This window comes from Dryas octopetala, chromosome 2 (genome assembly GCF_963921425.1).
Source record: "Dryas octopetala chromosome 2, drDryOcto1.1, whole genome shotgun sequence".
In the NCBI taxonomy this organism is placed as follows: Eukaryota; Viridiplantae; Streptophyta; class Magnoliopsida; order Rosales; family Rosaceae; genus Dryas; species Dryas octopetala.
In genome coordinates this window covers 14,253,510-14,314,552 of record NC_141367.1, presented here as the reverse complement: position 1 = coordinate 14,314,552, position 61,043 = coordinate 14,253,510, and the positions used below count along the sequence as shown (strand labels likewise).

Below are 61,043 nucleotides of genomic sequence, written 5' to 3'. Positions count from 1 at the left end.
CTTTTAAACTAAAATAAGTAGGGGTGGGCGCAGTGCGGTTCGGTTCCGTTCTCCCCCAGAATCGGGCGCCGTGCCGGACATTTATACGCGGTGCAGTTTGGTGTTTAAAACCGTGAAGGGAGTAAAAAAAACCAAACCAAGTCAGACCATTCAAGGTGCGGTGCGGTTCTCCACTACGGTTTTAGTCATTTTATGACATTTACATATGTTTTAAATTGAGGGCTGCTATTTACACACTCTTAAATTTCTTTTTGCACACCCTTTCTGAAAAAAAAAGAAAAATTCAAGAGAAAAGACCATTTGGCCCTTCCCTCACCCACACACCCCCATCCCCATCTCCCCCCCGTACACACCCCCTTGCTCTGTTTTTTTTCCCTCCGCCCGATCACCACCTTCCTCGCACCAGCACCACCAGCACCTTCCTCGCAGCACCACCACCGCGCGCAGCACCACCCAAAACAGCCACCATAACCAGCCCGGCAGCCCCTCCTCGGCTCCTCCCTTTCTCCTCTCTCTCTCTCTCTCTCTCTCTCTCTCTCTCTCTCTCTCTCTCTCTCTCTCTCTCCTTCCCTCTCTCCTCTCACCCAAGCAGACAGCCAAACAAATTAAAAAAAAAAAAAATTGCAGCGGGTTCGGCGGACCAGTGCCGAACCCGGTGGTTTCGTTCGACAGGTACCCGCCGAATAGAATAGGATTGTTCGGTGGGTACCTACCGAACGAAACCATCGGGTTCGGCACTAGTCCACCGAACCCGATCCAATTTTTTTTTTTTTTAAGGTTTCTTCTCCAGCGCGCGACAGTGAGCTTGCTGGAGGAAGGGAGGTGGTCGGGGTAGGGGGAAGAAAAAGAAGAGAGGGTGGGGTGGTGGTAGGCTGCTCGGGGATGGGTGTGTGCCGGAGAGAGGAGAGGTGGGGAGGGGGTGTGTACGGGGGGGGGGGAGATGGGGATGGGGTGTGTGATTTTTGGGTGTGTGTGTGTTTTTTTTTTTTCTGTTTAGGAAGGGTGTGCAAAAAGAAAAATAGATGGGGTATAAGGTCTTTTCCTTTGAGTTTTTTTTTTTTTAAGAAAGGGTGTGTAAAGAGAAGAAAAGGGTGTGCAAATAGCAGCACTCTTTAAATTTTTTAATGTTTTATAATTTATAGGGTTTGGCCATGTTGGGGTTTCGTCTTTTTATTACATTTACATATGTTTTAATGTTTTATAATTTATATAAACATATGTTTTGAGATTTGAGCAATTGGATTTGGTTTAGGGTTTGGGGTTTAGGGTATATATAAAGTTTGGGGTTTGAGCAATTGGATTTGGTTTAGGGTTTGAGGTTTAGGGTCTATATAGGGTTTGGGGTTTGGTTGAGCAAACTAGTTTATGTAACTAGACTATATAGAGTATATAAAATATATAAAATTTTAAACCTTAGGGTTTAGGGTTTAGAGAATGAGAGATGAGTTGCAACCAAACCCTATACCATAAGTTTTAAATCCTTATACCATAAACCTTAATATCCTATATATAGGACCTATATATACCATATCCTAAACCTTGTACCATAAATTTTAAATCCTATATATGGAATATACACACTTATATAGTATATAACTATATATTATACCCTAAAACTATAAACAATTAAAAGATTTGGTATATAGAGAATAAACTATAAATAAAATACTAATTTTTTTTATATAGAATATAAAGAATATACTAATTTTATTTGAGTCCAAAATGTGCGAGTAACCCATGGGTTCGGCTAAGTGCAACAAACATGTGAGAGTAATAGGTGTGTGGGGCTCGCGTGGGAGAAAAGCAACACAAAAAGGGAGTTGCTGACATCACCTAGCTCGTGTGTCAACAAGGAGCAGGACGCTTTATGAGCTAGTGTGAAGCCTACTCATGGTCCAGATCAATGGATCGTTGCTAATCAATGATCCAGATCTGTTGACCGTTATCCTTTTTAATTTTTTATTTATTTAAACAAGCTGTTGTGCGCGCTGGTGAAGCGGCCTCATCTGGGCACTCCAAAAATTGAGCTGTTGCTCATCTAACGGTTCACATTACTTTCCCGTTATTTTCAAATAAAAAATTAAGGAAAATTTTGAAAAAATTTAAAAAATTTGTAAGGGCTAGTTTAATATTTCCTCTATAAATTGGTCATTCTCACCCCATATTTTCACTCACTCATCTATTTTTTGTATACTAAATTGTTGTAGAAAATTGTCTTTTTAATCATGGTCAATCCAAAGGGTTCCAATTGGTCCAATGAGGACTTGAAAGACTGTTGGTGGAGAAAAAATATAGAATTTATAATTTGGGTAATAAAATTATAAATCCAAATATATTCAATATTTACCTTATATTAAAGATATTTTGTTAAAAATAAAACCAATGGTATAATTTTTATATATATTTAAGTTATAAATTATAATTTAACCATCAATTAAGCTTAATTTAATTAGGTACAACTGTATTACTCTCAGCACCACTGCAACTTCAACACATATGACTATCATTCTCAGCACTATTCAGATCACAAAAACACTACTCAGGCCACTGTATTACTCTCACACTCACTACACCACTGTGGATGACCTTATATGTTTTGTTGGTTTGTTATAAACATGTTCTTTTATATAATATTGTAAGGCTTTTTATTACATATGGTTCCTCAACTTTCACCCAAATATCAATTTGGTTCTTAAAGTGCATTTCACTCAATGTGGTCCGTCCTCCATCTTTACTACCGCACATCAATGTTGTCATTTCGTTGTATTCCGTCCAAATTTTCGTCAAAATTTGTCATATGCAGTGCAAGTAACCCTTTTTTTAGGGGCAAAACGGTCTTCACATGTCTCATAACTACCGAAAAAAACCCTACAAATTTTTTAATTTCAAGTTTATCCTTAAAAAAATACTAAAAATTAAAAATAAAATAATTAAAAAACAAAAGAAAAAAATTCATCAGCAACCCGAGACTTAACACACCCTCTCTTATGGTGTGTAAAGACATTTTCTGAAAAAAGGTTTCGTGTAATGTACGTGACCAATTTTTATGGAAATTTAAATAAAATTGAACGGAAGAGCAACATTAATGTGCAGTGGTAATATGGAGGACCAAATTGAGTGAAAATACATTTTAAGGACCAAATTGATATTTTCGTCAAACTGGAGGGACCATTTGTGATATAAAGTATATATTGTAATAATTAACTTGGTAATGTGTCCGGCCAATGTTGTTCATATGCCTTTTATTTCTTGAGTACATGTTAGTGACCTCAGACTTTGAAGTAAACAGACATTACAATGCATACTTGCACTAATTTCAAATTTATAAGAACCCAAGACATGGTACCATATTGCAGCACACACCAACGATTCTTCTCCCAAAAGAAAAAGAGGTAAAAGCGAGACAGAAAACCAAGCTAGCATAAACAATGAATAAGTCATAAGAATTCAAAGAGCAGATCTCCTCGTTACAGGCCCAAATACACTTTGGATTTACAGAAGCATATGCAAGAAGTTCTGGGTCACTTACAAATAAGGCCATGTTTTTTCATCATACCTCCTGCCTCTTTGAAATACTCACATATAGCCTCGAATGCGTTGTCACCTCTCAATCTTTTGGGATGGTTTTCATTGAATTTAATTAGGGCTGCCCATCGCCCCATCGGTCAATTCAGATCGGTATTGGGGCTTACCAAACCAAAACCAAAAAATTCGATATTTTTTTATTTCGGTATTTTTTGGTTTTGGTATTTTTTGATAAATTTCAGTTTTCGGTTCGATTTCTGTAATTTTGGTATTGGATATTTTCGGTTTATTTTCGATTTACTAATTAGTTTCTCATTAGATAATTCAATTTCTATACTTGAAAATAAAATGTTAATTACACTTTATCCCCGCAAACAGTTGGGGGTTTCGCACTTTGCTCACCAAACTAATTTTTTGAAATTTCACCTTCTACACTCTATTCTATCAAACACATAACTCCATTTCATAAAAAACAAAAAGTCAAAACGGGCCATCATTTTTGCATACATGGTCTTCTCTTTGAGCGTCACATGTGTAAAATTGACGAAGAAGACTATTTTTTGATGGGTTGGGGTCTTCTATTTGAAAAAATGTAGTATGAGGATTAACTGTTAAAAAAATTAGTTTGGAGGACAGAGTACGAATCTCCTAATAGTTTGGAGAAATAAATTGTAATTAACGAAAAAAAACTAGGTTGAATAGTTGCCAACCTATTACTAATTAGGATATAAACAAATTGACCTTTTGAGCCTTTTCCAATCATAATGTGTGCTTATGTCACACCCTTGGCCAAAAAAACAAAAATTGGTAGCACATCAGGGGTTTTGACTTTTGATAGCCAACTGGCAAACACACCTAAGCGGTTCACAATATCAAAACACCTTGGAAATAAACTAAACTGTGCAGGGTGTTACGTCAGTGGGTTGTCTCTCACCAAAATGCATGATCACGCATCCCAAACCTTCCATTTCTTCATCCCATCGATTTTGGTCCTCCTACCCCAGTGGGTCTCAATTTTTGGGCCTCATTATGTTTTGTCTACTGGGTTTTTCTGAAATCGTAACCAGGTTCTTTCGATCTTGAGCTCTCTTTTTAGATTTCACAAAATTTTACTTCATATTCAGATTTATTTTGGTCTCATTCATAGGCTCATAGCTATAATAAACTGGCTAAACAGAATCTGATTTGGTTGATTTTTTGCAAAAATGATTTTTGAATGATAGTCTAAAGTATAGATGGTTCTAATTATTGAATTGTAGGCCCAGAGGATGTTCTTATTTTTCTTAAAGCAAGGACATCCTTACTTGCATGTTCTAATCATTAGCATGGTCCACTTTATGAGTTGACTTTTGACACCACCAGCAGGTGTTCACTTGAAAAATTCATTTTACAAGGTTGTTCAATTGATTTGATATTCCTAATTGAAGATAAGCCTTTTTGGCTAACATGTTACATGTTATTAGTGTGGTTGCAGCTTGATGGTTGTCATAAGTACATTTATCGAAGATGCTTTATTATTGCTTATGAAAATTTGAATGCCTTAGAGCATGTGCATTGTTAGCTATAAACAATAGCTAAAGCTAAAATTTAGTTAAAAGCTAGTCACAAAAATCCTCTACATTGATTAGCATTTAACTAAACTAAAATTGCAATAGCTAAATTTTTAGCTAAGTTTAGCTATTGCAAGCTCAAAAGCTAAGAAAAGGCTGGATCCCATGTGCACAAATGCTGTTGGCAGAAGAGAGAAACTGAGGATGTGGTGCACGCTGATTTGTGGATGTCCTGTAGTTGGGTCCAATTTTGAAAACTAAAAGCTAAATGCTAAATAGGTGGATTTTAGTTATAGCATTTACCAATGTACAAGTTTGTGGTTTTAGCTAAAAGTTATAACTAAATATTGCTATAGCTAAAACCAATGCACATGCTCTTATAGCATATTGTTCATTCTTGTGAGTCAATTTATTAGGGCCTTAATTTGTTTTCTTTTATGCATTTTCTATGATTAATTATGCAAAATTTCGTTTATAATCTTGTTCCTTTTGGTCATTTTTTTAGTAGATTTGAACATGTTTGCTGAAGTACTGGAACTACACAGGGATGTGGCTGTCCCTGCTGCAAATCTAGATATATAGAGACAAAATGTTTTATGGAGGTTGATCATAATACAGTTTATGAAGGACCTGTTAATATTAGGATTTGTTATAGTTGTATTAGAGAATTTATTAGTCGAAGATTTAAGTTATTGTTTTTTTATTGAGAATATATCAAATAGATGCAAATGCAGTAAATTGCATATGCAACTGCCGAGCACTCGACACTCGAAAATAATATTTGTCTTAGAAGTTAATAATATATGCAATCGGCTGTCCTGCTAGGTAAGAAAATTTGGTTGTTAGTAGAACTATCAATAAGGATGCATGGGCGGGTACACGTACATTAACATCTTGAAAAAAATCATGTCCCTGAGAACCACCAAAGATTCAGCTACTTTGTCAATGGCGTTTCCAAAGTTAACAGCATATGCCTCAACTTTGTTAATTATTGTCAATGCGTCCTTCTGTACATATGAAATAAAAGAAAATCTTATGTAATATTGGATTGGAAGTGTAATACACACACATGCACATATATATATGTGTTTGTGGGAAAATCCACATCAATCCGAACAGCCAATCACAGCTCGACACGTGGCTGGTCAACATCCACCTTGGAGTTGACTCTCAGTGGTCAAAACTTTGACCTCCACGTCATCACCATTTAGCATCGCCTCTGCCAGCTCGGACCGGATCTCCATGCCCGGTCCTCCAAGTTCGGTCCGAGCCGAACCTATGATCTTCCAAGGGATCGAGTGTCCATCCTCCCACGATCATCCCGGTTCGGCTCGGCTCGGCACAGGAGGTGGTCTCCTTTCGAGTTCTGGCGTCGACCAGTTAGGGCTCGGAAAGACCCCAATCTATGGGACCGGCTCGGCCTGGAATCCCGTGTCCGATCTGACCACACATGGACTTCGTGTCTTCGCATGAGAACATGTGTTCGTATCGGCTCGGCTCGGCTCTCCGCCGCCATTCCCAGGAAGATCACGCTAGGACGAACCGCCACACTTGAATGCACCTGACACAATCTTCTGACAGATAGAATGTCAGGCTTGCATTCATGACTGCTGGGCAGTTTGCCTGGACCTTCCAACCTTGCATTTAATGAAGCATTCAATGCAACATTAAATGCTGAGGAAGCAAGCAGCTGAGCATGCAACTAGGTCTGACCAGGTGCGTGGGTCTCTGGCAACCATTCATTCACATGCAGGTATCTTACTCATTAAGGTTTCCTTTGCTTATATATACCAAGTCATATGCACAAAATGAGGCATCTAACAATCCACCAATATACACGCAAAACACTTGCATTCCCATCCAGAAAAGAGCCTACCCAACTTGCTGAGAATAACCCAGAACATTTGCCTTGTTCTTCCCATTCTCCCAAGTTCTTCCTTTGTTCTTCCTCATCCACCATCAAACATCACCACTGATTTCATCATCGGAGTGTGTTTGGCTGGTACCACACCGGTCCATCTCCTTTGATCTTGTTTTTGTCTGCAGGAAGATCTCAACCAGCATCCATTTCATCATCCAGTGAAGCACCTGATCAGCCAGATCAGCTTATCTAAGTTGTTGCATCTACCTTACGAGAATTTGCATCAACAATATGCTTCCTTAATTGTGAATCATCTATATATAAGCTAGTAACCTATTTCTCTTCGGAAGATTATTGAATATTGTCGCTTAAGGTTGTTCAGGATAATTTTGTGAGAGAACTGGGATAGCTCATATGGCTTATCCCTAATTATAACTAAGAAACTGCGCGTGCAAAGTGAGAAATAGAATCATAGGAGTTGAGTTAGGGAAGAGAGACTCGGGGAGTGAGAGAGATAGTACTGAGAGAGAGTTCTGAAAGAGAAAAGACACGATAAAATCAATCTAATTAGTACATATCAATTTTTTTAAAGGTTCATTGACTTTAGGTACCAAATTATAATGTTTTTTCATTTCAACTACTAAAACATTTATGTCATTTCAGTTTAGGTACTAAATTTCAGTTTAGGTACCAACTTTAAAAAACATAGTTATATCGAACTGTGACTGTCTAACAGTCATAACTTTTTTATTGATTTATTATTTTTTCAATATTTGCAAGGCTTAAATTTTAATATTTAGTCTTTGGGTTATAGGATTGCATCCTCCAAACCTAAATCAAAAGTATGAAACCCTAAAAATTTTGATTTTTTATAAATTTTAAATAGTCACAACTGTGACTGTTCGACAGTCACAACTGTATGACAAACTGATTTGTGACTTAATCCAAAATGTTTTACTCTAGGTTAGTATCTAAACTAAAAAAAATTAGTGTCTTGCTGCTTTATTAAAAAACTATTGATATTTGGTATTTAATCCTAATTTTTTATTTTTTTAATTACTATTTTATAATAAATCTTTTATATAACTAGAAAGTAAAATAATTAAACAGACGTTGGGCTTGTGATATTTATAAATAGAGGCACACTCTTTACGTACTGAAAAAAGTAAGAGAGCCCAAAACATCAGCCACACTTTATAGAAAAATTTATTCACATCATTACCCCTTGTAAGATATACTTTGTCACATGAAACTTAAATACTCTCAGTTTGTCACCTGAACTTCAAACAATTGTTGCAAAGATCATAGACCGTTAACTATGTCAATTTTTCCGTTAAAAAAGCTGATGTGGCACCTATATGGCATGTGTGAGACCATTTTCTAGTTATGTAACATCCATGTAGACACTAAAAATTATAAAAAATTGACATGGATCTTCTTATTTTTTAGTTTAAAAATTATTTTTTATTATTTTTTTTGTTCACATAGATCTTACATAACTAAAAAAGGGTCTCACTCATGCTATATAGGTGTCATGCACGTCAGCTATTTTAACGAAAAAATTGATAAAGTTGACGACATAAGGTCTTTTGCAACAACTGTGTGAAGTTCAAGTGGCAATTTGAGAAAATTTAAGTTTCAGGATTTTCTCTTGTATATTGGGTTGTGTCTTTGCTGTGATTTACACATGTTTGTAGAAAGTATGAAACAAGTTTGCTGAGGCATCACAATCAATGGGCACCAAAAATGAAACCGTAGCTAACTTGTACTCAAATTGCTAAAGCTTACAAAAAATTTATATTTGTAAAAAACTCTCAATGCATGCACAATTTGATCACGGGTTCAATTGGCAGCAAAAAGGCATTGGCTTTCTATTGGCATGCACTATATAGTATATATATATATATATATATACTATGATTAAGTAATCTTTGATTCATGCATGAACTTGCATACAGAGTTTTAATTAACTTATATTAATTATATCCAAGCTGATAAATGACAACAATTAGGCCATGCTATGCTCTTTCAGTTATCTCTGCGATGTGGGTAATATATATAATTAATTATAAGCACTACTCTTTTGGCATTTTGCAAATTAATATTAGTCTTAGTGCAGTTCTCTGAGTTCAGGGCAAGTAGCCAAGCACTGGGTGCAGCCACCATACATCATTCATATGCATAGTTTTACTGTATTATATAAAGAGTTTTAAAGTACTATATCAATTGATTAAAAAATTTGCTGTGGCTCGCATGATCTTGGATAGGTACATATTAAGATTGTTGGATGATGTTTTTTGTGTCATGGATTTCATGGTAATAAATTTTGGTGCACACATGCACATATCTTCTATATATGTGCATCCAATTATATCCAAGTGCCTCCAAACTGCCACAAAGAATAGTCAACAATAGGTTTCATTAGTACCCTCAATTTACTAAAGTTTGTAGTACTAAAAAGGGAGGACTACCTCTATAATCTACCAAATAAAAACATGCATATATGTGATCCTCTTAAATACACGAATTTGTAATATATCAAATGGTATAAGAAAAGAAGAAAACTGAAAACAAATCCAATATGTGCCGATGAATATATGTCCATTCACTTAGAAGTTTACATATTCACATTAATATACTACTACCATGAAAATAAAGCAATAAAAAAGTTTGGATTAATATTGAATTAACCAATTCCAACACAAAACCACAACTAAAAATGAAAAAAAAAAAAAATTCAAATTAGCTTTTCACAGCAGATTGATCTAAGTTTTCAGAGTTACTAATAAATTAAAACTCAAAGTCTTGCTTTTCCTGTATCACAAACCAAAGAGAGGTAGGACCCACTCTCAAGTTCATACATTTCCAATATCATCACCATCACACATAGATGTTTGCGTTTTGGCAGTTTGGAGTCTCTTGGCTATTGAATGCTTTATTTTGAAGGAAGTTAATAAGTTAGGCTTGTTTTTTTTACTATATATCGAACCCACATATTAGTGTTTTTTAAACACCAATTTGAAACTATGGCGCTTATGAAACTATTATGCTTATGCAGCCTTAACATTGGTATTTGAAGTAACTTCTTTATATTATATTCCAGGACCAATATATTTAATGATGTGTTTTAGTTCCAATTGTTTCTTTTAATTTACATATATACTTGATAGCACATACTTTTCATACTAAATGCTATATATAAAAAATTTCTAGTAGCAATCTAAAAAGTCTACAAAAAGAAAATTCTAAAATCAATAACTATTATAGCTATATATAAAAAATTTATAGTACCAAAATATGTAATCAATAACTATTATACATTTGTAAAAATTAACGATAACATTTTAAAATGCTATGAAAGATCATTACATATTGTAGTAGTTTTAAAACGTTATTAAACGCCACAATAATAGGATTTTAAAAAAGCTATTGTATATATTTCTATAGCATTTCTAAAACGCGCACTATTATATAGATCTTTTATAGCGTTTTAAAAACGCTATAGAAATATTTTTTGTTATAACGCTATAAAAAACCTTGGGCCTATTATAACGTCGGCTATCATAGCGTTTTCAATAAAGCTATAAAGGGGTTTTATAGTATTTTTGAGTGCTATAATCGCCCTTTTGTGTTCTAGTGATATATACTTCGTCCTGTACTTGCTTACTGGTCGCGATTGCCACTAGGATTTATTATCACATGTCATGGACATATAAATGCATATAAAATTTCATGCAAATTACATGTGGATGACTCGCACGTAGGTACGAGAATTTCTAACAAATTAAAAGTACCTTGATTTAGGATAAATGTTCACTATTGCGTACTAGGTGTAAATTAAGACCCCCCCCCCCCCCCACCACATACATGCATATCTCATTAATTTTCAGCGGTAATTAACTAAAAAAACAGAGAAGAAAAATAAATTATGATGAATATTGCAATGACCTCCAAGCCAATAGACTTAGGCCCCGTTTGGAATTGCAGTGGAGGACCCAAAATCTACTGTGAGTAATAATTCGATCTCAATCAACTACAACAGTTTTGGTGTTTGGTAAAAAAATTAAAAACTATTTTTCTCCACAATTCTCAACTCCCCACAGCAAAAACAGAAAGCATGTTTGTACATGCTTTTGAAAACTACAGTGAATCACAACAAAATTTTTTAGTAATTATACACAGCCACAATACTTTTACATTAACATTTACCAAACACTTTAATACTGTGTTTTGTACTCACAACACTTTTGAAAATATAGTTTATAAAATACTCAACTGTTTTACTTTACAGCTGACTTTACTTCACAGATATTTTCCCTCACATCAATACCAAATTGGCCCTTAATAAGAGTACTAGTGCACGGTAGTGAGCTGAAACTGGCTTTGGGTTTGAGATCAACTTGAAGTCTTGAATGCCCTAGCTGTTACAAATAGTCATCGGTTGAAATTAATTAATTAATTAATATACTAAAAAAACTCAAACGATAATAATTTAATCAGACATTTTTGGTAGATGCAAATTAACTTTAATTATAATTAATGTATTTTCTTTTCATACGATCCATAAATCCTACCAAGTTTCATGTTTGAAATAGAGAGGGTACGTCTCTCTCTCTCTCTCTCTCTGATGATCATATCCAACAAGATTAATAGCCATTATGTTGGTAAAATTATCATACATCATGCCCAGTGAGGTATATTAATTAGTAGCAATAGGGCCAAATTAATTAAGATGCAACAAACAAGATTCAGCTCAAGGACGAGAAATTTGCCTAACCCAGTAAAAAAAAATTTCAATTTTTTTATGAACAATTTGACATAGCTAGGCTGGAAAACTATATCTATTATGGAGTTTAGTTTAGACTTTTTTTTTTTTCTAGTTGATTTTAGATCATTTGACGACATCTAGTAGCAATGATGTCGGTTGAAGGCCTAATGATCTTTAGGGTGGTCCAGAGAAGAGAATGAACATCAAAGCCATTTGACTGAAAAAAAAAAAAGGAACATCAAAGCCGGCCAGTATCGTCCTCGTGATGAAGAACATCATGGGTTGCCGAAATGAGCTCCAAGATTTCATTTTGTGACCTCGTAAACAGCCTTCGAGGATAATCAGTCGTCATCATCGTAACTACTGACCACTCATTTTTTGGTATGTTTTGCATGATGATCGGTCGCTTAGAAACTCGTGGGGTTTTTTTTTTTTTGGCCATTGTGAAACTTCATTAAAAGAAAGGAAACCCAAGTAGCTAGGGCACAATACAGATGACGCAGCGTAGCATGCAAGTAAAAGAGATTAGGAAAAATCAGCGTTAATCCTAAGAAAGAATTTAGAGTCCACCAAAGAACTGAGAAAAATCTCAAGGTTTTCTGATTAAAATGATAATAATGATCATACAAGCCAAAATATTGTTTAAATATTTTCACAACTCTAGACGTTCGAATTGGTATATCATGGGCCTACTTCTGATACTGGGCCAAGCTAAAGCTAGTTCTTTTTTTTGGCCTTTTGGTGGTCAAGTTGTTGCATGAACATTTCTGCCATTTCTTCTACATCAACAAATCAAGAGAACAACGACAAGAGCAAACTAGAAAATAGACATAACAAAAGATAAAAGTAGATAGTCTCAACCTGACTCAACAAAACAGAAACTTCAACAAGATCAGTCAACTCAATCTAGAGGGAGGCCAATATTACATGTATAGTCAATATTACAGCTTTATTTTAATTATGAAATACAAAATTTAAATTATTTGGATATATATACACATGTTTGAGAAGCACACTTAATTGCATGTCCAGGTTTCCCTGGTCCGTCCCCAACTCCCAACAACTATATATGGTCAAATTAAACTAGAATGTTTTAGCCTGTTCATACGTTTTACGTGTTATTTCATCATCCAATCGATCAGAAATAATTAAATTTAGTGATCTTTCAAAAAGATAATAAAATAAGTTGAATCCAACTAATCATTTCAATTCTCAAGTCACTTAACATAATTTAAAGGTTGGTAGTGAGTTTACATTTCTGAGAATTCTTGCAGCTTCTTTAAATAATACTAGATGGATATACACAATTAATGGCTGTACATACAAGATATATATCCTTATGTCATAGTTGACTAGCTTTGAGGTTTGTGAATGAGAAATGAGAAAATAATTTCATTCTAAAGTTTGGTACGTAAGTGTAAAATTAGAAAAATCATTTATGCTTTATGGGAAATAATGCCTCAAAATGGGGAAAATGAAACCCCCTTTATGGACTTCTTGTTTCATTCTTCTTCTTGACTTCTTGTTGCCTTTTACTTTTTGAATGTATTTATTAATTTTATTTTAATCTTATTTAAACTATTTATGGACTTCTTGTACATGTTTCCCTAACTAGAAAGATCAACCATTGTTTAGTTACAAAAGGGTTGAGGCATTGAAGAATAATTTTAAACACATAAAGAAGTAAATTGCAACCAAATTTAATCTTTATATATAAAATCATGAAGGCTAGCTCCTCATGCAGGGGTGTTAAAGAGCTTGTAATCTGCCTTCCCTGAGCGGCATGCACATAAAGTATAGAGCAAAGCTGCAAAAACAAATGCCTACTAACCAAACTTCAAGCCACCCAACAAGGCAATTAAGTAAAAATTTAGATTAATTTGTGACTAACATGAAACTGACATTTCCAATTTTAATTGGAATTTGTGATTTTGATATATATGCAGATCTCATTATATATATCTTAACTAAATTTATGATGGGTTGCAGCTGGTTTCACTTCCTCAACCAGTCCATATATTACTTGCCAGACACTCCTCATTATATATTGTTCAACAAATTCATAACTCGACTGCTTCCGACTCGCTGTTGTAAGGCCAACCTCCCTCCAATCAAAATATGCATATAATACAATTTAGCCACCTCAAGTCTACTTAATTTGCTATCCGTAGTACATCCAAATCATCTAGCTACTATGTGTTGATATTGCATTTATATATTAGACTATGCCATTCCAAAATTTCTATTCAATTGTTAATTTTTTCCATATATATAAGCTATGAGTACTAAACTTTAAAATGCTCTACTCTAAATCCTAAGATGACATGGGTTTTTTCTTTTTCTGTGGACAATTGGAAACTTCATTAAAGAAACAAAAGCCAAAAGGGAAAAACAAACACGTACCAAACCAAGATACAACTGCAACAGCCTATGTTGAGAAGTCATTGGGATATTCCAATAGTTTAGGGATTGTATAATTGAATTAATTGTATAGGTTGACTTCGTACATTACTTTCCTTCTATTGTACAGCTAGATTATAGGACTGATAGCTTAATTGTAGGATAGCTTAATTGTAGGATCACTTCTGTATGATCACTTCTGTATAAAGATCTAGCTAACGTAATGAGAAAGTAAGCCAATTACAAATATTTGCTTATACTTTTTACATGGTATCAGAGCAGGGATTCTGAACCTCAGCTCTTGTTTTTTCGTTTAGACAATCTTTGTCTTCAGTAAGTTAATCTTCTTTTTCAATCATGGGTGATAATTCAAACAGATCCGATTCTTCCAAGGATGGAAGCACAAACGATGCTTCTAGCCCTTTTTTCATTCATCATTCAGATCATCCAGGGATGGTCCTTGTTTCCAAACGCTTGAATGGTGATAACTATGGGACTTGGTATCGTTCCATGAGAATCTCCTTGAGTGCCAAGAACAAGCTTGGTTTCGTTGATGGTACTATCAAGAAGCCATCAGAGAAGGCTACTGCAGATAAACTTTCTTGTTGGCAGCGTTGCAATGACATGATCCTATCTTGGATCTTGAACTCTCTTGAACAAGACATAGCTGACAGCGTCATTTACTCAGACACTGCCCATGACATCTGGCAAGATCTTAATGAACGCTTCTCTCAGAGCAACGCACCGAGGATTTTTCAGATCCAGCGAGAAATCGCTTCTCTTTCTCAAGATCAGATGACCGTTGCTGCCTATTATACCAAGTTGAAGGGTTTTTGGGATCAACTAGCCTCAGACAATGATGTTGTCTCTTGTACCTGTGGCGCCATGAAAACTCATGCAGAGCAAGAAGAAAGGAACAAAGTCATGAAGTTCCTCATGGGCCTTAACGAGTCCTATGCTGCAGCACGTGGTCAGATCTTGCTGATGCAGCCCTTGCCATCTCTCCGCAAAGTCTATTCTCTAATTTCACAAGAAGAGAAGCAACAGGAATTGGGGTCTTCTCGACCAACTATGGAACCTGCTGCCATGGCCGTTCGACAAAACCAAAGGCCTTATAATCCCAATCGCAAGCCTCTTCATTGCTCGCACTGTGACAGGGACCATCATACCATAGACACATGCTATAAATTGCATGGTTTTCCTCCAGGACACCGTCTTCACAAGTCCAACAAATCCAATGGACGTCGTGACAAGCATGGGGCTGGTCCTTCTTCGGCTAATCATGTGGTTTCCAATCCTACCTTGCAAGAACTACAAGCTGCCATGCCTAATCTTTCAGAGGATCAATACCACCAAATCTTCTCCTTGGTAAATGGGAACGAAAATGAACAGCAAGGTATTCAGGCCAATGCGGCTAAATCATCATCAGGTTTGTCAAAATCCTATTTTCCTTTCCATCGATGGTTAATCGATAGTGGAGCCACCGACCATATTACTTCTTCTCCGCATTCTCTCACTACCAAAGACTTGAACACCTCCCTGTCACCAGTTATTTTACCTAGTGGGGACAAAGCTTCCATCTCCTCTGTTGGCAATTTATCCTTGAATTCCCATATTTCTTTAAAAGATGTTTTGTGTGTGCCTTCTTTTAAGGTCAATGTTATGTCTGTGAGTAAACTTACAAAAGGATTAAACTGTTCCGTAACCTTTTTTCCTTCTTGGTGTCTTTTACAGGACTTGGGTACGAAGAAGACGATTGGCTTGGGTAGACAATGTGGGGGCCTTTACTACCTTGTGGCGTTAGCATCCAACCACTCATCCTCCATCACCAGTCCATCTTGTCATCTTGTCACCACCTCTACTCATTTATGGCATCGGCGTTTGGGTCACTTATCTTCATCCCGACTCCAATTTATGGCTAAAAATTTGTTACATTTCCCTTTTCATTCGAATAATACTTGTGATGTCTGTCCATTGGCTAAACAGACTCGTCTCTCTTTTGGCAAGAGTTCAATTTCAACTTCTAAACCTTTTTCTCTTATTCACTGTGACATTTGGGGGCCACATAAACTGGCTTCTCTTTCCGGGGCACGTTATTTTTTAACCATAGTGGATGATTACACTCGGTTCACTTGGATTTTTCTCATGCACCATAAGAATGAAACACAGTCTCTTCTTAAATCTTTTTTTGCTTTTGTCCAAACACAATTCAATTCCAAGATACAAACAATACGTGTGGATAATGGGGGAGAGTTTTTCTCTATGCGAAAATTTTTTCAAGCAAATGGGATCCTTTATCAACATACTTGCGTCTACACACCACAACAAAATGGTGTTGTGGAACGCAAGCACCGTCACATCCTTGAGACGGCTAGAGCATTGCGTTTCCAAGCCCATCTTCCATTACGTTTTTGGGGAGAATGTGTGCTCACTGCCATTCACTTAATTAATCGAATGCCCACTCCAATTCTCTCCCACAAAACACCCTATGAAATGCTCTATGACAAACTTCCCTCTTACTCCCACATACGGGTTTTTGGGTGTCTTGCTTATGCCACTACGGTGCATCCTTCTCATAAATTCGATCCCCGGGCTCAAAAATGCATCTTCCTTGGTTACCCTCTTGGCCAAAAAGCTTACAAACTTTTTAATCTAGCCACCCGTAAACTCTTTACTAGTAGGGATGTCATTTTTCATGAAAACAATTTCCCTTTCCAACTTCTGCCAGCCGACTCTTCCACCACCACACCACCTCCTGTCCTGCCTTTTTCTCAACATGATACATCTATCATCACACCCGACCCCACTCCTCCATTTCCTGACCCCACTCCTCCATTTCCCGACCCTGATGCCCCTACTCCCTCGCTCATTACTTGTCCTGATCCTCCTCCTTCACCTTTGCCTACTGAACCAAATACTCTTGTCCACCCCAGTCCTCACCCCGAACCTTCTCCTGCACCTCCTCCTCGACAATCCCAACGCCAGAAGACGCCTTCAGTCCTCCTCAAAGATTTCATCTGTTCACAGGTCACGCTGCCCCCACTTGATCCGCCATCGTCTTCATCGTCCAGTCCCACTAAAGGTACTCGTTATCCCCTTTGTAATTTTCTCTCTTACCATCGTTATTCACCCTCACATCTCTCTTTTATTGCTCACATTAGTAGAAGTGTGGAACCCCATTCTTTTTCAGAGGCTGCTTCTGACCCAAACTGGCAGGCTGCTATGGATTCCGAACTCCAAGCATTGGAATCCAACCACACCTGGACACTTACCTCTCTTCCCCCTGGGAAGGACCCCATTGGCTGCAAATGGGTCTACAAAATCAAGCATCGCTCCGATGGTTCCATTGAGCGCTACAAGGCCCGTTTAGTGGCCAAAGGGTATACCCAAACTGCGGGTATTGATTATCATGACACTTTCTCTCCCACAGCTAAGATGATTACTGTCCGCTGTCTTCTTGCCCTTGCTGCTGCTCGCAATTGGTCACTTCACCAGCTTGATGTACACAATGCCTTCCTTCATGGTGATCTCCATGAAGAGATTTACATGTCTCCTCCTCCTGGTCTTCGGCGACAGGGGGAGAATTTGGTATGTCGCCTCAACAAGTCTTTGTATGGTTTAAAACAAGCATCTCGTCAATGGTTTGCAAAATTCTCAGAGGCTATACAAGCTGCGGGCTACATTCAATCCAAAGCCGACTATTCACTCTTCACTCGGAAGCACGGGACATCTTTTACAGCACTCTTAATTTACGTTGACGATATATTGATCACAGGAAATGATGTGGCTGTCATCAATTCTCTTAAGCAGTTCCTTCATACTCGATTTCGCATTAAAGACCTTGGGGACTTGAAGTTTTTCTTGGGCATTGAGGTGTCACGCTCCAAGAAAGGTATATATATTTCACAGAGAAAATATGCCTTGGACATACTCAAAGATGGTGGTTTCTTGGGAGCACGTCCAGTGAGCTTTCCCATGGAACAAAATGTCAAGCTTTCTGAAGAGGGAGAATTACTTAATGACTCATCTCAATATAGAAGGCTGGTGGGACGCCTAATCTATTTGACAATAACCAGACCCGACATCACATATGCAGTGCATGTGCTCAGTAGATTCATGCATGAGCCTCGACAACCACATATGGATGCAGCCCTTCGGATTTTAAGGTATCTTAAAAATACTCCGGGACAAGGTTTATTTTTTCCAGCCCACAATGATTTGAAATTAAAGGCTTATTGCGACTCTGATTGGGCTGGTTGCCCAACAACTCGAAGGTCGACTAGTGGCTATTGTGTGTTCTTGGGAAGTTCTTTGATTTCTTGGAGAACAAAGAGACAAAAGACCGTCTCTCTTTCTTCAGCAGAGGCTGAATACAGAGCTATGACAAGCACCTGCTGTGAGCTTTCTTGGCTGCGATGTCTATTCCATGACCTGCAGCTACAACATCCAGAACCTGTCACGCTTCATTGTGATAACCAAGCAGCCTTACACATAGCTGCCAATCCTGTTTTTCACGAAAGGACAAGGCACATTGAAATGGATTGCCACTTCATCAGAGACAAAATTCAAGATGGTTCAGTGGTCACAAAACATGTTACTTCATCACAGCAGGTGGCAGATGTTTTTACCAAGCCCTTGGGCAAAGACATGTTTACAACAATGACACGCAAGTTGGGAGTTCTAGACATTCACTCTCCAACTTGAGGGGGAGTGTTGAGAAGTCATTGGGATATTCCAATAGTTTAGGGATTGTATCATTGAATTAATTGTATAGGTTGACTTCGTACATTACTTTCCTTCTATTGTACAGCTAGATTATAGGACTGATAGCTTAATTGTAGGATAGCTTAATTGTAGGATCACTTCTGTATGATCACTTCTGTATAAAGATCTAGCTAACGTAATGAGAAAGTAAGCCAATTACAAATATTTGCTTATACTTTTTACAGCCTACAAACAAACAAAAGCAGAACTAACAGAACAAAAACCAAAATACAAGAAACAAAACACCCCTGCAGAAATTCAAATTAAGCTGCTAAAACATGCCAACAACTAATCTAAATGAAGGAAGACCATCAGCAACCAAAACCCCAGGGCAACATAGTTTTAGTCATACACTTATATGTGCAGTTGAAGCAGAAAAAACACAACGTAGGGCAGTATCCTATATTTGCTCACCCATAGTTGAAAAAAAATATGAACAGAAAATATTTACATAAAAACGAGAGATAATATAAAGTTTGAACAAGGGAACAGTGGGGAAGATGAGATTCAACATTAAGTCGATCAATAAAGTCATGTTATTGCATTAAAAGTAGGTAAAATTGATACAAATTTAGCATCCAAAATTCAAGTCAAGGAGCCAAATTACAAAACAATAGTATAGTATACTAGGCTTTAGTAGCACATCAATCAAGAACCACAAGGACGAAAACGTAGTGATACTATCTCAATACTACTTGTCTTTTGGCCTGGATTTGATTTTCTTATTATGGTAATGCTTCTCTTGTAACACCTTGGATCATCATCTCCAGCCCTTTTGCGGCTACCACTAGTTGTTGCAGAGGAAGAAGCAGCAGCAGCTCTGCGAGTTCCTACGAACCGCGGAGTCGGATGCAACGACTTGTCATAAGCCTCTCTTTTGGCAGGGTCAGAGAGAATGTCCCATGCCGCTTTGACAAGCTTGAAGGCACCGTCCGCAGCAACAGAGCCGTTCTTGTCAGGGTGCAAAGCCAGTGCCATCTTCTTGTATTGTTTTCTGATGGATTCAAAGTCCACGGCGGCAGCGGCACCAGCCGAGGAGGTTTTGGGGATACCGAGAACATGGTACCAGGTTTTCTTGTGGAACACGGCTTTGTGAACTTTGTAGGCGGTGATGAAGTTGTCGATGCCGAGCAAATCAGGGTCGAATTGCTTGGCGGACATGGCCTGCATGATTGCCATGTTGAAATTGTGAAGCTTGAAGTAGGCTTCGGCAGCGTCTCGGGCCTTGACGGCGGCTAACTCTGTGAGGTTGACAAGGGGATCGTGGCATGAATCATGAGATTGATGATGGATGGAGTTGCGGCTGGAGGTTTTGGTGCTGCGCTTGGACTTCATAGTTGGGGTCATGGTATGGGTAGATCCAACTAATTAGTGTGATAATGAAAATTAGTGAGTTACTAAAGAAAAACTTTATAAGGTATATATAAGGTAGCTAGCTTAATTAGCTAGTATTTGCTAGCTTGAAAGTTAAGCAAAATGTTAAAACCCTAGTGAAAAATAAAAAATAAACTTAATAGCAAAGAAAAAAGAAAGACACATATATTTGGGAAAATAATTAAACAAATGAAAGTATATTGATAAGACTTATATGTTACTCTTAAAATGGCAATAACGTACGTAACAACACTACGCTTTTAATTAAGCCCGGCCCTTATGGTTTGCACTCTGAAATTTGATTGGTCCTGGCACCACCTAGTTAATTAATTAATCACATGGAAACCCTTATTTTTAGGGTTCTAATTCCACACTTAAGTGCTCTCCAAGTTGATTATTAGTTTCTATAATTCACTAGGAAACCCTAGCTATATCTCTATAAATTAATACTCTTTACTAGTGAATATCGACTACTCAAAATTCTCTTTTTATAAGTCTATATCAAAGTGCATTACAAATACTCTTGTCTAGCTTACGTCTTCAAGCTTCAGCTTCTTTAATTTTCTTTCAATGGAGAATCTTGATGGCTATGATGATCAAATGCTGCTTCCGGGACAAAGGTTTTGCCCCCTGGAAGATGAACTACTTCTGCACTACCTTCTCCCCAAGCTCAAGGGACACAAGGTACCTGGCGAAAACAAACTTGTTTTTAACGTCAATTTATATGGTGACCAAGAACCATGGCAAATATGGAAAAGATTCAAAAACAAGAGAGCAAACGACTTGAAGATGAAAAAAGACCTCTACTTCTTCACTCCACTCAAGAAGAAGACTGCGAAAGGCTCGCGCATATGCCGAACAGTTGGGTCGACGACCGGCACCTGGAAAGGCGAAGACGCTCCCAAGAAAATATACACCCGGGAAAAAAAGCCGAGTATTGTTCCTGGCCAAAAGCCTAGTACTGTAACTACTGTTGTTGGCTACAGAAAAAGATTTGTTTACAAGAACAGCAGGTCCAAAAATAATGGTCGTTGGATGTTGCTTGAGTATGATCTTCATGAATCGAAACTAATTGGGAACACACAAGTAAGTTCATATGCTTTACCTGCACGTAGGTTAACTAATTAAAGAAACCAAATCTGTTTTTCTTTTTTCTTGAATATTCAATTGATCTTTGTGTATATGTTTTCGATTCCACGATTAATTCTTATATACTATTTGACTATTTTTTGAAAGTTCAGTAATGGAGTCAGTTTGATTAAGAGCACTACTCTTCAGTGCATGATGAGCCTATTTTCATTTAATTAATTTCTTGTAGTGGCCTTGTTGACCGATCTTTTTCTTTCTATTCAATATTGTTGAATTTTATATATTTAGCTAATCAGATCATTCTCCAATATTACAGGATGAAAAGAAGTATGTCCTGTGTATACTCAGGAAAAATGAGGAATCCGAAAAGAAACGCAAAGAACGAGAAGAAGAGGAAGAGGATGAGGAGATGATTGCAATTGGAAACACAAATGATGCCGATGCTAATTATTTTAATAACCTGAACAGCCAACAAGTAGTGTTGGTTGAGCCAAAAGAGAAGAGGCAATGCCTCCAATTACCATATGCATGCACTAATGATATTCAGAATGACTTTGGAGTACTAGAACTGCCATTAGGATCAACTTATGACTTTGGAGCTGAGCAGGAATGTATGTTGCCGTGCGAGGCACCATTAGCTCATCAGTTAATGCAAGAGGGAGGCGAAGAAAATTGGGGCCAGGAGCTGCAATGCTACCTACCATTTTATTCAGTCAATGAACTGATGTGCGAGTTTAATCAGTTTGAGCAGGAAGAAGAGGTTGTGAAGCAATACCTCCTACCAACACCATGCATCAACAATAATATCGTACCGATACCAATGGTAGCTAGTGATCAAGTGCAGGGTGGAAGTACCTCAGAGAATAGGGTTAATGTTGTTGGTCAATATCAAGACAACATGAACAGCGATATCATGCCTGCTGCAGACACACAGATAGCAATTGGTGAACACTGCAGCAGTACTAGTAGAACTCCCTTAATGGGTAATGATATTTACAGCAAGTTGTCTTCTGGGGACATTGATGATCATCAGCAAAACCGTGACACCACTGAAGACTGGGATTTAATAGATATTGATTATCTTTTTAATTAATTTGACATTTTAATTCTTCCACATCCTCTTCTTTTTGTTGATCATAATTTGGGATTTTAATTAAATTACTTTAATATATTGTTTACATTATTAATATTCTTATATGTAAATAAATCTCGTATAAATTTGGCTTTTAATTAGCTTCAGATATATTTGATTTTGTGTCACCTTAATTTATATATACGATGCAAGGGGTTAATTTTCAGTTGGGATGTGCAATGGGATTCCATATCTCAAGGGTTACTGTTATTGATATTTATCTCCAGAATGTTTTAGAGATCTTAATAGAAAAAAAAATAATAATAATAAAATCAACCATATAGATCACAGGGAGTTTTGTTTTTGTTTTTGTTTTTGTTTTTTTTATTATTTTAGTTTTTATAATAGGATAAATCACTTTTGAGTGTAAATTTTGTTTTTAGAGTTTATATTAAAGTTTAGGATTTAGGTCATAAGTTTTGAGGCTAGGGGAGCCCGAAACCCGAAATATAAACCCTAATTAAATTCTAAATTCGATGAATGATCGATAAATTTGAACTTTTTGTTTTTTTGACATTTTCATCTTACGGATTGATCTGCACTCCTACGAATCATTTTGGCGTCCTGCTCTGCATCTTATGTGAACTGTTGGTAGAATGGGGCCAAAAAGGCCAAAGGACAATAATACAACTACAACGTTATAAAACCGAAGATTAGTCAGGAGTCAAGACTTCTCCCAAGCCCAGATTAATCACAAAGCCACAGATCCAATGGTCTTTATCGGAAAGTATAGTGCAAATTGAATTAATGTTGTAATTATCTCTACTGAAAGCCTGGGTGCAAATGAATTGATGCTCCAAGGATCAATTCTTGTCCACCTGCTGGATGATTTTGCAATTTTCGCTGTTAGAATAGCTTAGTTAGTCTGTTGTAAGTCTTGTTGTTAGAATAAATTTCTAGTGAAATTTCGAGGTGGGTCGTCACAACGACCACATTCCTTCACTGCTCACAAAATAGGAAACTGAAGATTAATCGATCTGTTAATTGACGTCACTGCAAGAAATGTGAGCAAAGCACACCTCTCATTGGTGGCATAAAATGGGGTGACAATTGGGAACTTTAGTCCCTATTACCCAATTACCACCAATTTTTGTTAAAATCGAGGCACTTCAGTCTCTATTGTCCAATTGTTACCCCATTCTATGCCACTAATGAGGGTGAGCTTTACTCACATTTTTTGTAGTGTGTTAAATTTATTTGTTGTAAATTTATTTTATATATACTCTTTCGTTGATGAGAACCAAATATGAGTTTATGTTTGCACTTGTCGGATCAATACTAACATTTTGACATGCATGTGCTTTTGTACGTGCTGATAGAGTGCCGTTATTTATGCCTAGCTACTATCTGTAATGTCTTCATTTATGTGTGGGGTGTAGTGTAGAATTTGGTTGATATATATGTTAAGACCGGTAAACCTAGCTAGTAAGATCACCACTGAACATAAAGTAGATGGTTTGTATCGAGTGGGAGTATTTAGATCTACCCATCCCTTTGGCATTCCCTTTGTAACAAAAAGAAAAAGAAGGCTTGTATCAATGTATACATAAATAACATGGGGGCCACGATTTGGTTATATTTATTTACTATACTAGTGCATTAAAGGGTTTACCGTCTACAGCAAACTACAAGCAAATTAAACTAATACACATCATATAAGATAGCAAACTTCGAATAACTGAAGATAACATTATTCAAATTAAAGATGAACATAATTAATAAAATATTGGTATGGGCATTATATTTCAAGTACATTACCATCGTAATGACAATATTGCCCCTTATTAAGCACCCCAAACACACCAAACAAACAACACAAGCTTAAACATAACACACTAATTATTAGCAGTACAGTACTAACTTACTACTCATCAGTAGCAAGTAGAACTCCATTATTAGACCAAGCAGCTGGCATGGACGTACATAACCAGCTCTTGTAGTTGCATATATGATGACAATTAATTAATAATTAGAAATAGAAATTAATAAGGCTCCTTATTAATTGTCGTCATGGCAGCACTTGTAGCTGATATGCTTCTTCATGGGACGTTGGCAGTCGTGGCACAATATGATCTCCCAGACAGGCGCAGGCATGATGATCCACCTTGGCAATCGCTTCTCTGAAAAGCGTTGGAAAATCAAATATCTTCGATGGATTGTTTGCGATCTCTTCCATGTTTCAACATGGTTCTCCAGAACCTTATTAATCACGTCACCAGGAGCCATGCCCACCACACTAGTAGAACCCTTCATTAGCACAGCCCATCCACTCTCATTTTTGTAGACGAATTCATCATATTACAATCACATATATATATATATATATATAGGGCTCCCTTATAAAGAGGAATCTCTTTTGACTTGAAGCGGAAAGAATCATATTGGTGAGACCATCGATCCCACAATGTGATCTAATAATCCAAACCATCTAATTTTTAGATATCAATTGAAATTATATATATCAGCAAAAACTAAACTTACCCAGTGGTTATAAATAGAGTTGTCAAAGTGTTCAACAACGTAGTGAAGCCATCTATCTCCAATATAAAGTGTGATGAGTTCTTTTTCTCTTGTGGTAGTAAAAGGGTCGGCATTAGCTCCCCATACTCGAATAATGTGGAGTGTGTCCAAATTTAGGATGTTCGTTCGTGCATCCATCACCACCACGGTTGCCCGACCGTTGACTTGATGCCTGCTATAGGAGCGTTAGTCTTCTCCACTGTACACCACGGCATCCTGTACTTGAGGGTCTCAAAATCATTTTTCAGCTTATCAGTCCATTGCTCCACAACAGGAATCCACAAAATTGTGTACTGATTCTCTTTCTTTGTCAACTGATGGTTATGGATCTCTGTGAGAGCTGAAATGTCCTTATCAAAGATGTCTAGGTTCGAAAAGAACAAGAACACATTCTTCTTCTTTAGGGCATCTATTAATGGAACATACATGCGCATGGCCTGTTTAAACAATTATGCACACAATTATAATGTACATATGAAATCATATTGGATGGAAAAGTTATTACTAATGGTCACATATGATTTCCCTCTCATAATATGTATGTTGGATCCACCTACGCATATGTGATGGCTGGGGCCTATGCTTTGAGATCGATCGAGCAATCACACATGTCACATATGTGACCGTCACGTACAAAAATTCATCATTAGTCTAGTTGGTACTGGGCAAGCAGCGACAACTCTTCATATTCCGAAGCAAAAGCCGCCAGGGCTAACACTGCCTTCATTTTCCACGGATAGGTTGATAGCTTTTTCAGTATTCTTAGTGTTGATTCGTGGGCATTTTTTTCACCTGAAGCGTTACATGGCATCTGCATGCATCAAATTTCATATGCTTAATAATGTTAGATATAATATATATATATATATACTTAAGATGCATACAAATAAATATCAAGAAATTATAGTGGTAATTAATTACCTCGCAAAGAATGGACTTTAGAACGTAAAATGGCGTTTTGAAGTTGGGTTTGACACATGTGGTTGCAGCTGCCTGCACTCCGGGGTGATCCTGCAAATAAGTCACAAACAATCATTTAAATTAATTGTAATTGTAATACTCAAAAGGGTCATATTGCTCGAAATAAGTGTGAATTACAAATCCAAGAATTAATTATAAATACTTAAATTAAGTGTCGTGAATTCATTTGTTATTAGACTGGGATTTAATAGATATTGATTATCTTTTTAATTAATTTGACATTTTAATTCTTCCACATCCTCTTTCTTTTTGTTGATCATAATTTTGGATTTTAATTAAATAACTTTAATTGTTTACACTATTAATTTTCTTATATGTAAATAAATCTTGAATAAATTTGGCTTTTAATTAGCTTCAGATCGATATATTTAATTTTGTCACCTTAATTAATATATATATATATATTTATTTATATATATAGTAATAATCACTCGCTCACCATAGAGCGGAGAATTCCCCGCTCACCTAACCACCCAACAACGAATTTCAATGATCGGAACCGTCCACATTTTAGAGCATCATTCAAAGATCACCCTTACAAAAAATCAGCCAAATCGGAAACTGTTTAGCCCGTGTATTACTGTCAACATCATTTCAACCTAGCTAATTTGACGAATCGTATTTGTTTGCAAAGTTTGGAGGACCAAACAATTATGGATTTGACTGATTTTTTACAAAGACGACCCTTAAGGATGAACCTAAAAAATGAATGGTCTCGATCATTGAATTCCCCACTCTGTGGTGAGAGGGGAATTGCCCGCTCTATGATGAGCGGGTGATCATTTTTGTATGTATATATATATATATATACACACACGATGCAGGGGGTTAATTTTCAGTTGGGATGTATATATATATATATATATATACACACACACACGATGCAGGGGGTTAATTTTCAGTTGGGATGTGCTTCTCAAGGGTTACATTTATTGATATTTATCTCCAGAATGTTTTAGAGATCTTAATAGAAAAAAAATAGTAAATCAATCCATATATAGGGAGTTTTGTTTTGTTTTTTTGTTTTTAATTATTTTAGTTTTTATAATAGGATAAATTACTTTTGAGTGTAAGAGTTTATATTAAACTTTAGGATTTAGGTCATAGGTTTTGAGGGGAGCCCGAAACTTGAAATATAAACCCTAAATTTTAAATTCGATGAATGATGGATGAATTTGAGATTTTTGTTTTTTTTGACATTTTCATCTTACGGATTGATCCGCACTCCTACGAATCATTTTGGCGTCCTACTCTGCATCTTATGTGAATTGTACGCTCTGCAACAGATTGAGACTCAATTTTTTGGTTTTTGGTAGAATGGGGCCAAAAGGCCCAAAGGACAACAATACAACTACAACATTATAAAACCGAAGATTAGTAAAGAGACAAGACTTCTCCCAAGCCTAGATTAATCACAAAGCCACAGATCCATTGGCTTTATTGGAAAGTACAGTGCAAATTGAATTAATGTTGTAATTATCTCTCTGGAAGCCTGGGTGCAAATGAATTGATGCTCCAAAGATCAATTTTTGACCACCTGCTGGATGATTTTGCAATTTTTGCTATTAGAATAGCTTAGTCAGTTTATTGTAAGTCTTGCTGTTAGAATAAATTTTTAGTGAAATTTCGAAATGACCACATTCCCTCACTGCTCACAAAATAGGAAACTAAAGATTAGTCTATCAATTGATGTTAAATTTATTTGTTGTAAATTTATTTTATATATACTCTTTCGTTGTTGAGAACCAAATATGATTTAAGTTGAGTTTATTTGTGCTTTTGTGTTATGCTCATGCAGTCTATATAGCTAAGACCTAGGCCCGACATGACCCATGACCTGCTGCCTATTTGTGCTCTTGTTGTGTTCGTGTCGTTCCTAAAACAGGCCGGCTTACATGTTTTTTTTTTTTTTTTTTTTTTTTTGTGTAGATTGAAAAAACTAATTTTATAATATTTTTTCTTTCTTTTATCTAATATTAGCATTTTGTCATTTGAAAATTTAATTCCCCTGTTGAGAAGTTCTTTAAAAATGGGAAAAACTAGGTAAAACAAGGTGTGGCTAGTTCGGGCTCATTTCATGCTTGTGCTTGTGACGTGCTTGACCAGTGTTGTGCCGTGCCTAATGAGCTAACAACTCCGGCTTGACCTATTTACTTGTGTCGGGCCGTGCGGTACTTATTTTAGTCGTGTCGTTCCCATGTTGTGCTCATGAATGACATTTGACACCTGTATTTAGAATGCACAATGGTGTACTGAAGCTTGCTTTAACAGTTATCCCATCTAATCATCTATGGTTGTAACATGTACTCCGAGACCTACAAACGAGTCACAAAAAATCAATTAATTATAAGTGTTACTAGAGATCACAACTAGTACTGCCATACAACGGTTTTATTTGTTAAACTTGTTTATGCTGCTCTTTTCTAATCTTAATTATAGTGAGATGAATTGAAAAAAAAAAAAAAAACTAAGTAAATGTGGAACACAGATTTGGTGACTTCAATTATGGACATCTTTTGTTCGTCTTAATCCATTTGATGGAAATTTTTTTTTGGTCTAAAATTGATGGATTATTATATTTATTTCCAAAACTTGTTATATTTTGACAAACAAAGGACATATTATTTGGAAAAGGTAGCTAGCATTTCTCTTGTTTTTTTTTTTTTTTTTTTTTTTTTTTTTTTCTAACACATGTCATTTGTTATGTATGTTAACTAGATGGATCTTACATTATTAATAATTAAATATGATTTATATTTTTTTTTAATAAAGAAAGATCGTAAAACATTATTGTGAAATATATGAAAGAAATTTGAAAGATAGATATATAGCTTTCACTTTTTATCCTTGTCTGGTTTGCGGATTAAGAAACTAATTTCTACTTTTTGGGAAAGCGATGCCCTAAAACGGGGAAAATGAAACCCTCAACCAACTTGTGTTTGCTTTGCCTTTCTCATGGGAAAGCATTAATTGTGAATTTTCAAGACTAAATTGATTTCCATGAAGTCCATTATGTGAACCTAACAAGACCTTTATGTTTTCTACAACATTAAAGTCTTACCTTTATTGTTAGTGAAATCCGTAATGGGGAAAGTAGAAAATATTTTTCTGAATTTTTTAATTTAATAATTTAAAATGCATATCCCAAACTCGTATAAAAGATTCAGATAGGTGTATGCATGTGTGTCTCTTCACTCACACAATAAAGCTCTACCTAGTTGGAGGACCAAAGCACATCGACTCAAAGCCCTAAAATTGAAACCAAAACACATCAATCAGCTCAATCAGTGAGTCAACTAGGGTTTCTTCATCCACTCAGATGAGCCTATTGGGCTGCAGGCGCTCAACCACTCTGAGTTGATTCTCCCTAAACTTCTATTTCCTATTCAAGGTCTTATCATCGCAAAACCCTAAACCCTCTAGCTAGTTGGAGGAACATAACACATCGACTCAAAACCCTAAACTCGAAACCATAACACATGGACTCAGTTAGTCAACTGGGGTTTCTTCATCCACTCAGACGAGCCTATTGGGCTGTAGGCGTTCGACCACTCTAAATTGAACCTCTCTAATCTTCTCTTTCTTATTCAAGGTCATAGCATCTCAAAAGCATGTTTAAAAGATTTGCAAATCCTAATCTTCATATCTCTCTATACAAATATATATTGGGTTATTTGTTTAAAAGGTCTTGTAATCATAGATATTTTGTTGTTTGTTTGACAAAAATTAAAGAAAAAAGGAGTAAAGCGGGTAACAAGACAAGACACAATAAGTGAGCGTGGGTCAGGTTTGGGTTTATATATGTTAACAAGATAATTTAGTGAGTTGCATTTGGATTTATATGTTAATACGATAAGTTAACGGGTTGGATATGGATTTATCATAATTTCACACTACATTAATTAATACAACACAACACGAACACGCTAAAATACAACACATTGTTAGGTTTACTGTTGCTAGTTGTTTGGGTTTTTAGTTTGTTTGTTAGGATCTATTTGGATATTTGTTGTTTGTTTGTAGGGTTTGGGCTCCCCTTCTTACAAAAAAGAACTCACAATGTTGTAGTTGTAAAGATAATTTAAAGAAGTAGAACTATTTAGGCCCTCTTTTTTTCTTAGATGAATTATGTGGACGATTTCCTTTTTTGAGATGAACTATGTGGACCATCTTAATTGATCAATTTGTGGGTCATCTCTCAATAGAGGTGGGGCCCACTTGTATGGGTCTCACACTACTACAATGAAGTTAATAGACAACGGTAAAAAACCGTTGTCTATTCCTCCAAAATTTCGTCGTCTAGGCGTGTGACATCTATAGTATATTCAGACAACGGTTTTTAACTGTTGTCTGAGTTAGTACATACAACAGTTATAATTTAAAACTGTTGTATAAAGTCCATCAAAAACCTTGATTTTCGTCCAAACAGTTTTCTCGCAATAGAATACACAACGTTTATAGATATAAAACTATTGTAGTAGCTAATGTCTAACAATAGTTATATACTATAAATGTTGTCCAATGTATCTTTAAACATCATTTTTTATAAAAACCGTTACATAATTCAGGTTAAATTTGGTAGGAATGTTGTTAGTAGAGGCACTCAACAACAGTCTTGGCTAAAAAATGTTGTTAGTAAAGCATATACACATCTGTTGATAATCTAAAACCGTTGTGTAATTAATATGCCAACAATAGATTTAACTAAAACATGTTGTTTTAATCACATATACACATCCGTTTATAACCTAAAACCGTTGTGTTATTTCATTATCCACAACTTGTTTTCCTCTTAAACCGTTGTCTAGGTTTGACCAACACAATGGTTATTCAACTAAAATCGTTGTCTAGGTTTGACTAACACAATATTTTTAAATTGACAACTGTTGTTTGTTTGATTCAAAATTTAACAACTCTGCTTGCATCCAATTGAAATTAAATCTCACTAAATCCCTGCTTGCATCCAATTAAATCCACAACTATGGACAGCTCAAAAAGATCCATGAATTCATTAAATTGGAATTGGAGTTTACAAAGTCATAGCAAACTCATTCACACATCCCTTGCTAATATTAACACCCTAAAAATTAATTGAAAGTAGCTTGATAGCTATACATATAAAAAAAGTACTTGTACAATTACACAAACTATAATGTCACTCAAACACTACAAGGAAACTAAAGATAGAAAAAGACAAAGTAAGAAATGATAGATTATTGGTTGCCTGACTTGTTCTTCTTTCCTGCTCATCTTGCATCATAAAATGACTCCATTTTGAAGTGTCCTTGGCAATTCTAAACTAGCACTTCCTCTCCTCCTCATCTGCAATTCAAAATACATACAAGCATGTCTATCATTAATCAAGTTTCTTCCAGATCTTCTATAGCTATATTCAGCATGAAAACCAGATTTTAAACTCAATAAAAGCCATGGCATGGTCCAAGCTAAGTAATCGTGCAAAGTCAGCCATATACATACCAAAATAACTGAATTTGCAAGATTAGTCGATAAACTGCCCCTAGCATATATGTACCAAAAATAATATATGTCTACACAACCTAGTTAGCTTATCACTAGCAGCAAGGCAAATGACAACCACACATCGAGCTATTGAATACAAAGCTTATTTTGCAACCCTTGTACTTCCTCTCCTCCTCATCTACAATTAAAAATACATACAACTTAATTACAATCTAATGGAAGTCAATGTACTTAATCGAAGCTGCAACTTAATTTGCGTACCAAATGAGTAACTCAAGGATAAAAAGATCCTAATAAACTTTAGATGAACCTTAGGGAATGTTTACAAAGATGCAAATTGCTTAACTGATCGAATGGGAGAGTTTTAAAAAAATGAAAAGATTAATGAATTGCTGACTGCCAGCAAATAGATTCATCAGAAAATTTTAGATGCAAAGACAATTAAAACCGTAGAGCGATAAGATAATATTCTATACTATTTATGTTTTGAAGTGTCTGACCAAGAAGAAAGATCACAGATTCTTCTTTGGCCAGCTTGAAGTGTCTGACCTACAAAAACAAATGAGCTTCTTTTTCAGGGAGGCATTATCAAGGAATACTCATTAAGCTTAGGATATTAGTCAAATGGGTCTGAAGATTTAGACTTGAAATATATTAGTCAAGTGATATTAATGAATAGAAAGTGATAGTGATAGCCACAACTTCAGGAAAAAAAAAAAGGCCGCTAGCCTGATGCTCTGGCTGCCAGTAAATAGCGAAAACTTAGAACCCATGCTCACAACTTAAGTTGCTACTAACAAAATGAAGAACTCTCAAGCTTAAGTGAAATGGCAGTGAACACAAATGAAAGATGGCAAGATGGAAACAAACTTAGTCTTTGGGTTATCACAAATAAAAACCAAGAAAATTTGGAAATTCTTTATACGATGCAATATAGAACAATCAATATCATTGTTATTGAGCAAGCAAGCTGTCCAAGTAAGACAGGGGATGTGAAAATTAATTAGACCACCATTTCCTTCTTATCCTCTCTGTTCAGTAATTGTTTCTTCTTTGCTTTCATATCTTCCATTTTCAGACTTGACTCTCTCAACTACAGCAAGTTCACATCAAAACTACAACATAAACAAGCAGATGGCCATAGCCAGCCAACAGAGCAAATGAAAATCATGAAACACATGAAAGCTTGCCTACCCAAATAAGCTACTGAGATGCTAAATTACATATCGATCCTAGTTGCAAAACCAATCATACATAACCAACTCAAAAATTCAAAACGACAAACACACAGATATAAGAGATGCTCATAAATTGTAAGAACTACCCAGATATTCCTACCTGAGAAAATAAAAATAGCTCAGGGAATCATATATACCTGCTCATGATCAATCCTTGATTCAATCTTAAACATAGGCCTTGATTCAACACCTCTTAGCCTCCCACAAATGATTCTAGTGCAAACAAATATGATAAATGTTGCACTCATACCAAAGCCAATAACAGTAGTAATCAAGTTCATACCCGAACCCATCATCTTGAAATTCCTACTTCTCACCTAATTTCCACACCCACAAGTCCCAAAACCAAAACAAAGACTCACAAGTCCACAAATGATGAGCAATTTAAAGATGATATTGGTAGCGAATCAATATTGCAAAAATGATTTGCACAAATTATTTATATTAATAGTCAATACATCTGGCTGTATTGCCAATTCTTGCAGTTTGCTCCATTTACAGAACCTAAAGAAGATTGCGTGTGTTTAGAACATAACTTTACATGGGGTAACTATATAAATATATATATGAGGAAATTACAGATTTGGTACACTTATTTTATACCTAGTTCAATTTTAGTCCACGATCTTTTTTAAGTTCTGTTTTGGTCCACTAATTGTTTCATTTGTTCAATAAAGGTCCAAATTTGTGACTTTAAATCCTTTGGATTATGTTTTCTTCAATTATAATTAAAGTATAAGTTATATTTCATCATTTCTTAGTCATAAAAATAAATTTGGAGTATTAGAATCTAAGAGAATTGAGATTGAGTGAAGTTTGAAAAATTGGCAGTTTCGGGTACCTTAATTTGGGGTCAATTATCTTGAGTTTTAGAACTCCAATTTAAATGATCTTTATATGGTTGTAAAGAAGAAATGCATAGCTTTAAAACAAGTATATGTTTGCTGAATTTGGGTGAGATTTGATAGAGTAAAAGACAGATCAATTTGAGAAAACAAATCTGGACCTTTATTGAACAAATGGAACAATTAGTGGACTAAAACAGAACTTAAAAAAGATTGTGGACCAAAATTGAACTAGGTATAAAATAACTGGACTAAATCTGTAATTTTCTCATATATATATTTATATATTTACAACTAGAATATATATATTTATAGCTAGAAAATTGTCAAACCACATCTAGCAAAATGAACATATCTAAAAGTACTTTGATGAAAACCAGCACACAGAGCTTAACAACAAAGAAAATCGATCAGTAGAACCTACAAAGAATAAATAAAGATAGCATATATTATAAACATTAGAATTGATTCTTTACCCAATTTTATATTTCCTCGGCTAGCAGATAAATGCAAGCCCAACTAAAAAATAACATCAAATTAGATAAAGTTAGGGCCACAAATACAGAAAATTACCATAAAATAAGAAACCCCCAAATTTCACGAACTAGTGTATATAAACCCTAGAAAATGGGAATTGAAATTTAGCAAAAGGGGATCGAGGGTAAGGTTGTACGAATTACTTGAGGTCTAACTGGGAGTTGTTTCTTAAAAGAATAATTAAAGAAAATATACAGAGAGAAAGAAAAAGGAGAAAAAGAGTACCTGACATAAATTATAGCATAATGTTGATAAATTTGTTTTCGATTTAGGATATAGAGAGAAAAATAAGTTAGGGTTTGCTGAAATCAAAGAGAAATTTATGAATTCATACATTGATTTACCTAAGAAAGAAATGGGGAGTTACCTCATAACTTTAGAACAAACACGAGAAGGAAGGGTATTAAAACCATATCAGATTCCACAGATCCAGTCGCTTTGGTCTGGTCCTATCCGACCCAACCCAGGAACGAGTGTTTTAGAGTTCTTCAAGTCGAAGTGGATAACATAGATTCTCTACCCCATTTTGAGTTTAAGGTGAAAGGGCGAGGGAGAGGTCAGAGAGCGAGGGCGAGGGCGAGGGCGAGGGCGAGGGCGAGGTCAGAGAGCGAGGGAGAGGGCGAGGGAGTTTGAGCGGGAGGCTGTGAGAGAGATAGAGAGACTGAGGAGAATAGAAGAGGAAGTTTGAAAGTGAGAGAGAGATCGAGAGGGCAGATCGAGAGGGAGAGGGAGAAAGAGAAAGAGCGGATCGAGGGAGCTGAGAGAGAAAGAAGGTTTGTATGTGTGATAAAGGAGGATTAATGAAGATACTGTAGCACCGGTTTTTTTCATTTTTTTTCACATACATAACGGTTGCAGCTAGTAAGTGTTGTTTAGGCAATTTCATAAACTCTACTCTGCCAAAAACTATTGGATTTCATGCATTCATACAACGGCTTTTTAAAAACTGTTGTGTGTTAAAATTACACAACAGTTTTTAACAAACTGTTGTGTAGGTAGTGTCGTCTATTAACATTATTGTAGTAATGTCACCTCTATTAAAGTTATAATTCAAAAGGTGATTAATAGCTTGTCAATTCTTTCTTTATTGTCAAAGTTTGCTAGAACTTTATGTCCACGTGTAAGGTAGTAACGAGGAAGCTGATGTGGTGTGTTCATGTTAGCTTTCTCAAAAAGTTATTGAACTAGCTTTGTTTATGTTTGCTTTTCTTTGTTGAAAGAGAAAAAATTCAAATCCTCTAACTTAGATTAAAAGAAGGCACTCTACCCAGCTGGAGGACCAGAACACATTGACTCGGAGAGTCAACTAGGGCTTCTTCTGCCACTGAGACGAGCCTTTTGGGCATTCACTTCACATGTTCGACCACTCTTTTAAGCTTTGATGGTTAAAAGGCTCAAAAGACTAAAATACCCTTGATATAAATACCACTCTTTCGACCACTCTAACCATTTTTCCACTTGAAAATACTAAAAATACCCTTGATATAAATGCTTATGTGAAAGGCCAAAATTTTTCATCATGTTTCTCTCCCACCCCAGCTCTCTCTCTTTCCAAGCCCAGCTCATCTCTCTCTCTCTCTCTCTCTCTCTCTCTCTCTCTCTCTCTCTCTCTCTCTCTCTCTCTATCTCTCTTAATCCTACGACCAGATATGGTTTTGCAACACCATCCCACCGCTAGCCACCTCAATCCCACCCTCGTCCTTTTTTTTTCTTCTCATTTTCTCTCCACCGCCGGCTACCTCGCTGACACTAGATCGAGGTTGTGGATCCAAGAGCCATGGTGGGTCTTTTGCTGTGTTTGATGAGCTCTCTTTGATGGTGTCGATCTCAAAGCAGAGATGGTGGGTTTTTTGCTGTGTTCATAAATAGGTGATGGTGGGTCTATTGTTGGTGCATTCATGTTCTTGCAGATCTTCCACGTTTTTGTTTTGTTTTAGGTTTTGCTTGTATTGAATTGATTTAGATTTGAGTTTATGTAATTTACACATTGAAGTAATAAAAGTTAGATTTGTTTATGAATAAACTTGACTGTTAACATTAATTTTCTGGATTTTCATTTGAAAGTTAGATAAATTTCAATGTAAATGATGGGTTGCAAATCTGGGTTTTGTTTTGGTTGTTATAGCAAATCTGGATTTTCAGTCACTTTAGATGGTGCTGCAGCTAGATTTTGTCGACTATGAGGGGTATTTTTGTCTGAAACTGGCCAAAGAGCTATGAAATGTAAGAGTTTTCTCGCCAAGGCTATAAACGTATGTCTCTCATTGTAAAGGGTTATTTTATAAAATTGCCCTATTTAGTATTATCCTATATTTCATATTTGAAGAATCATAGGAAATTCCAAATATAGTATTGGCACTTCAAATAGATCTTCTAATAACCTCGCAAGCATTGGACTGTATAACTAGAGGTGTTGAACGGGCTGACCCGTTTAAGTTGGGACCATTCGTGTTTCCGTGTCTTGCCTGTGCCGGCCCATATAGCTAAGACCTATACACTACACGGCCCATGGGCCTTTTGTTTTTGTTTTTTTTTCTTTTAGGGAGAGAAAAGTAGTCGTATGATATTTTTTCTTTCTTATAACTAAATATTAATATTATTTTGCATGAAAAGTTGAATTTTCTTGTTTAGAAGTTCTTTAAAAATAGGAAAAACAATGTTAAACGAGTCGTGCCTATTTCGGGCAATTTTGTGTTGTGCTCGTGTTCATGTTGTACTTAGCCTGTGTCGTGCTCATGTCTGCCCGGTTTGATTAAAAAATTGTTGTGGCTCGCATGATCTTGGATAGGTACATATTAAGATTGTTGGATGATGTTTTTTGTGTCATGGATTTCATGGTAATAAATTTTGATGCACACATGCACATATCATGTATATATGTGCATCCAATTATATCCAAGTGCCTCCAAACTGCCAAAAAGAATAGTCAACAATAGATTTCATTAGTACCCTCAATCTACTAAAGGTTGTAGTACTAAAAAGGGAGGACTACCTCTATAATGTACCAAATAAAAACATGCATATATGTGATCTTTTTAAATACACGAATTTGTAATATATCAAATGGTATAAGAAAAGAAGAAAACTGAAAACAAATCCAATCTGTGCCAATGAATATATGTCCATTCACTCAGAAGTTTACATATTCACATTAATATACTACTACCATGAAAATAGAGCAATCAAAAAGTTTGGATTAGTATTGAATTAACCAATTCCAACACAAAACCACAACTAAAAATGAAAAAAAAATTCAAATTAACTTTTCACAGCAGATTGATCTAAGTTTTCAGAGTTACTAATAAATTAAAACTCAAAGTCTGCTTTTCTTGTATCACAAACCAAAGAGAGGTAGGACCCACTCTCAAGTTCATACATTTCCAATATCATCACCATCACACAGAGATGTTTGCATTTTGGCAGTTTGGAGTCTCTTGGTTATTGGATGCTTTATTTTGAAGAGAGTTAACAAGTTAGGCTTGTTTTTGTTACTATATATAGGACCCACATATTAGTGTTTTTTAAAGGCCAATTTGAAACTATGACACTTATGAAACTATTATGCTTATGCAGCCTTAACATTGGTATTTGAAACACTAGTAAACGCCACAATAATAGCATTTTAAAAAAGCTATTGTATATATTTCTATAGCATTTCTAAAACGCTATAGAAAGATTTTTTGTTATAACACTATAAAAAACCTTGGGTCTATTATAACGTTGGCTATCATAGCATTTTCAATAATGCTATAAAGGGGTTTTATAGTATTTTTTGAGTGCTATAACAACCCTTTTGTGTTCTAGTGTACTTTGTCCTGTACTTGCTTACCGGTCGTGATTGCCATTAGGATTTATTATCACATGTCATGGACATATAAATGCATATAAAATTTCATGCAAATTACATGTGGATGACTCGCACGTAGGTACGAGAATTTCTAACAAATTAAAAGTACCTTGATTTAGGATAAATGTTCATTACTGCGTACTAGGTGTAAAAGACCCCCCTCCCCCCTACATACATGCATATCTCATTAATTTACAGCTAGCGGTAATTAACTAAAAAAACAGAGAAGAAAAAGAAATTATGATGAATATTGCAATGACCTCTAAGCCAATAGACTTAGGCCCCGTTTAGGATTGCCGTGGAGGACCCAAAATCTGCTGTGGATAACAATTCTCAATCAACTACAATAGTTTTGGTGTTTGATAAAAAAATTAAAAATTGTTTTTCTCTACAATTCTCAACTCCCCACAGCAAAAACAGAAAGCAGGTTTCTACATACTTTTGAAAACTGCAGTGAATCACAACAAAATTTTTTAGTAATTATACACAGCCACAACACTTTTACATTAACATTTACCAAACGCTTTGATACTGTTTTTTGTACTCACAACACTTTTGAAAATATAGTTTACAAAACATTTAATTGTTTTACTTTACGGCTGACTTTACTTCACAGATGTTTTTCCTCACAGCAATACCAAACTGGTCCTTAATAAGAGTACTAGTGCACAGTAGTGAGATGAAACTGGCTTTGGGTTTGAGATCAACTTGAAGTCTTGAATGCCCTAGCTGTTACAAATAGTCATCGGTTGAAATTAATTAATTAATTATTTAATATACTAAAAAAACTCAAATGATAATAATTTAACCAGACATTTTTGGTGGATGCAAATTAACTTTAATTATAATTAATGTATTTTCTTTTCATACAATCCATAAATCCTACCAAGTTTCATGTTTGAAATAGAGAGGGTACGTCTCTCTCTCTCTCTCTCTCTCTCTCTCTCTCTCTCTAAGATATTGACCGTCTGATGATCATATCCAACAAGATTAATAGCCATATGTTGGTAAAATTATCATACATCACGCCCAGTGAGGTATATTAGTAGCAATAGGGCCAAATTAATTAAGATGCAACAAACAAGATTCAGCTCAAGGACGAGAAATTTGCCTAACCCAATAAAAAAATTTCAATTTTTTTATGAACAATTTGACATAGCTAGGCCGGAAAACTATATCTATTATGGAGTTTAGTTCAGACTTTTTTTTTTTTTTTTTTCTAGTTGATTTTAGATCATTTGACGACATCTAGTAGCAATGATGTCGGTTGAAGGCCTAATGATCTTTAGGGTGGTCCAGAGAAGAGAATGAACATCAAAGCCATTTGACTAAAAAAAAAAAAAAAGGAACATCAAAGCCGGCCAGTATCGTCCTCGTGATGAAGAACATCATGGGTGGCTGAAATGAGCTCCAAGATTCATTTTGAGACCTCGTAAACAGGCTTCGAGGATCATCAGTTGTCATCATCGTAACTACTGACCACTCATTATTTGGTATGCTTTGCATGATGATCGGTCGCTTAGAAAGTCGTGGGGTTTTTTTTTTGGCCATTGTGAAACTTCATTAAAAGAAAGGAAACCCAAGTAGCTAGGGCACAGTACAGATGACGCAGCGTAGCATGCAAGTAAAAGAGATTAGGAAAAATCAATGTTAACTTAAGAAAGAATCTGAAGTCCACCAAAGAAATGAGAGAAATCTCAAGGTTTTCTGATTAAAATGATAATGATGATCATACAAGCCAAAAATGTTGTTTAAATATTTTCACAACCCTAGACGTTCGGATTGGTATATCATGGGCCTATTTCTGACACTGGGCCGGGCTAAAGCTAGTTCATTTTTTTGACCTTCTGACGGTCGAGTTATTGCATGAACGTGTCTGTCATTTGTTTTCCATCAACAAATCAAGAGAACAACGACAAGAGCAAACTAGAAAATAGACAAAACAAAAGATAAAAGTAGATAGTCTCAACCTGACTCAACAAAACAGAAACTTCAACCAGAACAGACAACTCAGTCCACAGGGAGGCCAATATTACACGTATAGTCAATATTACAGCTTTATTTTAATTATAAAATACAAAATTTAAATTATTTGGATATATACACATGTTTGAGAAGCACACTTAATTGCATGTCCAGGTTTCCCTGGTCGGCCCCCAACTCCCAACAACTATATATGGTCAAATTAAACTAGAATGTTTTAGCCTGTTGATATGTTATACGTGTTATTTAGGGGTGTGATTTGGATTGGAAAATCCGAATCCGACCGATTCCTATCCGAAAATTTCAAATTTTATTCCGAATCCGAAAATGCCGAATCCGAAAATGCCGAAATCCGAAAATTCCGAAAAAAATTAGATTGGAATTGGAATGTTTATGTAAATTCCGATTCCGATCCAAAAAATTCCGAAATGTTCCGAAGGCATTCCGATCCGATATTTCTGAAATTATGCCAATTTATTCCATATTATATATTTTATCATTTATTTAGTATGATACATATAACATATATTTTAAAAAAGATAACTAATACTATTAATATAAACATATGTACATTATAAATATATGTGTATCATAATAACATAAATGGTAAGTTGGTAACACAAACACCCACATTTTTCCTTACATGTAATTACTATTTTTTTTTATTAGGGAGGGGAATTGAAGATATGAGGCAATTCTACAGTTGTTTCAACTGGAATATCCCACCAATTGTAATTACTAATTACTAAATATTTAAGCTTATTATATTCAAAATTTCAAACATGATATATATATATATATTATTTGAGTAACATGTGTTTATATACACATATATATATGAGTAACATGATATATATATATATATATGTGTGTATGTGTGTGAGTAACATGTATCTACTAGTGACATTTATTCTAACAATGTTGGATGAGCTCTAAAGATTAATCCCCCACCTCTAAGATATGTGCTATTAAGCCTATTATACATTCATAGTGACATTTATTTCTCTTATATATTATGTATGTTATAATATATAATATATACCATTAAACATACACAATATATATATCATACATAATTTATTTCTCTTATAACATACATAATCTAGCAATGAAAACCTTGCTAGATTGCATCTTTTTTTTTTTTCCCTTCTTTTCTAGATTCTTTTTTATGGTAATGGTATGGGATGGTATGGTTCTAAATGTTATTTAAATTGATATTTTGAATTTTCTTTTTAAATTGGACATATATTTTAATTACATTTTAATATAAATATTGAAATGCATCATAATCTATTGTCTTTTAATTTTTTTTGTTTGTTAATTTCATCATTATTCAAAAAAAAAATCCGAACATGTTCTAAAAAATATTATGAAAATGTGAAAATTCCGATTTTTTATTCGAAAATTTCAAATGTTTATCCAAAAGTTCCGAAAATGTTATATTCCGAAAAATTCCGAAAATTCCGAGAAATCCGAAAATTCCGAATCGGAATGAGATGTTGAAATTCCGATTTTTTGGAATGAAAATTGGAACATAAATTCCATTCCAAAATTTTTTGGATTGGAATTGGAACACCCTATTTCCGATCCGATCCGGCCGAAACACACCCCTACTGTTATTTCATCATCCGATCAGAAATAATTAAATTTAGTGATCTTTCAAAAAGATAATAAAATAAGTTAAATCCAACTAATCATCTCAATTCTCAAGTCACATAACATAATTTAAAGGTTGGTAGTGAGTTTACATTTCTGAGCATTCTTGCAGCTTCTTTTAAATAATACTAGATGGATATACACAATGGCTGTACATACAAGATATATATCCTTATGTCATAGTTGACTAGCTAGTTTTGAGGTTTGTGAATTAGAAAATAATTTCATTCTAAAGTTTGGTAAGTGTAAAATTAGAAAAATCATTTATGCTTTATGGGAAATAATGCCTCAAAATGGGGAAAATGAAACCCCCTTTATGGACTTCTTGTTTCATTTTTCTTCTTGACTTCTTGTTGCCTTTTACTTTTTGAATGTATTTATTAATTTTATTTTAATCTTATTTAAACTATTTATGGACTTCTTGTACATGTTTCCCTGACTAGAAAGATCAACCATATATTGTTTAGTAACAAAGGGGTTGAGGCATTGAAGAATAATTTTAAACACATAAAGAAGGAAATTGCAACCAAATTTAATCTTTGTATAAAATCATGAAGGCTCCTCATGCAGGGGTGTTAAAGAGCTTGTAGTCTGCCTTCCCTGAGCGGCATGCACATAAAGTATAGAGCAAAGCTGCAAAAACTAATGCCTACTAACCAAACTTCAAGCCACCCAACAAGGAAAGTAAAAATTGAGATTTGTGACTAACATGAAACTGACATTTCCAATTTTAAGTGGAATTTGTGATTTTGATATATATTCAGATCTCATCATATATCTTAACTAAATTTATGATGGGTTGCGGCTGGTTGAGCAGTTTCACTTCCTCAACCAGCAACCCGGCCATGCATTACTTGCCAGACACTCCTCATTATATATTGTTCAACTCGAGTGCTTCCGACTCGCTGTTGTAAGGCCAACCTCCGCCCCCAATTAAAACATATAATACAATTTAGCCACCTCAAGTCCACTTTGCTATCCGGAGTCCAAATCATCTACTATGTGTTGATAAACTTGATATTGCATTTATGGGAGCTTCTATAATGACTGCAGGCATAGAATGCCTGCACCAAAAAAAAAAAAAAAAAAAAAAATAGAGAACCTGCTGAACTGGTAAACAAGTTTTACCATTTTTTTGATGCATCCCTCAAGATAATGGTAACTCTTGATCAAGATGTGGTAACTTACCATATTCTTGATCCAAGTTACCATTTTCTTGAACCAAACATCAAGAAAATGGTAACCAAAACCTTGCCTCAAACCAAGTTACCACTTTTTTGATCGTTCGATCAAGAAAATGGTAACTTGGTTCAAGAATGTGGTAACCAAGCCCAATCATGACAAAAATTACTATTTTTGTGATTTTTTTCCTCAAGAAATGGTTACTTGTTCTCAAGAAATGGTAAGTTACCATTTTCTTGATCAAAGTTACCATATTCTTGAACCAAACATCAAGAAAATGGTAACAAATTAGTGAGGCAAAAAAAGTTACCACTTTCTTGATCGTTCGATCAAGAAAATGGTAACTTGGTTCAAGAATATGGTAACCAAGCCCAATCTTGACCAAAGTTACCATTTTCTTGATTTTTTTCCTCAAGAAATGGTAACTTTTTCTCAAGAAATGGTAAGTTACCATTTTCTTGATCCAAGTTACCATTTTCTTGAACCAATCCTCAAGAAATGGTAACCAAATCAGTGGGGCAAAAAACGTTACCACTTTCTTGATCATTCGATCAAGAAAATGGTAACTTGGTTCAAGAATGTGGTAACGAAGCCCAATCTTGACCAAAGTTACCACTTTCTTGATTTTTTTCCTCAAAAAATGGTAACTTTTTCTCAAGAAATGGTAAGTTACCATTTTCTTGATTCAAGTTACCATTTTCTTGAACCAATCCTCAAGAAAATGGTAACCAAATCAGCCAAGCAAAAAACGTTACCACTTTCTTGATCGTTCGATCAAGAAAATGGTAACTTGGTTCAAGAATGTGGTAACCAAGCCCAATCTTGACCAAAGTTACCACTTTCTTGATTTTTTTCCTCAAAAAATGGTAACTTTTTCTCAAGAAATGGTAAGTTACCATTTTCTTGATTCAAGTTACCATTTTCTTGAACCAATCCTCAAGAAAATGGTAACCAAATCAGCCAAGCAAAAAACGTTACCACTTTCTTGATCGTTCGATCAAGAAAATGGTAACTTGGTTCAAGAATGTGGTAACCAATCCCAACCTTGAACAAAGTTACCATTTTCTTGATTTTTTTCCTCAAGAAATGGTAATTTTTTCTCAAGAAATGGTAAGTTACCATTTTCTTGTTCCAAGTTACCATTTTCTTGAACCAATCCTCAAGAAAATGGTAACCAAATCAGCCAAGAAAAAATCGTTACCACTTTCTTGATTGTTCGATCAAGAAAATGGTAACTTTGATCAAGAAAGTGGTAACCAAGCCCAACCTTCACCAAAGTTACCATTTTATTGATCTTTTTTCTCAAGAAATGGTAACTTTTTCTCAAGAAATGGTAAGTTACCATTTTCTTGATCCAAGTTACCATTTTCTTGAACCAAACATCAAGAAAATGGTAACCAAATCAGTGGGGCAAAAAATGTTACCACTTTCTTGATCGTTCGATCAAGAAAATGGTAACCTCAGTCAAGAATATAGTAACGAAGCCAAATCTTGACCAAAGTTATCATTTTCTTGATTATTTTTCTCAAGAAATGGTAACTTTTTCTCAAGAAATGGTAAGTTACCATTTTCTTGACCCAAGTTACCATTTTCTTGAACCAATCCTCAAGAAACTGGTAAGCAAATCAGTGGGGCAAAAACGTTACCACTTTCTTGATCGTTCGATCAAGAAAATGGTAACTTCGATCAAGAAAGTGGTAACCAAGCCCAACCTTGACCAAAGTTACCATTTTCTTGATTTTTTTCTCAAGAAATGGTAACTTTTTGTCAAAAATTGGTAAGTTACCATTTTGTTGATCCAAGTTACCATTTTGTTGAACTAAACATCAAGAGAATGGTAACTTCATCACTGGGCCAAAAATCGTTTCGCACTGCAACTGTGTATAGACGAAAGGGCAATTGCATTCGCAGACTACTAAATACAAGCTCCTGTTTGACAATCAGGTTTTGACATGCAATCCAAAATTCTGAACAAAATTGCTTCTATAGTTATATACCAAATTACCAACTATGAAATATAGTCTTAAGGTATAGGGTATTGGGTAAGTTATAGGATTTAAAATTTTAAAAAAACACAATAGGATTTAGGATATATAATATAGGGTTTAAGTTTAAGTTTCTAATTTAACCAAAACCCAAACCACTCATATTTATACATTTAGACAGTAACTGTGGTTCCTACTAATATATTTTGACGGAAGCCTTTTAGCTCATTTCTCTTACAATTTGATTCCCTACATGTACTTAACTTTTTCGTGGAGATGTGAGTTTGTCTAGTTTCATAAAGACTATAAATTTAATTGATCCCCTTGTAATAGTTTTGACTTAATAAACAAGCAATGTTAGAATCAAGCATTTACATGTTGCTGAATATCACTGGGCCAAAAAAAGGTTTCGCACTGCAACTGTATATACACGAAAGGGCAATTGCATTCTCAGAGTGCTAAATACGAGCTCCTGTTTGACAATCAGGTTTTGACATGCAATCCAAAATTACACAGTTTGACTAGTCTGGAAACGCGCCAGAGGCAGCATCTGTTGAAGAATCTGCCTCCTTCTTGGACACATGGAACTCTGCATGGGATTGAATGATAGGTCTACTGCATCCTCGTGCACAACTAGGGTTCCTATAAGGCATATTATTGCAGAGGCAAGCCCCTGCCCATGACATTATGTTTTTCAGCATCTCTTCTTAAATGAATGTATTTGTCTAGTCTAACATACCCAATTATCCTCTGCTAGTTTAAATTGGAGTGCCTGAATTTATACTAACGAACATGAACTTATTAACGTCTCAATAACTTAATTGTCATAATTTTCAGGATGCACACCGATACGTCATTTATTTACCAAACAATGCAGCCACGTATTCATATATACACAGTCACATTACTCACATCCATAAACAACAGAACGAACAAAATGCATAAAATAAAATGGCCAAGCATACACTTCATCCATAGTACTTAGATTGAGTCTTAGTACAACAATAACCAAGCAGATACCCAAGAAGCAATTCTCACAACATGAAAACTGCAAAATTAATCAAGCAATCTTCCTGATTGTAGCCTGCCAAGTTTAGTGACGTCACAACCAGTTTTGCACATTATAATTACATTTGTTAATACGGGGAGTAAATTTCATCAGGATCAGGTGACCACGATGAGTCAGATGGCCACCATGGACGCTAATTGGCAGGGGTGCAGTCTGGCGATGACTCTGAATGATAGTCATTCCCAGGTTCTTCATCCACCAAATCCAGGGGTCTGGACTGTTGAGATAAATCAGGGGCAGCTGACCCTTGTGATGAATCCGCGACATTTGACACTCCGGTATCTTTGGGTGGTTGTGATGCCGAAACATTGGTGAATCCACAGTTCTTGTACTCATCTACCCATATCCAGCCATGGCAGTCAGCCTTACCCTAATACAAAACACATGCATTATGACATTTCAATGTTTTGGTTGCACAAATGGTCGGCCAAACTTAACAAAAACGTTCACTTACATTAGTCCCTTTGCATCCCCAGGCTGGGCGTTGATTACCTTCAAAATTGGCAATATATTGCATCGAACCATTGTTGTCACAGTACAAAAACATGACTTTAATTTCTGAACTTGAGCTATTTAGACATCAATGCATTACTAGATTTATTTCCTATTACAGTGAAATTGAAAAACAACAACAAAAAATACCAAGACGTTAATTTCTCTTACCTTCACAACTTTTGACACCATCACCTTTAAACCCAGCAGGACACTTGTATTTGACCTCTCCATCATCATGTTTAGAGAAATAATAGGAATTTAAAATAAATATATTTTCCAAGAGCAGAATGTTTTGTTTTTTTTTTTTTTTTTAAAAAAAAGGGAACACATAAAGATCACTTACCGTACAAGCAGAATATGCATGTCCATCTTGAGCTTCATGCCAACCACCTCCATTGTTTACCTTGCACCTCCCAGGCCCACTCGCTGGAAGCCAATGGTAATATTAATATAATGAAATACAATGTGCAACAAAAGGAAAACTTTTGCAAAGTGGAAGTATTCTAGCTATAATTTGATTAACATGAAGAAGAATATAAGAACTGAAATTTCAGTGCAGATTTCCATTGATCTGTAACCCATACATATTTATTTTTAGAACTAAGTCTGCAATATCTAGATATAAACAACTAGGATCATTAAATCTTGATCAAACCTTTTGAGCAACTTGAATGCAAAACCAGGAGCATTAAAATAATGTTGCAAATCTTCACCTTATATTTGTGATAACATGAGTCATCTGTGAGAGAAAGGGTTAGAAAATACAAAGCACTAGAATCCAGGACAGTTGCATACAAGAGAATGCATGGACATGTATGGGGAAACATACCCCTCATGTGAATGACCCACCACTTGAGGTAATACTCAATCAGTCCCACAACTTGTGGTGTGGATCATTTGTTTTCTAGGATCTGAGTTTATAACCCTCACAAATATATATGCTCAATGTACGGTTTGGTCATGAATAATATGACCTGATTTTGATGCCACCCAACAAATTTCAGCTTCTTTCAAATGGAAGTACTTAGAAGTGGTGCACATTGATGAAAAGGCATCATGGTCCACCCAACAAGAAAGTAGCCTTTTTTCAAGCAATGATATAGAAAACTCTTCCCTCAGCCACATTAGGCCAAGTATATAACTCTCAGCAAGTTCGAAAAGCAAAAACAAATGAAGCCACATATGATTTTCATGCCAAGCTAAACAGCAAATATAGGTAATGCAGCCTGTTTATGTCACCCAAGAAGGTCATTCTTGGTGGCCGGATTACCTTTTAAACTTTTAAGACTTTCCCTTTCTTGATAAGGCATTGCAATACCACTACATGATTTTCATTTGTTTTTTTTTTTTTTTTACTGCACTAGGAAATTTTCATTAGCTGTGAATGTGTGATACAATGGTGCAGATTTGATTGAATGTGTGATACAATGGTGCAGATTTGATTGAATGACGCCTGAATGATTGAACAACCTATTAGGCAGACTATATCACAAGGAAAAAAGGACCAACGGGAGGAGGGAGAAATCATTCAGAAACTTCGAGGACAATAAACATTAAATTCAAAGCATCACAAATCTATTTGTTCTTTCCTCCTTTTAATTGAATAAAACAGCCATAAATGATGCCATGAAGTTTGGCACAGTTCATGCCATTGTTTACATTCCCTGCAACATGAGGTAAAATGCAGCATATTTTGATTAACTTGTAATATAATCTCTAAAATCCTGTTCTGCATCTGTTTTTGTATCATCCTCCCACGAAATAAAGAAGCCTTCCTCTAAAACGAACAGCTCTGTGGTCTGCAAAAGAGGAACCAGATGGTTCTAAGGAAATCAATATAGGTCAAAACAACCAAGGCATTCATTATCAAAGTTGGAATTGAATTCTTAATTTGACTCCTTACTTTGAAGATACAGAAGCAATTCTGATCACATTTTCATTTATCCTCATTTGAAGGTTCTTCTTCATCCTTTTGTTGGGACTAGAATACCAGGAAAGGAAAAACATTTAAAAGTGGGAAATATATTGTAGAAATTTGGTACTGCAAAAAGAGATACTAACACCACAGGAAAATGAGTTTTATAACAAACAAAAACAGAAGCATATCCAGTCACCCAATAAGTTTTCATGTGTAAGGTTTGTGAACACACCTCAGACTGATTCTTCAGAGATGCAAGAAGATCTTTCACTGAAGGATCATTGGGGTCAACTCCTGGAAGCTGTAAGAAAAATAAAATATCAGGTCAACAGCAACATAATTATACATGGAATACAACAGGACACGTTCAATTACATACAGGCCAAAAAAACAGGTTCAATTACACATACAGATTCAAGGATAGATGACAGAAAAGACTGATCCTCCAACACCTTGCTCACATCCGACTGGGATGATGGCTCTCCTGTACTTTCCTGCATGGACATTTGAAGAGCTGCATGCAGCAAAGAAATAATAAGCATGCAGGAAGGAACCAGATATTATCAAATCTATCTGTCAATGTTCAGAAGCTTGGCAAATCAATTAACCAGACAAAAATTAAATATAAAGCAAAACAAATGGCCACATTGATAGGTGTTCAGATTTTGATGTCCAACTTCATAAAATTAATAAATAGTTAACATTGATTTTACAACGATTAATAGCTTACTTTTAACTGAGAATTTTAAAAATAAAAAAAACATAAAATCATGAACAAGTTTACACGTAACAAGCATACAACAATGTAAGAAAAGAGCAAAATAATGATGCAGGTTTGGGGCAGCTAAGCATCCATGGCTGTGAGTATGAATTATGTGAATCCATGACTCATAGGTATGGAATTCAGCAATCCATACCACTAGTGACAAAAGTCCAAAGTGAAATGTATGCAGCAAATGGACCAGTAATTTACATGTACATAAAAAAGAACTACTAAATGTAAACCTATGATTGGTATATTCTTCTGACGGCATTTCTTATCAAGAAAAGAAAAGAAAAAAGTATGGCTATGAAGTCCAATAGTTGTAGAGATGAACTAGATGCTGCTGAAATGAAAGGAATGTGATCTTCCAAAGTCAAACAAGGATACAAATCTCATGTTAAACTACTGTCCATGCAACAGAACAACAGAAGCATCTTGTAAATAATTTTCCACATGTAAAAAGTAATCAAATAAAAGAAGCTCAAGTTACCACCCAGTCACCTACCCCTTAATAATTAAAAAAATGGAATCAAAGAACACACCTAAAGCCAACTCCTGATCCGCACTAGTTGCCTCTGACATCTCAGCATCACCCGCTGAATTAGCAGATCCAGAGTTACTCATCGACATTGCAAGAGCCTGCTTTAGTAAGTCATTGTCATCAACCTATCACCATAACATATGCCAAGGCCAATTCAGGTTACAGGAGTTCTTTGAATGATAACAAATGATGAGAGAAAAACCAACACAATAAAGACTTCATGAACTACAAAAAGCTACATGCAAACACTGTTGTTAATTTGGCTCGCATTTGAAGATTTCCTGGTTCATGGGGGATTTCCATGGTATTCTAGGATGAAGTTAGGAGTCCAAATAGGTGTTGGAAGGTTATTAATTCCTGGTGCGTTTTGGACTTCGTTTTGGGCAAGTTTTGAGGTTTTCCTTGTGTATAAAGGAAACTTATTTCCTACTCAAAGTTAACTTTCTTCCTACTTTATCTAGGATTGTAATATAAAGCTTATGGTTATAAATAGGACCTTAGGGGCTTAGAAAAACGTGAGAGAATCAGATTAGAGTGAGCAAGTCCTTAGGATTCTTGGGAGGCACACAATCTAGAATTGGTGAGATCAAGATTAGGTAATTAATCTTGGGTGAGAGATCTAGGGTTTTGGGAAACACTTTGTGAAAGGGTGTACAAGGGATTTGGGGATTGGGTTATGTGATTTAGTCCAATTGTAATCTTAATGCTTATTATTCTCATAGTGAAGAACGGAGATCTCTCCCGGGGACGTAGGCAGGAATTTTGCCGAACCTCGTAACAAATCTCGGTGTGATTGTGTGTGCTTGTTGGTTTATTATTTTCTGTTTTCTTGGCTTTGTTTGTTATTTATCTTTCATCGAATTATTGCTTGTACGCCGTGACGGTGGGAATTAGGATTTAATTCTCAAACTACATCAACAAGTGGTATCAGAGCCAGGTTTCGTGTTCATCGATCGTGGTTCCGTGTTTATCGATCGAGGGTAGTTTGTCATGGCAGCGGGAAGTAGTGGTGTTTCATCCTTTAAGGTGGAGCAATTTGATGGAAGAGGTAACTTTACTCTATGGCAAAAGAGAGTGAAGGATGTCCTAGTTTCGCAAGGCTTGGCACGCGCCTTGAAGGGAAAGGAAGAAGGAAAGCCGGCAAAGATGACAGATGATGACTGGGAAGACTTGGAGTGCAGGTGTGTGAGCACGATTCGGCTTTATATTGCTGATAATATTATCAACAATATAGATGAAGATTCTGCCCCGGAATTGTGGAAGAAACTAGAAAAGCTTTATTTAGCTCAGAAGTCTATGGCCACAAAGTTGAATCTGAAGCGGGACATATATAAGCTGAAGATGGAAGTGGGTGCAAATCTCATGGATCATATGAACGTGTTCAAAGGACTGCTAAATCAACTCGAAAGAGTTGGGGTAAAGATTGAGGAAGAAGATCGAGCCCTCTTACTTCTAACCTCACTTCCTGATACATATGACAACATAGTGGATATCTTCTTGTATGGTAAGGATACACTGAAGATGGAGGAGGTCGAGTCAACTCTCTTGTCTAGTGAAAGGAGAAAGAAAGTTGAGGATAAAGATTCCTTGTTTGTTGCTCATGGTCAAAGAGGAAGGCAAACTACCAAGGGTTCTAGTGATAATAGCAAGGCTAGATCAAAGGGTAGTGGTAAGGGCTGGCAGTGCTACAAGTGCAAAGAGTGGGGACACATAAAGAAGGACTGTCCGACTTGGAATAAGAAGGATGGTCATGGCTCTACAGCGGTAGCAGACTATAATGAATCTGGAGAACTTCTCACAGTCTCTATAGGTAACACTTCTTCTCATGGTGATTGGATATTGGATTCGGGTTCTACTCACCATATATGCTCTAGGAAAGAATATTTTGAAAAGTTTCAAGAATCAAAGGGAGGATCTTTCTCTTTGCCTGACGGGTCCAAAGTTGACGTCATGGGGGTTGGAACGGTGAAGATCAAGATGTTCAATGGGGTGGAGCATACTTTGGGTGGAGTCGCTTATGTCCCAAAGCTACAAAGGAATTTGATATCCTTGAGTAGGTTGGATTCCAAGGGCTACCTGGTTTTGATAGCAGGTGGAGTCATGAAAATTACTCATGGAAGCATGGTCCTAATGAAAGGAGAGAAGTGTGGTGGTTTATATCGTTTGATAGGAACTCAAACCTCGATGGTTGGTTGGAAACGAAATGCACAAGAAATCAAGCGCTTGAGGAAGGTCTCGTTTGCGGGTACAGCAGAGACGGTTGTGACATGTTTCCAAGGTTCAAACGATGGTGAGAAAGGAGATCCTACTGGAGGAGGGGGTGAATCGAGGCCCCTCTTCGGTGCTAACCGGTAATTGGTTACACGATGCAGCTGCACATAGGTATTGGCCGTGCGAATCAAGGGTGGACCATAGTTTCTTGATTCGGGTTATGTGTAGTTGGTACAAGGTCAAGGCCAATGGTATTTGGTGCAAGGTAATTTGCATGATATGCTCGCCAAGGTGGAGATTGTTGTTAATTTGGCTCGCATTTGAAGATTTCCTGGTTCATGGGGGATTTCCATGGTATTCTAGGATGAAGTTAGGAGTCCAAATAGGTGTTGGAAGGTTATTAATTCCTGGTGCGTTTTGGACTTCGTTTTGGGCAAGTTTTGAGGTTTTCCTTGTGTATAAAGGAAACTTATTTCCTACTCAAAGTTAACTTTCTTCCTACTTTATCTAGGATTGTAATATAAAGCTTATGGTTATAAATAGGACCTTAGGGGCTTAGAAAAACGTGAGAGAATCAGATTAGAGTGAGCAAGTCCTTAGGATTCTTGGGAGGCACACAATCTAGAATTGGTGAGATCAAGATTAGGTAATTAATCTTGGGTGAGAGATCTAGGGTTTTGGGAAACACTTTGTGAAAGGGTGTACAAGGGATTTGGGGATTGGGTTATGTGATTTAGTCCAATTGTAATCTTAATGCTTATTATTCTCATAGTGAAGAACGGAGATCTCTCCCGGGGACGTAGGCAGGAATTTTGCCGAACCTCGTAACAAATCTCGGTGTGATTGTGTGTGCTTGTTGGTTTATTATTTTCTGTTTTCTTGGCTTTGTTTGTTATTTATCTTTCATCGAATTATTGCTTGTACGCCGTGACGGTGGGAATTAGGATTTAATTCTCAAACTACATCAACAAACACAAACACACATCACGATAAGAACTGACACCAACCATATCATCAGAAAGTTTCTTATCCTCATACCTTCCAGTTATTTAGAAATATTGCTCTCCACCTGATCAAGTTTCTGAATAATTTCAACGGAACCTCATCATCGTAAAGTATATCTAATTTTAAACCTTCATGGAAAATAAAATAGCCTGACAAATCAGCCCCACTTACGTACTCCTCCTCCCACCCCCCCCCCCCCTTTCCAAGATTTTGAAAAGAAAAAGAGCATAAAAACAAACCCCACTTTTCTTTTTCCTTGCACAAATTAAAAAGAAAAAAGGGAAAGCTATAACTATTCACTACAAATGAAAAAACTCTTATTGCCACACGAAAAAATAGTACGCAATCAATTAATTGGAAAGGTAGTAATCCTTCATATATCAGAGGTCAAAGAAAAGATGATATTCAGAATCAAGAAATAAAGGTGTGCACTGTGATAATCCTTCATATATTCCTAAACTGTCCACTCTTTAATAAAACTAATGCATGTAATTGTCCACTGTGCATAGTCATAGTCAAACTTATTCCTAACAAAAACAAACACACAGAGGAGAACCTTAGAAAAATGAATATACCGATTCTCCTTTTGATTTAGCAGTGCCAATTTGTTTTCATACTCTGCTTCCCAGATGTCAGTGGTGCACAGGGATAAAAGGGATTTGGGATTGAAGTTGACAACTCACATAATTCAACCTGCATAAACACAGGTCATCCCTGCGCAGAAATATTTGTCATTCAAGGTGTCTTGGCTTCAGATTAATTAAATTGCTGCAAGTGATAAATTAGTTCAAAATCCAAATATTAATTTCATGAAAGAGATAGAGAGTTTGACATATGAATAAATCTACAAAATCAAATGTAAACAAATCGAAGCCCTAACCTGGGTGAGAGAGACAGAGTCGGAGTTTTATAGTTTCTGAGAGATCGAAATCGGTGAGAGAGAGAGTGTGAGTTTTCTAGGTTTCTAGGTTTCGAAACTCAGTGAGAGAGGGTCTGAGTTTTCTGGTATGATGGGTGGGATTGAACGACAGTGCCAGGACGGTGAGAGAGTGTCTGATCTTTCTGGGATGGGTTTCTGAGTTTTCGGTGAGAGGATGGCGAGATCGAGGGTGGCGAGAGGGCGAGGATTCATGGAGAGAGTGAGAGACTGAGAGGGCGAGGATTCAGTGAGAAAGTGAGAGACTGAGAGGGCGAGGGCGGCGCGAGAGGGTCTGGGTGAGGCTACGTTATTTATTTTGAATGGAGAGTGAAATGGCCAGGAATTCTGTGTGATTTGTGAAGTTACCATTTTTTTGATGCATCCCCCAAGAATGTGGTAACTCAGTCAAGATTTGGTAAGTTACCAAATCTTGACTAAGAGTTACCACTTTCTTGAGGGATGCATCAAAAAAGTGGTAACTTCACAAAACTGCCTAAAATCCAAGTTACCATTTTCTTGATCTTAAATTCAAGAAAATGGTAAATTCACATCAAGAATGTGGTAACCACCTACGCATGCAACTGTATATAGATGAAAAGGCAATTGCATTCTCGGAGTATTAAAAACTAGCTCCTGTTTGCCAATCAGGTTTGAACATGCAATCACAAAATTATATCTTGACCAAAGTTACCACTTTCTTGATTTTTTTCCTCAAAAAATGGTAACTTTTTCTCAAGAAATGGTAAGTTACCATTTTCTTGATTCAAGTTACCATTTTCTTGAACCAATCCTCAAGAAAATGGTAACCAAATCAGCCAAGCAAAACATGTTACCAAATTCTTGATCGTTCGATCAAGAAAATAGTAACTTGGTTCAAGAATGTGGTAACAAAGGCCAATCTTGACCAAAGTTACAATTTTCTTGATTTTTTTCCTCAAGAAATGGTAACATTTTCTCAAGAAATGGTAAGTTACCACATTCTTGATCAAAGTTACCATTTTCTTAAACCAAACATCAAGAAAATGGTAACCAAATCAGCCAAGCAAAACACGTTACTACTTTCTTGATCAATCGATCAAGAAAATGGTAACTTGGTTCAAGAAAGTGGTAACTCAGCCTAAGCTTGACCAAACTTACCATTTTCTTGATTTTTTTCCTCAAGAAATGGTAACTTTAGATCAAGAAATGGTAAGTTACCATTTTCTTTATCCAAGTTACCATTTTCTTGAACCAATCCTCAAGAAAATGGTAACCAAATCAGCCAAGCAAAAAACGTTACCACTTTCTTGATCATTCGATCAAGAAAATGGTAACTTAGTTCAAGAATGTGGTAACCAATCTCAACCTTGATCAAAGTTACAATTTTCTTGATTTTTTTCCTCAAGAAATGGTAACTTTTTCTCAAGAAATGGTAAGTTACCATTTTCTTGATCCAAGTTACCATTTTCTTGAACCAATCCTCAAGAAAATGGTAACCAAATTTGCCAAGCAAAAAACGTTACCACTTTCTTGATTGTTTGATCAAGAAAATGGTAACTTTGATCAAGAAAGTGGTAACCAATCCCAACCTTGAACAAAGTTACCATTTTCTTGATTTTTTTCCTCAAGAAATGGTAATTTTTTCTCAAGAAATGGTAAGTTACCATTTTCTTGGTCCAAGTTACCATTTTCTTGAACCAATCCTCAAGAAAATGGTAACCAAATCAGCCAAGAAAAAATCGTTACCACTTTCTTGATTGTTCGATCAAGAAAATGGTAACTTTGATCAAGAAAGTGGTAACCAAGCCCAACCTTGACCAAAGTTACAATTTTCTTGATTTTTTTTCTCAAGAAATGGTAACATTTTCTCAAGAAATGGTAAGTTACCATTTTGTTGATCCAAGTTACCATTTTCTTGAACCAAACATCAAGAAAATGGTAACCAAATCAGCCAAGCAAAACATGTTACCACTTTCTTGATCGTTCGATCAAGAAAATGGTAACTTAGTTCAAGAATGTGGTAACTAAGGCCAATCTTGACCAAAGTTACAATTCTCTTGATTTTTTTCCTCAAGAAATGGTAACATTTTCTTAAGAAATGGTAAGTTACCACATTCTTGATCGAAGTTACCATTTTCTTGAACCAAATATCAAGAAAATGGTAACGGAATCAGTGAAGCAAAACACGTTACCACTTTCTTGATCAATTGATCAAGAAAATGGTAACTTCATTCAAAAAAGTGGTAATCCAGCCCCAGCGTGACCAAACTTACCATTTTCTTGATTTTTTTCTCAAGAAATGGTAACTTTTTCTCAATGAATTGTAAGTTACCATTTTCTTAATCCAAGTTACCATTTTCTTGAACCAAATCTCAAGAAAATGGTAACTTCATCACTGGGCCAAAAAAAGGTTTCGCACTGCAACTGTGTATACACGAAAGAGCAATTGCATTCTCAGAGTGCTAAATACAAGCTCCTGTTTAACAATCAGGTTTTGACATGCAATTCAAAATTACACTATTTTACAAGTCTGGAGACGCGCCAGAGGTTCATTTTTTTTTCAACTTGGGTGGGTTAATTTTATATTTTGGGCGAGGATGGAATTTTTTTGGTTTCAATTTCAATATTTTGTGTTTTAATTTTTTTGTTTTAGTGATTTTCAGTTTTAGTTTTTTGAATTTTAAATTTTGTAGGGGGTTTTTTTTAGATCAAATTTTTTAAGGTATTAAGTATTAACAAGTTTAATTAAAAACCTTATACTAAAAGTCTAAAACTATATACATTACACATTTACATGTGTTTTACATTTTTAATCAATATTGTATCAAAATGTTTAGGCATTCTTGAGTTGGGTAAAATTTGTTGAATATCAAGTACCCAAAAGTGCCAATACATATTTTCCCAATACACATGCTTGTATTTTGCTGCCCCTTTATGTATTAACCAAAATCTTTTTCTGTTTTTTAATCATTGAATAATGCTGTTATAATTGGGATCCTGAGCAGTCCTTGTCGAATCGTTTAAAATCATTTCATCAGATCAAACGCAATGGATGAATTGTCAAAAGAACAAAGCAAATGCCATTTGTTTTTTCAGCCCAACTGATATCCAAAACAAGATTGGAAATCGTAATCAAGTTTTTTCGATGTATAAAACCTCCTGAAACTGATATAAATAAACAAGATTATACATGTCAATTTTTAATGGGATTTGGATGTTATAAATGTTATTTATATTCCATTCTCTCATAAAAATCCATCCATTCAACAAAAATCCATCCATTCATAAAAAATTTCATCCATTCATTTAACTAATCAATATTTGTTCAAATACATGTTCCAAAAGCACGGAGAGTTTCAGAGACCAATTTTGATCCTTGGAGAACATAATGGGACCATTGGAAGTGGTTTGGAAAATATCAGCAACTAGCTTGAACACACTTGGTATGAAATACTAGTCAATCTTCATGTGTTGATTGCTGAGACGTTGCAGACCACACAATGGCAAGATACTCTGCCTCTGCAATAGGTCTGGAGGCAAGGTTGCTTCTTCACACAATTTTAACATGAAGATATATTATTATAGAGGCAAGCCCCTGCCCATTGCAGTATTTTTTCAGCATCTTTCACAAAAGGAATGTATTTGTCTAGTCTAACATACCCAATTATCCTATGCTAGTTTAAATTGGAGTGCCTGAATATTTACTAACGAACATGAACTTATTAATTTTAATCCTCAATTTCTGAAATAATGATTAGAACCCCCAGTTAATCTACTCATTCCAAGCACATGAAAAAGTAACGTCTCAAACAGTTAATTGTCATAATTTTCGGGATGCATATAGATCGATTGTCCTCCTACGTCCAAAAGTTTTGCCTTTGAGCAGAAGTAGGTAGAATTTTCTGAAAATGTTGACTTGAGCCACATTTTTCAGAACTTTTGTGTTATGCATAAATCAACTTAGACATTAACTTCAACAACTAGGTGATGATTCATAAATTAAAGGCTGATTGCGAAGGCTATACACGCTAAGTAAAAATAAATGACATAATAACAGTGTGTTTTTTTTTTTCTCAACTTGGGTGGGTTAATTTTAATAATTTTGGGCGGGGAAGAAATTTTGGTTTCAATTTCAATATTTTGGGCGGGGAATGAATTTTAGTTTCATAAAATCACATTTTTTGGGAGGGGAAGCAAATTTGGTTTCAATTTTAAGTTTTTGGGCAGGGAATGGTACTTTTGATTTCCACTTCAACTTTGTAGGGTGAAAACTGGTAATTTCTTTTGGAAGCGTCCAATAAATGGCCAAAGCACTTCCGGTCATCCCACTATATACTATATCAAGTATATTGATCAAAATTAACTAAGACAATATATTAGAGGTCAATATCGGTACTCAAAGATCCTTTTAGATTGACAAGAAAACATCTTATGTTTTTGTAAACCACAACATATGTATTCTAAAAGTTTTAAAATATAAATTGATTGCATGTCTAAATGTGATTGTCAAACAGGGGTGTCAAACTGCCAATTTGATACAGCAATTGCACATCGGGCTGGAATAGATTGACATTGCAATAATATTTACTCCAAATGTTCATGTATCACAATATGCTAATAAGGGCATATCACTGAAGAAAACATCCGTGTGTATCCAAACATAATATTTACCAAAGTGTCTACATATTTTGACAACATATCCACATTTACACATCAAGTACCAAAAAATGCCAATACAGAGTTTGCCAATACACATGCTTGTATTTTGATGCCAGCTGCAATAATACCCCTTTATGTATTAACCAAACCAAAGTCAACAACCTTCGCCCTCATGTCATCCCCAAGAAGTATGTTTGAGGGCTTTAAATCTCTCGTGCTGGGGTATTCTTCTCTTCATTGCTTTGTGGGACAGGGGGGCTGTTGTTCTTGCTGGCTGCCTTCTGTGAGGGGCTTTTTTTGTGCTTGGCTGCAAATTTGAAAAATAAGAATGAACTTCATTTAAGGGGACATGAGATTTCTAACCAATTTAAAGCAGCTGTAAGATAAGAATGAACTTCATTTCAGAATTTGATACCAATGCAAGGAAAGAAAGTCTAAAAAAAAAAAAAAACAAATTTTCAACCAATGCATAATAATCTGTATCAAGCCTATAAAATGTGCAAATGTGCAGCTAGTGTATAAAATGTGGAGCAAGTGTATGAAATTTGGGGCATACTAAAGCTGGATGCAATTGAGGTTCCAATCAGCCAAACCAATCCTAATTGTACCTTTTTTTTAAATGTTTTTTATTTGCATTTGCAAGTTAAAATGTTATGATAATTGGTAACTTATACTAATTAATATATTAAGCATAAAGATCAACAGTCAAAAGCAATTTTGCACAGTAGTACAAATTAACTGATTTGTAAAAATGTATTTAAATGCAAATTTTGAGAACAAAGGAAGAACCTCTAACTTACTGAACAATACAGAAGTATAATCTACTAATTCAAAATGATCATAATATTTTAATCAAAGTGTTTGATTAATCAGAGTATTTTAATCATGAATCGATACCTACTAAAATCATAATCTATATAAGAAGGCAAAAAAGTGGAACCACTTTTCCACAGCACCCCTCACCAACGGAAAAAAGAAAACCAGAAAGCCTAATCTCTATTTTAAGAGACTTAAAGTCGTGGCCCAAATGACTGCATGTCCATTTTACGTTGGACAATTGAATTGAGAAACCTCATGAATTAGCTTTCAAAATCAATTAAGCGACGTCTGTAGCCAGGTAAGTAGCTATATCTATACATAGTCAATATTCACCATTAAACCATCTTATTCTTGGGCATGTCATCAACTATTTAAGAAACCTGAAGATAAAATAAATGATTTCACAACATGTTTATGTGTTTATTAACATTTGTTTAGGTAGAAACTTGCCAAAAGCAGACATAATATACAATGGATTTATAAAATTTTGGGGTCCTAAATATTCGACGGCCTGAGATATATAGTTATCTCATTCATTTGCCTACTTTCAAGACCAGCCTTAGACATAACCAACCTTTCAAGGGTTGCAAACCAAATGAAATCAAGTCCATAACGAAAATCAAAGACTGCCATGTTTGCCAACATAAAGGGAAAAAATTAGCAAGCTTAAATTCACATGCATTAAGTGGAGGGAATTTGATAACAATGCCACCCCCAAAACAAACTCACAGGCTCGACAACCTTGCAGGTCAATGCAGACGACCAAGCAAACCAAACCCAGGAAGAAAAACAGAAGGCAAGCAAGCAAACGCAAAGAAAAGGCAAACAAAAAATATTTGATGCCGCGGACAAATATTGTAATGGATGAAAAGGTAAAATGTTATAATATTGTAATTAGATGAAAATGATGACATAAAATAGGCTGTGATTAAAATTAAAAAAATGAAACGAGAAAGTTAAAGTATTGAAACATTATATCTAAAATATTATTTGGGATGCTTCAATAAAGATGACTTTGTTATCAAATTGCATACAATAACAAACTACATTTATGAATCACTTTTTTCATATCATTAAGAAAAGAACATGGTTGAGATTTGAATATATGCATAAATGAAATTTGAAATTTGAAGTGGAAGAAAAGAACATAGCAATTATTTTCTTAATCCAGAAACATAATTGCAACAATACCTTGTCTTGCAGATCAAACACCTTCAGATTTACTTCTTTAAATGTGAATGTTGGTTTGCTTAACCAGGAGTCCTTCATGAAAAAAAAAAAAAAAAAAAGGTCAAGCAAATGGGGAGCAGAGTCATAAACTTGTGGGCATACTTGTAATGAATTAATTAAGGAGACCAGGGTAAAAATGAGTGGGTAGCTAAATATAATTAGCAGCAAATCAAGAACTGAGTGAAATTATGCACTTAAGCTACTGCTGACTTGAGGTTTCGTAATGGAAATATCTCAAAAATACCTTATAGCTCGAGAGCAGCCCATAGTTTCACCTTTGAGAGAAAATATAAAAAACATTCATTTTCACCATTAGCCACAAAATTGTACAAAATTGAAGTCATGCTAAGTTTCAAAAAATTATTGACAAAAAAAAAAAAAAAAAAAAAAGAGTGAGATATACTAAGCTATAATCCTCTAGCCACAACACCTTTACGTTGAATATACATTCACATCCAAAAGAAAAAAAGGTGGATCATCAAAAGAACAACTAAAGGCTTACTGCATCATGAATGAATGTAATTGCACAACATATGGATAGCTATAAATTTCTGCCTGCAGTATCCATTGTTTGAACATGACAGAAAATAAAGAATACACCTGCTCCTCCTCAACATATAAAACACTCATACAAAAATTATAAATAAATAAAAGAAAAAAGCAACATTACCTCTGGGTGAGGAATCAAGAATTAAACAACCAATACCCACTTCTTAC

The 61,043-nt window shown here is 35.5% G+C and overlaps 3 protein-coding genes and 1 long non-coding RNA gene across 8 annotated transcripts in view; all 4 read right to left on the bottom strand.

Moving 5' to 3' along the window:
• Window positions 1-25,629: 25,629 nt before the first annotated feature.
• Window positions 25,630-32,976, bottom strand: LOC147293304 (uncharacterized). Its single transcript, XM_086231047.1, has 3 exons — window positions 32,821-32,976; window positions 25,905-25,994; window positions 25,630-25,794 (listed from the first exon to the last, which is right to left on the bottom strand). Exons 1-3 carry the CDS (start codon window positions 32,974-32,976, stop codon window positions 25,630-25,632), a joined length of 411 nt encoding a protein of 136 aa, XP_086087173.1.
• A 12,817-nt stretch (window positions 32,977-45,793) lies between these two features.
• Window positions 45,794-47,729, bottom strand: LOC147293303 (uncharacterized). Of its 5 annotated transcripts, none has more exons than XM_086232784.1 (5): window positions 46,938-47,729; window positions 46,626-46,708; window positions 46,451-46,507; window positions 46,242-46,279; window positions 45,794-46,157 (listed from the first exon to the last, which is right to left on the bottom strand). In XM_086232784.1, the coding sequence occupies exons 1-5, from the start codon at window positions 47,116-47,118 to the stop codon at window positions 46,124-46,126; spliced, it is 393 nt and encodes a 130-aa protein (XP_086088910.1). In that variant the 5' UTR covers window positions 47,119-47,729; the 3' UTR covers window positions 45,794-46,123. The 5 variants fall into 5 exon arrangements, 2 of the variants coding, with proteins under 2 accessions (XP_086088910.1, XP_086088911.1); XM_086232785.1 differs by having other exon boundaries at window positions 45,794-46,151; XR_015120462.1 differs by lacking the exon at window positions 46,938-47,729 and having other exon boundaries at window positions 46,242-46,356; window positions 46,626-46,675.
• An 80-nt stretch (window positions 47,730-47,809) lies between these two features.
• LOC147293302 (26S proteasome non-ATPase regulatory subunit 4 homolog) lies at window positions 47,810-52,734 on the bottom strand. The gene is made up of 6 exons (XM_086232786.1): window positions 52,723-52,734; window positions 49,506-49,629; window positions 48,611-48,714; window positions 48,433-48,501; window positions 48,186-48,263; window positions 47,810-48,081 (listed from the first exon to the last, which is right to left on the bottom strand). Exons 1-5 carry the CDS (start codon window positions 52,723-52,725, stop codon window positions 48,219-48,221), a joined length of 345 nt encoding a protein of 114 aa, XP_086088912.1. The 5' UTR covers window positions 52,726-52,734; the 3' UTR covers window positions 47,810-48,081; window positions 48,186-48,218.
• A 5,511-nt stretch (window positions 52,735-58,245) lies between these two features.
• Window positions 58,246-61,043, bottom strand: part of LOC147293301 (uncharacterized) — a 4,038-nt gene continuing 1,240 nt past the window's right edge. The window contains exons 3-5 of the long non-coding RNA XR_015120464.1: window positions 60,571-60,601; window positions 60,288-60,359; window positions 58,246-58,584 (exon numbers count right to left, since the gene is read on the bottom strand). This is a non-coding gene — a long non-coding RNA (uncharacterized LOC147293301). The remainder of the gene's footprint in view (window positions 58,585-60,287; window positions 60,360-60,570; window positions 60,602-61,043) is intronic.

What these genes read in the sequence shown, in the direction of transcription:
- LOC147293304 (XM_086231047.1), bottom strand. Translation starts at nt 32,976, where the DNA reads ATGGGTTCGGGTATGAACTTGATTACTACTGTTATTGGCTTTGGTATG. An exon ending in CAAGGATTGATCATGAGCAG is followed by an intron (nt 25,995 to 32,820) that starts GTATATATGATT and finishes ACTTATTTGCAG; the next exon opens with GATCACCCCGGAGTGCAGGC. An exon ending in TAAAGTCCATTCTTTGCGAG is followed by an intron (nt 25,795 to 25,904) that starts GTAATTAATTAC and finishes TGATGCATGCAG; the next exon opens with ATGCCATGTAACGCTTCAGG.
- LOC147293303 (XM_086232784.1), bottom strand. Translation starts at nt 47,118, where the DNA reads ATGAGGGGTATGTTTCCCCATACATGTCCATGCATTCTCTTGTATGCA. An exon ending in GCATTCAAGTTGCTCAAAAG is followed by an intron (nt 46,709 to 46,937) that starts GTTTGATCAAGA and finishes ATTGGCTTCCAG; the next exon opens with CGAGTGGGCCTGGGAGGTGC. An exon ending in ATGCATATTCTGCTTGTACG is followed by an intron (nt 46,508 to 46,625) that starts GTAAGTGATCTT and finishes ATGATGATGGAG; the next exon opens with AGGTCAAATACAAGTGTCCT.
- LOC147293302 (XM_086232786.1), bottom strand. An exon ending in GGATCAGGAGTTGGCTTTAG is followed by an intron (nt 48,715 to 49,505) that starts GTGTGTTCTTTG and finishes TGCTGCATGCAG; the next exon opens with CTCTTCAAATGTCCATGCAG. An exon ending in TGTCATCTATCCTTGAATCT is followed by an intron (nt 48,502 to 48,610) that starts GTATGTGTAATT and finishes TTTTTCTTACAG; the next exon opens with CTTCCAGGAGTTGACCCCAA.